We start from the raw sequence: 72089 nt of genomic DNA, 5'->3' as shown, positions 1-72089 counted from the left end.
ACACAATAAGTACATTGTACTTATTTTTTGATGCAAGTACAAAGTACTTAACGCCACTTAATATAAAGTGGGACCTAAATCTGTCATCTCTGACGTTTTGCAATCTTCATAAATAATTAAGACAATAATATGAGGCATTGAGTTTGGACGTTAACACGGACAGATAACGCAATTTGTATGGGCAGAATTCAACTCAGACATTCAGACATAAAACAAAAACTATGAACAAGTGCAAGATTAATTCATTCACAGAAATATTACTGGAGTGTGAGAACCATTTTATTATGCTGCAGTGTAGCAAGACATTTAAATGTTGAGCCAATGCTTTTGGCCTTTTTCGCTTTCCGTACATCCAGCTGAGCTTTGATGCATCTCGTTGAGGAGGAACAGTTACATATGATAACATCAACATGGCGGATGTCGGATCGCATTCATACTTAACGAGATCTAGCTATATAGTACCAGAGCCATATAGATATCATATGAAAAAGTATTCTCGTCGCTTGATAAACTTATTAGTGAGCCACCGTAGTCATGTGGACTATTTTAACGATGCCTTTACAAACTTTTCTGGGCCGGCAAGTTTCGATCTCATAAAATCCTATGGAGGAGTGATCCAGCTCTCAGATTTAATCAAAAATATCTTAATTTGTGTTCCGAAGATGAACGAAAGTCTTACGGGGTTGGAACAACATGAGGGTGAGTAATTGCTGACAGAATGTTCATTTTTGGGTGAATTAACCCTTTAAAGCTCCTGCAACAAGCTGCTCCGGTGAAGCAGTCTGTTCCCTACCGGAATTCCTGTTCCTCCTCAACGAGATGCATCAAAGCTCAGCTGGATGTACGGAAAGCGGAAAAGGGCAAAAGCATTGGCGCAACATTTAAATGTCTTGCTACACTGTTGTAATATCTCTGTTTGAACTTACAATAATTAAAATAAACTACAACTTAATATTTAATAGATTTTGTTATCCATTTCTGTAGTATACTCACTCAAAGCCTTTAATGGCAGTATTCAGCTTCATGAGCCACTCTTCACTGGATAAACACACATCTGTTCATCTGTCCCTGTAACATCCAGACAAGATTCAAGTTACCTCTGTGATTTATGTGCTCAATTCTACATTTACATGTTGAGGCTGTTGCTGATGTGTTAACTCCCTTTTTATCCAACTTGAATGTTCCTCAATTTATCAATAGTACTAAGGGACAAATACAATAAATAACTTATGTTTATTTATAGATTTGTTTATTTACTTTACTTACAGCACATTTGTCTAATGTAAACAGTGTTGACAACAGTGAATTATCCTACATCATAGCACACATTCATCACTAAGATGTCTATTTTATGTTGTGATGTGCTCATCTGCAATACTTAAAGAATATTTTCCTTTCGGATGTAAATAGACATTAAATATGCGTCTTTAAGATGTAACGTTATATGGTTATGTAAATCCACTTTAGAGACATACTTGTGTTTACTGGAGCTCCCCTGTTAGCTATACATAATAAAACATGTTTTTACAGTAAAATCACAACTATACTATACTGTCTAACTCCTTTACACCTTCAACAGTTAAAAAGTTTAGCCTACAGTAGTTCAACACATGCAATCTTAACACAAGGAACCGTGTTTACTCACATTTGAAAGCACCCGCGTCGCTGATCTCCGTAATGTTCAATTATGACGTATCCTCTCGCGTGGCCTCCTGGGATAGAAAAGTATCCATCGGAAAAGCACTCGAAAATTTGGCCGGAAGTAGAAGGCCATCCGGGAACATCTCGCCTATCTTCTTTTGAATACTGATGTTTCGAACGTACTACTCCTGTCACGTACTGTTTTCTCCTACTATATAGTAGGATAGTACTTGGGTGGTTGATCAGCAGGCCTTCCTAGAAATTTTCAGTCATCCCAGAACAGATGGGTAGAGCAACAACAAGAACAGAACAGACAACATGAAGAGAGATTTTTTTTTCCTCGTTTTATTGAGGAAAATAGAAATACACACACTACAGAACGTCTAATTGGCCAGCTTTTTGATGGGTTGAGAGGCATCCTCGAAGATTCTTCACAATCAGCTCCGCATTGGCTCCCTTATCACCCACACACACAACATCCATACACACAGTCCCAGCATCCATACCTACATTCTCAGCCATATCTACATCCCCATCCAGACCTAGATTGGAATAACAAAGTAATAAAAGTTAAGTTTACATTTTTACGAGAAATATTGTTGAGATTGCTAAAGATTGTTCTTGGAAAACCCTTGTTTTAACGAACAATGAACAAGTTTAAATGTTTACAAATATTAAAATGATTTAATGCATTGACATTCATGCCTGCACTACACACAAACACACACTATCCCAAACGTACACAAATTTATACAAATTCAGACTTTACCTCAAGCATACACACACACTCAAACATACTGTGTTTGTAACAACTTCAAACATACTGTGTGTATATATATATATATATATATATATATATATATATATATATATATATATATATATATATATATATATATATATATATATATTAGGGCTGGGGGAATTAACGCGTTAATCTTTGTGATTAATTTGAGATGTCTAACGCATTAAAAAAAAATAACGCAATTGACGGAGCACCTTTTTTTTTTTTTGCCTCGTTTTAATGACTTCCTGTTGCGGCTGCTATTGAAAAGGCCGAAAATATGCCATCCCTAATATTTAACATTACAATTCCAGGAGTCTATGGTGGACATTACATTTAAGATAAAGACTTTCAATATGTTCTCAACTTCTCATGAACCGCTAGAATCTGAGTTTTCATAGTCAGCTCTGGATGTGTTAATTGAGGTTATAAAATATAAACACATGTTCAGTTTTCATAGAAGCCAAGCTGATTTGTGTGTAAGATCTTGAATGAAATAAAGAACATCACTTTTGTTTGCATTTACAGAGATGTCTACTGCAGAGTCCTGCACGGGTCCATTTTTGGAGACCCGCCCCCGCCCGTACCCGCAAAGTTCAGCACCAGATCCGACCCGTCACCCGTGATAATATCAAAATTAAATCCGCACCCGCCCAGACCCGATAATATTCGGCCCGTTACCCGACCCGTGCCCGCGATAAATCACACACAAGCTCAAATCTATTGAGCGGTGGGGACGCGTTCATAGGGTGCGCTGCCAATAACGCACCTAAAAGCTGTCACAAAGAACTGGGAAAAGTAATGATTAAAATATATATTTGATGTCAAATATATCAAGGAGACATTTCAATTGTTTATTAATAAACAAGTGTTTTCTGTGTCAAAGTTGAAGTTGACGGTGCTGACTGACTCGCGATCTTCGCAGTAGTGAGCGCGCCAGAGAGAAAATCACATTAGGCTACGGATTGCATAAGCAGAGAGCAGTCTGTTTTTTTTGTTTTTTTGTTTTTGTTTTTTTTGTTTAAAAGTAGACATTTCATGATTTCTATTTCTCAGGTCTGTGAGGCAAGTAGCTTATACGCTGAGTTTCGGTTCATTTAAGAGACGAGCCTCAAGTTCACGCGCCCGCGCCTCCGTGTCGTGATTATTGCCTGCTATATTTACCTCCTATTTATTGAATCCAAGAAATTGGTTGATGAAACATTGATTAAAATTAAGATACAATTAATACGAAACGAAATTCACTTTAAAGAAAGGTTTTCTACATAAACTTAATGAATTGTTTAAAATCATGTCTGCCCACTGCATTTGTCTCCCGATATTCGGGATCATCTTATCTTATTCATGCTTTTCATTTTTCATATAATCAACATGAAATTTAAAAAAATATATTATTTTATTTAAACATGAATATGAAACTAAATCGTTTTTAATGACAGGGCTACAACACATACAGTACAGAGAAATTTTATGTCGGAGCATTGCCGGTGAGCATGTGGAGGGGGAGATAGGCTACGATTTTCGATCATTTATCAATATTATTTTGCTTGATATGCCAATTCTTAATATTTGGTGTTTTTAATGTTTGTTTGAGATCTCTGTGAAAGTTTTAATTGTAGGTTCGTGGCCCTGAGTGTCGCGATTTCGGTTTCATTTCGCATATAGCCTACAGCCCTTATAATCATAGATGACGCGGTTTTTATTTAAAAGAAAGACATGTATATATGTTTGTATGTAGGCCTATATATGGGCAATTTATATACACAATACTTACTAAAATATAATTAATATAATTTTATTGCATTTGTATTAGTTGTTTGAAGAGTAAAAAAAAAAATCGGTAGGTCTTAACACAAGTTCACTACCGGCAAGTCGGTCGGACTAAAAAGGGGGAAAAAAAATAATTGGGTTGGTCCTAAATTGACAGGGTCGGTCGGGTTACGGCAAACAAGAATATTTTTAAGGACGGCCTGACTAAAACACATATTTGCGTATGTGTAATGGTAATTTAGACATACAAATATTGCACATATTTTTCATCCGTTACCCGCCCGCAAGGAGTTCATTATCCGCCCGCATCCCCGCCCGTGAATTTTAGGAATGTCACAATCCACCCGTTTTAGCCACTTTTATGCGGGTACCCGCGGATACCCGCGGGTACCCGACCCGTTGCAGGACTCTGGTCTACTGATCAAACTTATCCTCCTGAGATTCAGACATATCTGACCTCTATAGAGTAGGAATAAACATTTTTATCTGATTTATCTGAGATCCCAATTGTTACATTTGTAAAATCAATTTGTCTGATGTAAATGGTCAGTATATTTTATAGGCTTTATAATATTTATATAGCCTACTATATTATATATTTAGGCAAACAAAAGCAGATAGGGTTGCAGTTTTCACTGCATTTGAATGTATGGTAAAGCATATGGAATATGCAACAGAAGCCTTGATGCTACAATTACCAATATATTTATCACATCAACCAGAGCACATAAACACCCACAGACATATTAGGCTACACACTACCAGTCTTTTTAGACTTAATCTAATAATTCAACAACTTTTTTTCCTACATTCTTATAGCATTGCTTGTTTGTTACAGCATGTGGGTTCTTTTTTTCTTCACTGGGAAGAAACAGGTCTGAAGGGATGAAATATTTGCTCATTTCTGTTAAACATAATATCTGTGCCTTGCTGGAAGTAACAGGCTCGAAGTGGCACAGTGTTTGTTTCTCTTTACTCAGAGCCGATCAGCCCCATACGCACACTACGCAAGTTGCGTAGGGCCCCGCAAATAACTCAAGGCCCCGCCTCCCCCTCGTGTCAAAGCGCGTCAATCAAAGTTTACAACATCGATGAAATAATTAAGCGGAACTATCCTTCTGGTCACGAAAAGAGAGAAAAAAACACCATGAGAGTGAATTGCGGGAACAGCAATCAGGTAGACTTGTGTTCTCTCCTCTCAAAGTTCGATGTCAGCAAAGAACAGTAGGCCAAATTTGCTTCTCTCTCTAGTCTGTCTGTCTTGCTAACCCAGCTGGCAACCCAGTCTTTCTGTGTCTTGTTTGCTAATGCTGTGTCCTGTGACTTTGTGTCTGAAAACAAAAGGGAGAGTGAACTATTTATTACGTTTGATAAACGACAAAGGGCAACGGTGTTTATTTATAAACTGCAGCTCGGAAAAGATAACCGCGTTGCGTGTTAACATGCGTTCATATGCACATGCACGAAATGAAATGCGCACTTTCCAGCAAAACATCTGTGGGGACCATTACAATATGGGTGTGATGGCACTCCTCATTATAAGTGCACATGCTTTTAAAACAAGACAATGATTATCTAGTCTCGAAGTCAGTTTAGTTACAACTCTGCAATATAGCAAGATGGAAAGCAATGTATTGACATTGACTAGGTCTATTGATTTATAGGCTATATTGCATTTAAAATGTTGATTGGCTGGACATACTGGTCAATATGGATGCACATTCCTCAGTAATAACCATCAAGAATCAAGTATTGGTTTTATCATTTAAAACACAGTGACATGCTATAGCCATTTTAGCTTTTATTCATTCACAGGATGCTTTTTTGATATCAATAATTACATTTTTACTATTTAAATTGTGAATTCTTGATATTAATATAAAATATGTCTATATCTGATATCAGGAATTAAATTTGTATTAGTAGCCTAGTTAAAGAAGGGAGGATTGTAGTGGGAGCACTGGGGTGTCAGGTGTGACTGTGTGGCAATGGCAAATGGTTTACATGGCTCATGGGTCAGGTAGAAGGGCCCCTTAACAGAATTTTGCTTAGGGCCCCAGGAAGGTCAGGATCGGCTCTGTCTCCACTGTTCTGGGCAGCAGACACATTTACCAGTTATGCAGCAGTCATGTATAACCACTAAGATACTCGACAAAGCACTTAAGATGCCGAACATGACATAACCTGCAAACTGAATTAAAAAAAAAAAAAAAAAAAAAAAACATACATTAAAGGTATAGTTCACCCAAAAGTGAAAATTAGCCCATGATTTACTCACCCTCAAGTCATCCTAGGTGTGTATGACATTCTTCTTTCAGACAAATACAATTAGAGTTATATTAAGAAAATGTCCTGGCTCATACAAGCTTTATAATGGCAGTGAATGACTGTTTCTGTTTTGAAGTCCATAAAAGTGTATCCATCCATCATAAAAGTGTTCCACATGGCTCCGAGGGGTTAATAATTCCTTCTGAAGGAATTGACTGTTGGTTAAAAATATATAAAACTAACTTATCTGATCTTGGTCATGGTAACTAAGGTAACTAAGACCTTCTTGCCCTGTTTGGGGGGATGGGGCCACAGATCCCAGAGTGAGTTTTAAATATCATTTGTTAAACTATAACAAATACTTGTCTCAGTCGTTACACCGCTGTAGCTGTAGGGGTGTACAAAGCACAGCAGACAGCCCGTAATTTCGTAGTGAAAGTAGAGTGACGACGACAAAAGCCCTCCGTGAATAACAAAATATCAGTGCTCTCCTGAGCCAATGCAGTAAAACGCTTAATAATTCACTGTTAAAGGCTCTGTCTTCTGTCACGGGTGGATGCATGAAGGCAGAAGACAATGAAGAATAAATTTCCAGTACGAAGTTTAATGAGGATAATACAAATAATAATCAGATAGGCAGGGCAACACACATTAAATGTAACTTAGACTGAACATTGAAGGACTGTGAGGGAAGAACCTAAATAGTGACACAATTAAAGGTAATTAATGAAGTGCACCTGAAAAGAATGAACTAATAACAGTAACCATAGAAACAAAGGAGTGGCGGGAATATCAAACAAAGGAACACATGGGCTGGGTCCGATGTACAAATTTACATTTCTTGAATCACACCATAAAATAAGAAAAAATGGCCTAACTGCAACCAATTTGATTTCCCTTCGATGTGAGCAACTTTCTGAGTCTGCAGCACAGAGCTTTATACATGTTTTTTTTTTTTTTTTTTGGAAAACAGGAAACCATATTGAATTCACTTCAAACTGCTCATATGCAGCTACTTTTTAATGTACTTCTCAGGAATAAACTTAGGGAGTCTCCTGGACAGAACTCTTAATCATTGCTTTCTGAAACGGGAAGCCTTCTGTAATGAACTCAGTGCTGTGCTGTCTGAGGACTTGTGGTTTTGCAATTGAGAAGGTGGTATTAAAAGACCAAACTGTCATGCACTGCTCCGAGACTCGAAGGTGAGATCCAAATGCAGCTTTTATTATGGGCAATCCAAAGGCGTAATCCAAAGTACAGGCAATGGGTCAAAACACAGGTAGGCAGTCCAAACAAACAAACAAACAAACAAACAAACAAACAAAACAGGTAGGGGTCAGAGGCAAGAGAGTAATCCACAGAACAGGCAAGAAATCCAAAAACCAAGAGAAAGGAAACCAGGGAAAATGCTCAGAGATGCAGTGTGACACAAACAAAACTTCGCAGTGAGTGAATGAGTGAACATGGTATAAATAGGCTGAGACTAACAGGGTGATGAGACACAGGTGAATGCAATCAGTGATGATGAGTCCGGGCAGTGAGTAATGGGAAATGTAGTTTGTGAGGGAGTGATAATAGTCTGGTGTGGAGTGCCCTCTGGTGGCTTTCAAGGGCACTCCAGCTGGTGAACATTACACAAACTCAGGAAACACCATATAGCCAACAAATAAAGTGTACAGAAAAGCAAATGAGAACAGAATATGAACGCAACACGTTTAATTGTAGCCTACGTTAAGCATTTTCCTCCCATAGAAAACTTTTGTGAACAATTGCAAACGCATTTTTTCAGGAATGCGCTCACTATGTGTTTAGGTAATGCAGACAACAATCTGATTAATAATTAAAATAAATCATTGTTGCGGTAATGCCAGTTTGTATTGGTAAGGACACAATTGTAAAGGCATATGTTAATAAAGTAACCTTAACAATAGTTTACTGTAGAGAAAAACAGTAACATAATAAAACAGAAGGTATTTTGTCAAAGATAGAAGAGGTTTTGCCGAAAAGACTGGGAACAAAATATTTTCTTGTTTCAAATACTAATACATGTATGAATTTCTGTTGTAACAACAAACTTAATTTGAGGCCTTCAGTATTTTGTTTTGTCCTCTGGTTTCTTTTGTTAATGCTTCACTGTCTTTCTTTTTCTTTTTTGTAATGCTCTTTTTCCATAACTCTTCATATCTGTTTGGGTCTTTTCTCATTACCCCTCTTCTGTTAAGTTAATCTGGTATCATCAAGGGTTGCACAAATGAAATGTTTATAGTTAGTTTACAATAGATTTAATATTTGCAATATACATTGATCAGCCACAGCATTAAAACCACCTGCCTAATATCATGTAGTTTCCCTTATGCTGCCAAAACAGCTCTGATATGTCAAGGCAAGGAATCCACAAGACCTCAGTATGTGTCCTATGGTATCAGGATGTGAGGTGGGCCCTCCATGGATCAGAATTGTTCATCAAGCACATCCCATAGATGCTCAATCGGGTTGAGATATGGGGAATTTTGAAGCCAAGGCAACGCCTAGAACTCTTCGTCATGTCCCTCAAACCCTTCCTGAACGATTTTTGTATTGTGGCTGGGTGCATTATCCTGCTGAAACAGGACACTGCCATCAGGGAACACCATTGCCACGGTCTGCAACAATCTTAGGTAGGTGATACGTGTCAAAGTGACATCCACATGAATGCCAGGACACAAGGTTTCCCAGCAGAACATTGCCCTGTGCATCACACTCCCTCCACTTTCTTCTCATAGTGCATCATGCTGCTATGTCTTGGTCGTGTGTGGCCCAGTTCTGACCATTGTAGGCACTTTCGGTGGTGGACAGGGGTCATCATAGGCACTTTGTCCGGTCTGCTGCAAACCAGCAAACTGCTATGCAACTGTGTGTTCTGACACCTTTCTATCATGGGCAGCATTAATTTTTTCAGCAATTTTTTGAGCTACAGTAGCTCTTTTGTGTGACCGGACCAAGCAGACGAGCCTTTGCTCCCCATGTGCATGTGTGAGTCTTGGGCGTCCATGACCCTGTTCACTGGTTGTCCTTCCTTGCACCTCTTTTTTTCGGTGCTAACCACCACAGGCCATAAACACCCCATAAGACCTGCTGTTTTGGAGATGCTCATCCAATTGTCTTGCCATCACCATTTGGCCTTTGTCAAAGTCACTCAGATCTTTTACTCTTTTCTCTTCTTCCAACTGATGAAATTCAAGAACTGACTGTTCAGTTGCTGCCTAATATATCCTCTTGACAGGTTCCACTGTAAAGATATAATAAATTATATTTACCACATCAATCAGTGGTTTAAATGTTGTGGCTGATCAATGTAATATACAGTATAAACCTTGAATTTGTCTCTACCACAACACAAAGTCTTTACCGCAACACCTAAAAATGCTGTTGTAAAGACATGCTGCGGAAATGACATTTTTGCTAATATTGCAGATAACTGGCTGAAAGGTAAGGACGCACAATAAATACTTAAGAAGAAATTTTGACCTTTATCTTATTTTTCTGGATCTTGTGAGTGACCTTATGTAGGTGGACCAATCTCTCACACATGTGCTCACATGCTAATTTCTGTTTCCATAGAAACTAGATTTGTTTGGCTTTCAACAAATGTCATAGTTGGAGTCTTTTCAGGAAGTGGATGCTGGACACAGTGTGACGGGGCGCATAGCTATCGTCACGGCAGCGATGCGCTGCCTATTCCAGTTCACAAAGACTGAGTGCAAATGTTGCGTGTATTTGTTTGTCAAGTGTGTCAATGTGTTTTGTTAATCCTCATATTGTTTCAAATCAGCGGTAACCTAGCCTTTTATCAAAACCCCCACAGTAATCCCGTAGTTTTGTGTGCACACTTATAATATCTAATACTACGGTGATTTATATGCTATAGCTACTTCTATCAATACATATCTTACTGTTTAAAACCATGTTATTTATTTCACAATCATGATCAGTTTCAATAACCACGTAACACATGTTTTCGTTAATTATGTATCTGTTTATTTAGTTTAAAAGGAACATAACTTTGACATACCATCTTTGTGTCTTACTGGCGTCTCCGGTTTGTTTGTGTAAAGGAATTTTTGCCGCAATTGTGGGGTTTAAATGACGTTATGACTTCCGGGTCAATTGGAAGTGACCCGGAGTTTGAGTTATTAATTTTTTTTGGCTGTTAATATGACTTGTGGCTTTGCCAAATGTTAGCTGGAACCATAGAAATAATATTTTGTAATTTTCTAGTTTTATAGATATAGCATTTCGGCTGTTTTTAAGCAGTTATGGACTATTCACCTGAGCCACCCCTGTATTGTAATATTGTGTTGGTATGTGCCAATTTCAGGGGTGCCTTTAGTCCTATAAAGATGAGTAGCTTCATTCTCTGTGGGGGGAGCATGAGATGAGAAGACATATGTCTGTGTGATGCTCTATGTATAGTGGCTTGTGTAAAGGTCAATTTCGAAGCAGCTGCAAAATTTTGATTTTTTGTTGACTCTTATGTCAATTTATTTTCTTTACTAAACAGTATTTTTTTTTGTTTATTTTTTATTTTTTATTTTTTTCTTGTAAATTTGTAATGCCTTCCTTTGGCCTTAATTGGGGTAAATAAAAAGATCCCATCTGTTCAAACTCATCCAACTTCTCCTGAGTGTTTACACCTGCTCACGACGACTCAGCCACATTTACCCTCAACACACAGCTGCATCGCAACCGCCCGCTCCACTGGGGGGATATCCACATACCCCTTATCTGCCCCGCCGTCGAGGGTGGTTAGCGGAGAGGAGCCACTAGGACAGCTTCTGGCACTATACGGTGCCGTCCACGTCCTAGAAAGCTCCTCATGCACCTCCGGAAAGAAAGGTAACGGGGCGGCGCACTGAGAACCAGCGCGGCCCACTCCGAGAAACCAATCGTCCAACCGGGAAGGTTCGGGATGTGGTGGAGGGTCCCACGCAAGCCCGACCTTCTCGGCGGGCTCCAACGGCAGCAGCGCTTGCGAGGCGTGAGGGGCCCGCGGAGGTTGTCTCGGCAGGGAAGCCCTCACGGTAATCCTCAGATCACTCTGGTCATGCGCAGAAGTAGGTCTATTCTGCGGGGCATAGGTGAGGAGACTGCACCTCCCCTGAGGAAGGCGAGTCTTGATCTCAGCACTGTGATAGTCATATTCCCGCAGTGAGAATATGAACTATCCACAAAAGCTGCCTCAGCGTGCTGAATGCCCAAACACGAGAGGCAACTACTGTGGCCGTCTGCTGGAGCCCGGGAATGACGGGTATTGCTATTTAGTAAAATAAAAAACAGAAGAAACTCTCTTTGTGCTGAGGCACCCAGGGGTAGCCGCGTTGTGTAATATACACAGAAGGAATGCCCACCGAACCGACACACACACACACACACACACACACACACACTATAGTGCTTTGAAAACAGCAGTTGTGAGCTGTAATGCTCGCGGCCACCGCTGATCGCACCGTCACACCAACACAAGACGAGAGTCTTCTTAGACGAGATTTCGGTAGTCTTGTAGAACTCTGAAGTCAACCAGAAGTTTGGCTCTGAAGTGAAAGACAATGTGTGCATGCACCCGCTTCCTGTTTATACCCGCACTGCGGGGCGGGGCGCGTGACGCCTTTCACGCACACCAACGTTCATGGGCTCGTTCTGTAGACACTCGAAGATGATAGGGCTCCCTGAAGTGATCCCAATTACGTCGTCACGTCGACGTTACGTCAAACGTGAGCGACTGAAAGGGAACTCTGCTTAAAAAACCTGGTCTTGATCCTGCAGATCTTGCAAATTTCAGACCTATCTCCAAATTACACAGAACAGAATCGTCTCTTTTAAAAGTTTTTAACGATATCTATTTAGCTACCCATTCTGGTGACTATGTTGTTCTTGTGCTTCTTGATTTAACTGCTGCATTTGATACTGTGGACCATGAAATTCTGATTCCTCATTTGGAGCATTGGGTAGGCATAAAGGGCATAGTGCTTGAATGGTTCAGGTCATATTTGGAAGGTCGGACTCTCTGTGTCAGCTGTGGGAACTCTGAGTCTTCTTCGTGTGGGGTCCCTCAGGGGTCAGTTTTGGGCCCTCTTCTTTTTTCTCTTTATTTGTTGCCGCTTGGCTCAATAATTAGGAAGCATGGCATGTCATTCCACTGTTATGCGGATGATAGCCAGATTTACATGCCTCTTAAAAAGAATGACACTATCAGACCGTTAATGGAGTGTCTTGATGATATAAATGCCTGGATGGCTATTCATTTTTTACGTTTTAATGAGAATAAAACAGAAGTGATGATTTTTGGTGGCACCACTGAGACCCGTTCTGTTGAGTTGGGTGCTTTGGCCCAGTACACTAAGCCAATCATCACTAACCTAGTGGTTAAAATCGACTCTGACCTTATAGACAGTCAGATTAGAGCAGTAGTTAAAACAAGTTTTTTCCAGTTGAGGCAGCTGGCCAAAATAAAGCCTTTTTTACAAAGACAACAATTTGAGACAGTAATCCAAGCCTTTGTTACTACCCGGCTGGATTACTGTAATGCACTGTATGTGGGGGTTAGTGGGTCTTCTTTAGCTTGTCTTCAAATGGTTCAAAACGCGGCAGCGTCCTTAGCCTTGATTCACTGGCTGCAGTGAAGCAAGGCTACAGTTCAGGATTCATTTTAAAATTCTTTTATTTGTTTTTAAATCGCTAAATGGTCTTGCCCCACCCTACATTTCTGAGCTACTTCATCTTTATACACCCACTCGTTCTCTCAGGTCAGCTGATCAAATGCTCCTGTATGTGCCCAAAATAAATCGTAAGCTCAGAGGGGACCATGCCTTTTCTGTGGCAGCTTCAAAATTGAATGATCTGCCTCAGTTTATTAGACATATCTCATCTTTTTTCTTTGGCCTTTCACACCAGAAGTTAACATTTTGTTTATTTTATTGTTTTTATGGTGTTTTTTTATGTTTTGTCTCTTAATCTGTTTTATATTGTATTTTATGTTTTGTATGAGTTGTATTGTTGTGTTCTGTTTTTGTGTATTCTTCTGTAAAGCACTTTGGTCTACTTCGGTCATTTTAAAGTGCTTTATAAATAAAGTTTGATTTGATAAAATTTGATTTGATTTGATTTGATATGCATTTTTGAATTTCCCCTGGTCACCAGTAGGGGCACTGTGTATAATTTACTTTTTTACAATTTAAAAAATTGTGTGCAAATGTGTTAGCCTGGTTAAAACCAGACCCTTCTCAGTTGAAACTGAGTATAGGGTCTGGGGAAGCTATGTAGACAAATCATTACCAAAGGGGCGTCACCAACCGACGTAGCTCAAATTCCTCTGGGCGCAATTTGATAGTCTTAAAACCAATCAGATCGATGAAGGAGATGACGTATGCTTCGAGTGTTGTTCTTTGCTCCGGTTTTAACGAAAACGGTAAGTTTAAATCGCTAAAAACAGACGCGATAACTGATTCGTTTATATACTGTCTATGATTCGAACGAGTGATGTTCCACGGCGGCAACCGGCGTCACATATTGACGCTAAAGGGTGCCCTTTGCGTCGGATATTGAAGAAATTTCAAAAGCGTCAGTATTATGACGCCCTAGGATGAGAATGCGTTGCATGTAAATCCCTCCCCAAACGTTTCTGATTGGTGCCGCGATTTCAGCGGCACAGTAATGAGTTTGAATGGGCTCTTCTCCAGACTATCCTGGAGAGAGAATTAAAATTCGCCGGAAGTAGTCTGGGTTTTCCCAGGCTACAAATGTGTTTTATCTGTATCAGAATTAGATCATGGTTTGGTCTTCAGTGTTGTCAACAGTCATCATGCATCATAAATATAGTTAATCAGAAACAGTTTAAACTAGTATTAATATTGACTCGACTAAACTGCAAACTTAAATGATTGAGCATGTTTCTAAGATTTCAGCCATTTTGAAACTGATGTCAGATGTTCAGTAGGTGGCCTTTATATTGCATGAGAAACATTTTAACATTTGAGTAGCCACAAAATTTAGATTTTAAGTTAATCAATGGAACATACATTTACATTGAGCCAAATAGATGCTCACAAACAGAAGTCATATTAGCTGTAGGAAGTAACCAACATCCTCGGTGCCACGGTTCAGGTAGTTATGTAGGAAAAACTGCATTTTTGGGGTTTGGGGGGCCCCAGCTCGGGGGGGGAGTGGCCCCCGGGGACCAAACGAAATTTTTCCGTAAAAGTCTAGTGGGGCTACATGCCCACCAAATTTCAGTTTCCCCGGTGCTTCGGTGTCCCTGGTATCGTTGACGGAAAATTCAGTAGGTGACGGAAAAAAAAAAAAAAAAAAAACTTTGACAATCCCTATATGACCGCTTTCGCTAGCTACACTAGCGGCGGTCATAATAATGAGGTCACCAGCAAAACATACAGGTATACATACATACATCATTACAACGAATGATATAATTATCCAACTTATGTTCCCATTCTTTATTGTATTTAGGATACTTGTGATGAATCAGATTTTAGCATGCAAAACAGCATAAAAAGTCTCGGAACCTAAAACCCTGCATGTGTCCATCATTGAATCATGAAATAACTGGCGTGGCAGAATTTAAGGGTGTGTATTCTTACTCCTCAATATTTTAAGGAAGAACATTTTTTTATTTATTTGACGATACATTGTTCATTCACAAAGAAACTTGGTGTCCTTAAAGGTTGGACTTATTTGTTATTCCTCTTTTTAGTCAACTTTAGCATGGGTGTGTAAAATTATGCACACAACTGTAAATGGCATTAAAGGCAGTTTTAAATAAGTGTGAAAAAACACAAACACCAAATAACATTTAATTCATGACCAATATATGAAATACATGAAAATGCTGATAAAAAAGCAAGTCAGTTATAATGTTTCTTTGTAGACCTATACTAGTGACATTATTGAAAGGTGCACAAGGTATCATTGTTATAAATGTTGAATGTCTATTATTGATCTGTAATTAACTACATTTGCTTACTAACTAATATATTTTAACTTATTACATGGCTTGGCTGAATTCTAATGTAGAATGCGGTCTGTTATTTCTTGATAACAGACCGCTGCGAAGTATAACAGACCGTTGCCATGAAAAACAGCACGTTGCTATGGACGCGGAACGGACTATTTTCTTTGGTGGAAGCAATACAATCGTTTTTAAAACAATAAACTCCTTTTTAAATCAATATTTTGTGTCAAATTAATTATCTATTTTGTAGGTAGCCATGTAATAAGCGGGATAATGTATAGAGAGGCGGTCGCTTCGCGTCGGGCTCTCGTTCAGCCTGTCGGGCTTGTTATTCACTATAACGAGCGCCTCTCTATACATTATCCGTTACATATAAACATGTCAAATTCAACAGCAACACATTTCAATGTGGTACTTACATATAATGTCAGTTGTCCTCAGGGTTAGGGTGTGTTGTGAAATTACTAATTTCCCATGTACGGCATTCAGAAGAAACGGCAAAACCATATAGCCGTTAACAGAAATCTCAAAAGCCATAAGATATTTGACTTTGCAATAAGATTTATGTCATCAAATGATAACAATGGATAACAACCATGCAAAGTATCAACATGAGAAATACAAAGTCCTGCTAGAAAAGAGCGTTTTATAGTGTTATGTTACACATAACACATAACGCAACCTTCTGAGTGAGTCCAATATGTGAGTGAGTTGACCTTTTAATGACTATAGTTAACTGAAGTGTCTAAGAAAATTATCTTGTCAGGGATTGAATTATGTAGGTTTTGGAGTATGTACAGTTATAACTGTGGGAATGTGTGTGTGCCTGCATATGTATATGTTCCAGTTTATAACTCTGTGAATGTTATAACATGTTACAACATTACAAGAGGGGGTTGTATGTCCATGAATGTGTGTGTTTATCTCAGCAGAAACGACATTTCAACATCAACTGTATCACCCAATCTTCACTCAACACCACATATAGGCCGATGGGTGCACAATCATTAACTCTTTCACATGCACACCATGATAAAGTGATGGGAAAATTATTATTATTTTTTTTTATTATCTTGCTCTAGTAGGCCGTGGTCTACTGGCTAGCACTTCAAATTTGTAACCAAAGGGTTGCCGGTTCGAACCCTGACCAGTAAAAAGCGACTGAAGTGGCCTTGAGCAAGGCACCTAACCCCATTACTGCGAGCGCCGCTGTTGTTGCAGGCAGCTCACTGCGCCGAGATTATTGTGTGCTGAGTGTGTTTCACTAATTCACGGATTGGGATAAATGCAGGGACTAAATGCAGGCTCTCCGTAGACGGGCTCTGGTATCATCCTAAACCAGAAACCCTTCGCTCAACACCACCATCTACAGGCCGATGAGTGTACAGTCACTAAATGTGCACATAAATGAATTTATTTTATACCCCCCCCCCATGGATGAAATTCTACGAAACTTAGCATACCCCCAGAAGATGTCAAGTTAATCATACACATGAAATATGGTGCAGTTCTGAACATCTCAACTGAAGATAGGGGCGATTAAAGCAGAATAATATTGCATTTTAATTTTTTATGGGAGTGGCGTAAATCACAAATGAGTGATTATGGGCTAGGTTGATGTGGGCCCTTAAGACCAACATACCATAAAAAATTATTCTTCCTCGGTGCCACGGTTCAGGTAGTTATGTAGAAAAAACTGCATTTTTGGGGTTTGGGGGGGCCCAGCTCGGGGGGGGAGTGGCCCCCGGGGACCAAACGAAATTTTTCCGTAAAAGTCTAGTGGGGCTACATGCCCACAAAATTTCATGTTCCCCGGTGTTTCGGTGTCCCTGGTATCGTTGACGGAAAATTCAGTAGGTGACGGGAAAAAAAAAAAAAAAAAATTTTGACAATCGATTATGGGCTAGGTTGATGTGGGCCCTTAAGACCAACATACCATAAAAATTTGTCATCCTCAGTGCCACGGTTCAGGTAGTTATGTAGGAAAAACTGCATTTTTGGGGTTTGGGGGGCCCCAGCTCGGGGGGGGAGTGGCCCCCGGGGACCAAACGAAATTTTTCCGTAAAAGTCTAGTGGGGCTACATGCCCACCAAATTTCATGTTCCCCGGTGCTTTGGTGTCCCTGGTATCGTTGACGGAAAATTCAGTAGGTGACGGGAAAAAAAAAAAAAAAACTTTGACAATCCCTATGTGACCGCTTTCGCTAGCTACGCTAGCGGCGGTCATAATTATATAACTCACAGGATATATAATTGAATTTATAATATTCCTAAGAGCTGTAATGTCAGCAGTGATTAGCTTAGAGCCTAAAAACATTCTCTTATTGTTTAGAGGTTAGAGGCTTAGAGATTTCAGCTGAAAACAAATGAGTGTTGCTACTGTTTTATAACTTTTCTTGTGGTTGTTTATAACTGTCTAATAACTAGATGTACCGCAGGGCGGTACAAAATATGACCGCCGCTCAGGCCTGCACTGGCTTTCCACAAAAATAAATGACGTGGAGCAATTTGGCTGTATTGCGTGTTTATGTATATACCTAAAAAAAGTAGTAGTATGTGCATGTCTGTCTGTGTGTGTGTGTATGTGTTTGTGTATGTGTGTGTCTGTGTGTGTGTGTGTCTGTGCGTGTATGTGTGCGTGCGTACATGTGTGTGCGCGCGTGTGTGTTTGTGTGTGTGTGTGTCTGTGCATGTGGATGTCAGTGTGTGTGCATGCTTGCGTTTGTTGAAAACTGCATTTTTTGGGTTTGGGGGGGCCCAGCGCGGGGGGGGAGTGGCCCCCGGGGACCAAACGAAATTTTTCCGTAAAAGTCTAGTGGGGCTACATGCCCACCAAATTTCATGTTCCCCGGTGTTTCGGTGTCCCTGGTATCGTTGACGAAAAATTCACGGGGGCCCCAGCGCGCGGGGGGAAGTGGCCCCCGGGGACCAAACGAAATTTTTTCGTAAAAGTCTAGTAGACCAACATACCATAAAAAATTCTTCATCCTCGGTGCCACGGTTCAGGTAGTTATTTAGGAAAAACTGCATTTTTTTGGGTTTGGGGGGGCCCAGCGCGGGGGGGGAGTGGCCCCCGGGGACCAAACGAAATTTTTCCGTACAAGTCTAGTGGGGCTACATGCCCACCAAATTTCATGTTCCCCGGTGTTTCGGTGTCCCTGGTATCGTTGACGAAAAATTCACGGGGGCCCCAGCGCGCGGGGGGAAGTGGCCCCCGGGGACCAAACGAAATTTTTTCGTAAAAGTCTAGTAGACCAACATACCATAAAAAATTCTTCATCCTCGGTGCCACGGTTCAGGTAGTTATTTAGGAAAAACTGCATTTTTTGGGGTTTGGGGGGGCCCAGCGCGGGGGGGGAGTGGCCCCCGGGGACCAAACGAAATTTTTCCATAAAAGTCTAGTGGGGCTACATGCCCACCAAATTTCATGTTCCCCGGTGTTTCGGTGTCCCTGGTATCGTTGACGGAAAATTCAGTAGATGACGAAAAAAAAAAAAAAAACTTTGACAATCCCTATATGACCGCTTTCGCTAGCTACGCTAGCGGCGGTCATAATAAATATTTAGCACCATTTCTAACATTTGATAATAAATCAGAATATTATAAAGTTTTCTGATGGATCATGTGACACTTAATTCAGCTTTGCATCACAGAAATATATTTTAAGGTATTGTAAAATAGAAAAACATTATTTTTATTATATTATTTTTCTGTATGTTTCTGTATGTTAAATCCATGCAGGCTTGATAAGAGACTTCTTTCAAAAACATTACAAATATTGTGTGTCCAAACGTATACTAAATTTAATATTTTTATAAATAAAAAGGTTAGGAATCATATTCGTTTCAAATGTTTTTTTATTGGGGGTGGGGGGTCTCCAATATGATTTTTGACAAGGGCCTCATAATGTCTGAACCGGCAGTGGGGAAGCAGTAAAAACTTTTTTTTTGATGAGGAGACGCTTCTCTGCTGTGCCAAGAGAAGTCAAAAGGGCAGGGGAGAGAATTTTCCCCGCAGCTTCAGAAAGTTCATTCTGTTTATATAGCGGGATGGATTATTGTGTCGGTCCGTCATTCCTTTCTGTGTCCTTTTTCTTCCTTCGCTATATGCAAGAAGTTAATGCCCTGAGTCAATGTGGGGGCGGGAGCGGGGGCGGGGGGCGATATTTTTCCCCAGGATGGTAGGGGAAGTCATGCACAATTTTATAAAGACAGTACATTACGCATACTGTATACAGGCAGGCATCATCTTGGAAAACAGTCTCGATTAGTCGAGCCACGAATGCCGTGCTAAGTGAGCTGGTCGATAGGAATTACGTTTGTGAAATCTAACGTAGCACGGCGTTCGTGGCTCGAAAAATCGAGCCCGTTTTCCAAGATGACGCCTGCCTGTATATGCGTAATGTACTGTCTTTATAAAGTATCTTCTTATTAAACTGTCTGTACACTTACAAAGTTCTCAATGCTTCGGTTTGCATGTAGGGACCCTCATTATGCTACTGTGTTAGTATGAGGCTATTTTGAGCCTTGTTAGTGGTATTAACTAGCGATTTACTTTTACTTACTCTGTGCCCCATATACTAGTGTTATGAGCTAATCTGTTTTTAGAGATAAAACTCTTTATATTCGATTATCATGAAAACGCATCCCAGAGAATCGACTCGGTACCCATGTGTTAACTAGATGTACCGCATCGCGGTACAAAATATGACCGCCGCTCAGGCCTGCACTGGCTTTCCACAAAAATAAATGACGTGGAGTAATTTGGCTGTATTGCGTGTTTATGTATATACCTAAAAAAAGTAATAGTATGTGCATGTCTGTCTGTGTGTGTGTGTGTGTGTGTGTGTGTGTGTTTGTGTATGTGTGTGTCTGTGTGTGTGTGTGTCTGTGCGTGTATGTATGTGTGCGTACATGTGTGCGCGTGTGTTTGTGTGTCTGTGCATGTGGATTTGTATGTGTGTGTATGGGTGTGTATCTGTGCGTGTGGATGTCAGTGTGTGTGCATGCTTGAGTTTGTTTGTATTCCTGCATGTGTGTGTGTGACAGTATCATCCTAAACCAGCAACCCTTCGCTCAACAGCACCATCTACAGGCCGATGAGTGTACAGTCACTAAATGTGCACATAAATGAATTTATTTTATACCCCCCCCCATGGATGAAATTCTACAAAACTCAGCAGAGGATACCCCCAGAGGATGTCAAGTTAATCATACACATGAAATATGGTGCAGTCCTGAACCTCTCCACTGAAGATAGGGGCGATTAAAGCAGAATAATATTGCATTTTCATTTTTTATGGGAGGGGCGCAAATCACAAATGAGTGATTATGGGCTAGGTTGATGTGGGCCCTTAAAAGTGGGCCCTACATACCATAAAAATTTCTTCATCCTCGGTGCCACGGTTCAGGTAGTTATTTAGGAAAAACTGCATTTTTGGGGGTTTGGGGGGGCCCAGCGCGGGGGGGGGAGTGGCCCCCGGGGACCAAACGAAATTTTTCCTTAGAAGTCTAGTGGGGCTACATGCCCACCAAATTTCATGTTCCCCGGTGCTTCGGTGTCCCTGGTATCGTTGACGAAAAATTTACGGGGGCCCCAGCGCGGGGGGGGGGAGTGGCCCCCGGGGACCAAACGAAATTTTTCCGTAAAAGTCTAGTAGACCAACATACCATAAAAATTTCTTCATCCTCGGTGCCACGGTTCAGGTAGTTATTTAGGAAAAACTGCATTTTTTGGGGTTTGGGGGGGCCCAGCGCGGGGGGGGAGTGGCCCCCGGGGACCAAACGAAATTTTTCCTTAGAAGTCTAGTGGGGCTACATGCCCACCAAATTTCATGTTCCCCGGTGCTTCGGTGTCCCTGGTATCGTTGACGAAAAATTTACGGGGGCCCCAGCGCGGGGGGGGAAGTGGCCCCCGGGGACCAAACGAAATTTTTCCGTAAAAGTCTAGTAGACCAACATACCATAAAAATTTCTTCATCCTCGGTGCCACGGTTCAGGTAGTTATTTAGGAAAAACTGCATTTTTTGGGGTTTGGGGGGGCCCAGCGCGGGGGGGGAGTGGCCCCCGGGGACCAAACGAAATTTTTCCTTAGAAGTCTAGTGGGGCTACATGCCCACCAAATTTCATGTTCCCCGGTGCTTCGGTGTCCCTGGTATCGTTGACGAAAAATTTCACGGGGGCCCCAGCGCGGGGGGGGAAGTGGCCCCCGGGGACCAAATGAAATTTTTCCGTAAAAGTCTAGTAGACCAACATACCATAAAAATTTCTTCATCCTCGGAGCCACGGTTCAGGTAGTTATTTAGGAAAAACTGCATTTTTTGGGGTTTGGGGGGGCCCAGCGCGGGGGGGGAGTGGCCCCCGGGGACCAAACGAAATTTTTCCTTAGAAGTCTAGTGGGGCTACATGCCCACCAAATTTCATGTTCCCCGGTGCTTCGGTGTCCCTGGTATCGTTGACGAAAAATTTACGGGGGCCCCAGCGCGGGGGGGGGAAGTGGCCCCCGGGGACCAAACGAAATTTTTCCGTAAAAGTCTAGTAGACCAACATACCATAAAAATTTCTTCATCCTCGGTGCCACGGTTCAGGTAGTTATTTAGGAAAAACTGCATTTTTTGGGGTTTGGGGGGGCCCAGCGCGGGGGGGGAGTGGCCCCCGGGGACCAAACGAAATTTTTCCTTAGAAGTCTAGTGGGGCTACATGCCCACCAAATTTCATGTTCCCCGGTGCTTCGGTGTCCCTGGTATCGTTGACGAAAAATTTACGGGGGCCCCAGCGCGGGGGGGGAAGTGGCCCCCGGGGACCAAACGAAATTTTTCCGTAAAAGTCTAGTAGACCAACATACCATAAAAATTTCTTCATCCTCGGTGCCACGGTTCAGGTAGTTATTTAGGAAAAACTGCATTTTTTGGGGTTTGGGGGGGCCCAGCGCGGGGGGGGAGTGGCCCCCGGGGACCAAACGAAATTTTTCCTTAGAAGTCTAGTGGGGCTACATGCCCACCAAATTGCATGTTCCCCGGTGCTTCGGTGTCCCTGGTATCGTTGACGAAAAATTTACGGGGGCCCCAGCGCGGGGGGGGGAAGTGGCCCCCGGGGACCAAACGAAATTTTTCCGTAAAAGTCTAGTAGACCAACATACCATAAAAATTTCTTCATCCTCGGTGCCACGGTTCAGGTAGTTATTTAGGAAAAACTGCATTTTTTGGGGTTTGGGGGGGCCCAGCGCGGGGGGGGAGTGGCCCCCGGGGACCAAACGAAATTTTTCCTTAGAAGTCTAGTGGGGCTACATGCCCACCAAATTGCATGTTCCCCGGTGCTTCGGTGTCCCTGGTATCGTTGACGAAAAATTTACGGGGGCCCCAGCGCGGGGGGGGAAGTGGCCCCCGGGGACCAAACGAAATTTTTCCGTAAAAGTCTAGTAGACCAACATACCATGAAAATTTCTTCATCCTCGGTGCCACGGTTCAGGTAGTTATTTAGGAAAAACTGCATTTTTTGGGGTTTGGGGGGGCCCAGCGCGGGGGGGGAGTGGCCCCCGGGGACCAAACGAAATTTTTCCTTAGAAGTCTAGTGGGGCTACATGCCCACCAAATTTCATGTTCCCCGGTGCTTCGGTGTCATAGCGGCGGTCATAATTATAGTCGGACAACTGGATGAAGCAGCTCTTAGCAGCTCAAACATTAAACTTTTTTAATGGTCATGTGGGCATTTCTTTTTGTCAGTGTGATGGTCATCATTGTATAACAACATGATTTGTGGTTTTCTAAAGTACAGTGCAAGCTTTTCTAATCTTTCTTATCAAGCTTTTTGTAATGAGATGCTGTTTCTTCGTAATTAGTTGTGAAATGTACTTGCAACTTGCAAGTGACATTTTTTCTACATCAAATAAAATGTTTTGAGTCTAATCACTTCCATCTTCACTGTCTCTATTCAATACAAATGTGGAAAAACCCAGAAAATTATGAAAGTACAGAAGAAGTTTACATTTTTATGGAGCATGCGTGTTTGTAATCTATTTTGGACTGCAGGAAGAACATGTCAGTTGTAGCCTACAGTCGTAGACGTGATGTGGTTTCACACATTTTCTAATGGCCCTTGTTGAGAACTTAAGTGAGCACGTCCTGTCTCTTTCCTGTTGAGACGTGCAGGACAGACACCTTTAAATGTTGATGAACGACAAAGAGCCACAAAAGGGCTAAAAAGCCCGTTTCACACGTGCGTATGCGGTACAGGAGCAGCACGTACGCGATATAGTGCTTTCACATGCTGCGTTTGCAGTGCGCAACTGATCCGCGGCTGTACCACAAACACATCTACTCACTATTTGTATTTCAAATCCAGATGTTATCAGCAACTTTTATTTTATTTTTTAAAGTTTTGTCAGCATTGCGATTCTCTTATACACATATACACTCTTTATTAGACGTATATTCACGTTTAAACACAACTTAAACAACGTATATTCAAGGCATTACTTCTATATAGATTATATATTAAGTTGCTCAAGCAAGTGGTAAAATATTTAACCATGTACGTACCGCAGCCGTTCCGCAACAAATCCGGACCTGGGTATTGAAGGACGGCGGAGCACGGAGCCGACACGCAGCGGAGCTGATCTGCAATTGGTGGAAATCCGGGGTAACCTGTTAACATGGGTGGGAAAAAAAATACGCACCGCAAACGCACTCCAAACAGAGTATATGTGAAACTTTATTTATTTTAAATTTAAAATAAATAAAATTCAATGGAATATTTAAAGATGATTGAGGATATATGTTGCAATTAAAACACATTAATTTCAAATAAAATATTATTGATGTATGTATTATTAATTTCCTGTTTCAATTGCCCTGAAAATGTGTTACCAGAACTGATCAAATGTTAAAATATGAATAATGTGTATCATTTTGTTCATTGCAGGTCTTCTGTCCATGTCCTTTTTCAGGATCTTGTGAACCAAACTACACATATTTTAAGCACATGAGACCAAACATCAAGCATATGACAAGCTGATATTTGATATCTGAACCTATAGGTTCATATATGATGCTGTCTACAGTACCAAAATTGATTTCAGGGTTTTTTTTTTCTAGTACCTCACCATCAATAAAGTTTTTTTTTCTTCTTCTTGTCAGTCATCTCTGGCTGATATTTAGGTATATTTATTTATTGTTAGATTCCCTATTCATAGGGGCCCATTGAAACATAAATGTTCTGCTTTGAAACAATATGTAGGTTTTGAAATAAACATGACTTGACTGAAAAGGGGACTTGAAGTCAGGGGATGTGCTAATCTAAAATACCAGATATGAATGACACTCCCCTAAGGGATACGTCAGTTAATGCTCATCATATGCAGATATAACAAATAGGAGCAGCATCAAACATTTGCCAGTTGTTTGGTGTACATTACTGAACACCATTCTAAAACACGTTTCCATTACGCATTAGTTGATATAGCCTACTAATGAATACACAAAGTGCTTTATCTGAACAACTTTCAGTTTGAACTCCTTGCATTGCCAAACAAAGCAAGCTCAAGCTCACAAGATTGTTATGTTACAGGTAAGTGCAATAAGTTTGTTCTGTTATTTTCAGAGAATAAGGTATTTTTGGCATTGCAAAACAGGTCGTTATAGACACAGTTTTTGATTTTGGGTGATTTTTGTGATAGTCATGTCTAGTGTTTCTAAAGGTTTTATACAATCTGCATATATTTACAGCCAGAAGCATACCCAAGTGATAAATAAATATATTTGACATACATTTTATTTTATGCTAAGTATACTAATGTAGTATTTGACTCAAATATTTACATATTTAAGTACTTAAAGTAACACACCACCGTTTTTTTTTAAATAGGGGTTATTCACCATCTCCCCTACATTTAGATAGGTGGGCAAACGCATTTTTGTCTTGCATGTGCATGCATTGTCTTAGGCTACGTTTACACTTGGCCGGTTATTTCCATAAACGGACATTTCACCCTCTCCGTTTTCAGAAAAGTGTTTGTTTACACAAACCCGTGTATATGCCGTCAAGAGCATGCCAAACCTGTAGGTGGCAGTGTAACGAGAAGCTCAAGCCCATGTTAGTCAATCAGAATCCTGAAAATATAGGTCACACCTTTGACGCAGTGCAAGTTCTGTCGCATACTGTGACGTCGACTGCCTAAAACTCTGTTTTTCTCAGTTTACATGCAAACGTGCAAACAGAGTTTTCCAAAATCTCCACTCTGGCCGGAGTTTTTAGAAAGAATCGTTTTCAGAGGCGAATTCTCCGTTTGCGTGTAAACGAGGGGCACAACCGAAGGGAAATGTCTCCGTTTTTCAAAATAGCCATGTACGTGTAAACGGGGCCTTAGTCTAGCAGCGCCGCCGCTAGCTTAGCATAATGAATAGAATCCTTTGTTGCCAGATAGCATGTCATCAAAAACCTAATTACTTCTTGTGGCCTGTGTATTCACAACGAGTAAAAATAGCAATGCAGATTAAGACTAGGTGATTTCCTAGGCAGATATTGACTTGGGACTATATTGGGGTGAGTCACAGGCGAAGCACTGTTATTTGGCCGCTGAGATATCACACAACACCTGAACCAATCACCACCCGAGATATCTCTGCGCCCGAGTAGCATTGGCTTTCATTCAGTTATTTAATGAAATAAATTCATTTTAAATACATTTTGGAATATGTAATATTATGACCCACAAGGGGTAAATAATCAGGTGCAAGGCGGTAGTGCAGCTTCAATCAACAGGTAATTTTTTTATTCAAATAATTCAACATATTAAAAAGGTGTAACAGACCTTCAATGCAAATACCCACAAAGAAAAAATAAAAAGAAACAAAAATAATTTAGCCATGGGTTACCTATATTGTGAAGACGGTGGCATTCAAAATGCTCTCACCACAACAAAGCTCACAGGAATCAAACTGCAAACCTACAGAAAATGCAGATAAAGTGACCAAACCATCACACGATCCCAGCCACCTCACCACCGCCATCCACACAGTGAGGGTAACCCAGCAGCCATCGTTGGTTTAAAAAGAAATCTACAACAAGAAAGAAAAACAAATTAACTATCTGTGGGTAATGCAAGTAGAACAAACCAGTCAGCACCATTAAACCATTACTATTCTTTTGTGGCCTAGGTTTTCCCTATGCAATTTTGGTCTAACATCACACAAATCATAAATAAACCAAAGAAAATTAAATCTAAGGTAAACTGTAACAGTGCATACCTATAAGGGAAAACACAGTTAATTACAACAAAGAATTATTTACAGTATATATAAAAAAATATATCAAAATAAAACACACTCAAGATAAATGCTGCACATAATAGAAAAACATTTAGTTCCCTTTAAATAAAACAATACCTCTAAAATCCATTATTTTGACTGACACTCAGGCAATAATCCGGCCACAACACTAAAAACATAAGAACATAAAATCATTAAAACATAATCCTAAAAACAATTTCATAAAATTATAAGACTACTGCCTCCTTAACGGTGTGTATCATATGTTCAATATGCCGCTACAACATTCACACATGACTCACAATCAATCACAGCAAAGAGGAAGCGAGAGGGCAAACTAATCTCTCTACCTACCATCCTTTGAAGTTTTAGATGTGCGAAACATCCATTCATCCACACGATCAAGGAAAGGAAGCGATAGAGCAAAGAAACCTCACTACTTCCTTATATAGCGCTGGGGCTGATGGGACTTGTAGTGGCCCATTACAAATAGTTTTTTTTTTCTCTCTCACTAGGGTATGTTTATTTCTTTGACTAAACTAGGAGTGTCCAATACTGCTCCTGGAGGGCCACCTTTCCAGCAAAGTTTACTTTTATTTATTTAGCAGGCTCTTTTATCCTAAGCGTTTCATCTTACAGACAATTACATGAGGAGCAGGCCACTAACAATACAAAGTTTTACATTTTAAGATTCAGCAGGATACAGTAAAGTGTTCACAGAAAATGTGTTTTTAGCCGTCTTTTGAATATTGTCAGGGATTTGGCTTCCCGGGTAGGGGTGAATAGGTTATTCCACCAGCTAGGAACAGTGAACGTGAATGTTCTGGAAAGTGATTTTTTAGCCACTATAGACCTTATGTAGCCCCGCCCATTTTCAGCTCTGCGCTCGTTGTCTTTTGACTTCCGGTCTGTATTTTCACAGCGATCTTGCATATTTATAAATGAACAGCTCGTTTTAAAATCTTCCTGGTCTACTGACATTTGTTAAGACATATGCTTTAAACATTACAATCCTCATGATAACTTTTGTTAACTTTACATTAAGTAAATCCACTTCAAAAGCGAATTACTCCTGGACAGCAATGCCATAGAAATATACAGAGTGACCGCAAAAACCAATGTTAAAGGTATACTTCCCCTCTGGAAAGATGAATGTGTATTTAAAATGGGTCATTTATGTAGTAGAAATGTTAAATTATTTTTGAATTTGGAGCCTTCTAGACTGAGAAAAGCCAAAAAAATTATTTTTGGCTTATGTGGATGAAAGACAACAACTCCCAGAATGCACTTGCTTCGCTGCCCTACGAGGCCACTCCCAAGTCAGGCCTACCAATAGCGCAGTTAAACAACTAGGCTAGGCTACTAGTTGACTCGAAACTTAAAAGACGCCGTTTTATCATGAGTCTCCGAGCGGGAATTTTCTTAGCAATGCTAAAAAGCACATCAACCGATCACTTGTTTAGCGTTCATGTAAACACTACATTCAGATTCACCAATCGGAATGAATTCAGTTAGACTGAAACAAAAGGTGTGCATGTAAACAATGAATGGCGACTGTAGAAAGCAAAAGCCGAATCCCGGACATTTTGGACGATCTCCACAGCTTTCAGCGATGCAGCTTTCTCCACAGAACAAGAGCCTGTTAGCTATGCTTCCAAAAAAAGATGTCTGACACTATTTGTACATTCTGTGAGTGAGATCCCACCCCCTATGGGCAGGTTGAAAACATGCGGAACAGCTCCTACTACTGGCTGTAGTTTCTAGCCTCTGGCCAAAAATGACGATTTTTGCATCATCTGAGGATTTTTTTTTTCAGACAAAAAATACATATATCTCTCATCTCAGGGGGATATGAGGGAGGGAAGCACGGTAATTCGAAAATACTACAGGTTTTCTACTGATACAAAGCTTAATGCTAAATGCTAATGTCACCGGGTGAAAACCTGGCAAAACCAAAAAGATTCCTCATTGGTCCTAAATCCGGCTCTGTTGAGTGTTGGCCATAACGAGCGCCAGCTGAAGCAAATCAGCTGCGCTTCATTGAAGCACATGCTCAGGAAAAGGAGCATAAAAGAAGAGTGTTTGAGCAGTGTGGAAGCGAAGGGCAGGCAGCAGTGTGTGTTCTGACAGCGGCGGTGAAATAAAAAGGCTGAAGGTTTGATGCCGGATCGGAGTTCTACTGTGAGATTTCCCGAGGCATGCTCACTTAGTGAGTTTTCTGAAGAAACCACGAACAGCAACGCGATGAAGTAAGTGAGAGAGGAAACCACTGCAGGATATTGAGTGACTCACCGAGGAAAAGTTAAGTGCACCTTTCATTTGATTACCCGTTGAGAAAACCACATTTGAAGATTGACCACCACCAGTGTGCAACTAACCTTTGTTTGCGGGCAGTGTGTGTGATCTTGTTGACAGAATGAAGCGTAGTAACTGGAACAGCTGGGAGGATCGCTGATGTGTTCATGCTGATCTTCTGAAAACATTATTCCTCGAGTCATCCACCCTACAGAGAGAAGAGAAACGAGTCGATTAATCACTGTGGAGATGAAGTGAGTTTTGCAGTGTCTGAAAGAGTGAAGTGCACATGTGTGAAGATTTACAAGAGTGATTTTATGCACAAGTGTGGTGAGATCAAACGACTGTGATTCCTCTGAAACTTTGTTGAAGCCATTTCTATGGAAGTAAAAATATTTTAGTTTATTTTGTAAAACCTGAGAAAACCTGTGTTGCAAATAAAACATAGAAATTGGAATGTAAACAGTTAACCAGTGATTTAGTATAATGTAATTTGATTGGCTGTTAGATTTAGTATGAAAGAAATATTACCCGCGAAACAGTCAGAAGCCACTGGACTTTGGAGCAACACAGTCTTTTGACCTACACGTAACTGTACATTTAATTTGTAAGAAAAGTAAATATCCTAAGTTTTAATTTTTTATGTTTTTGAGATTCATAATTAAACAGTCAAACGAAGAACTCTGGATTCAAGACTTTTATTTGACGTTTCGTGTTTGAGTACAAAAGAACTTTGAAGTCCTAAGCTAGTGAGTCAGCTTGTTGCACTCACATCAAAGACTTTGATGGATGAATATTGACTTATGATTGTGAAGATTCCTTCAAATTGATCTGTCTAAAGCTGTGTCCAGGTTCCACTCGAGTGTACGGTGTGGAGGGAAAGAGCTCAACGCACCCCGAGTACCACACTCCACGAGCACTGTCTCTCACGTCCACGAAAGTCCAGTCTCACGAATTCTCCCAACGACGCCGCTCTGTTACGCACGGAACGAGAGCAAAGGCGGGTAAATTACCACAGTCCTGTCTCACTTGTTATTGCCTGATCCACCGTCACTGTCTGTCCCTCAGAAGAGGTGAGGAAGCTGCTGTCATTCGATCGGCTGTTCCATGAACACGTCCACAAGCCGAGTCTGAGCACCGTTACTGTCTGTCCCTCAGAAGAGGTGAGGAAGCTGCTGTCATTCGATCGGCTGTTCCATGAACACGTCCGCAAGCCGAGTCTGAGCACCGTCACTGTCTGTCCCTCAGAGGAGGTGAGGAAGCTGCTGTCATTCGATCGGCTGTTCCATGAACACGTTCACAAGCTGAGTCTGAGCACCGTCACCGTCTGTCCCTCAGAAGAGAAGAGGTGGGGAAGCTGATATTCATTCGATCGGCTGTCCTAAGAACATCTCCACGAGCTGAATACTTACCTGCTCTGTCTGTGGGGGAAAGCTGAAGGCGAGAAGAAGCCTCTGTCCGTCCTACAAGCACATTCTGACGAGTTGAAAAGACGAGAAGAAGCCATTGTCCCACCCACGAGCCAGTAGAGAAGAGGAATATCCCCCCCCCCAGCTCCTCTTCCCAAACCGGGTTCCAGCCCCGAACATTCTCAGCACTGTTTTTATTGTTTTAAATTAATAAAAAGAAAAACCTACCTTTTAAAAGTCATTCTGTTGTCCGCCTCTTGGTGTCCGCTGGTGTCTGCTCCTCCGGAGTGTGGTAATTGTCCCTCGGCCCTAACATCGGTTACACTAAGATCATTACAAGTGCTGGTTGATCAATTTTAAGCGATGACATTGCTTGAAGAAGTTCATTGCTTGAACTTTGAATCTGTAATTATAAGAAAATCCCTCTGTTGCACAGTGTTCTGTACTGTTGAAGAAGAAAATTGTATGATTTAATTACTCATTCTGATATGAAAAGTAATTTTTATCTTCTTTGTTAAAGGAGATCTGTTCATAATTGAAAGATCTAGTGAACGGACTACAAACATTTCCACAGACCATAAGACAAAGCAGCAGCTAAAAGCATCATCAAACTTCCCCCAGAAGATGTCTGAACAACAAGATCTTCTGAAAAACGTACATACATACCTGTCCAAAACGGCTGTTTTCAGCTCTTTTCCATTGAGCCTTTTATTACTCGGATTGGAGAAGCTGGTTGAAGTAGAATTTGTATGTCCATGTGGTCAGAGTACATATCTAACAGTGTTCATCTTCACTGGACCTGCTATTTTTACCTTTGCTTTAATGTACCTCCTATTAAGACCTTTTAAACATGGATGCAGTCGTTGTTGTGGAGGAGTAAATGATGATACTAAGGAGAACTGTCCTAAAGCTTTTGGATCTTGTCTGATTCCACCTGTAATGTGGGCCATCATCTTGTTACTTAATGGTGAATATGTTGCCTGTGTCATGGCAGACTGGAAGGGGGTTTATGTGTTTGATAATGAGCTCAACAGGTCTTGGTGTAAACCTACTGAAAGGATGAAAAATGAGAAGGAGCTACGAGATTTGACTCGCAAATATATTCAACAATCTCAGGTAAGTATAATATACCACATGAGCATGTCCTGTAATTGTAATATCATTATATGAAAATTAAATTAATTATATATATACCTCTAAATAAGTCAGAAAGGAAAAGGAAAGTGGTTTCCTTCCTGATACTCTAAGCAATGAAATTATTCTCTTTTTGTGATCAATTTTTCCTCTTATGAATCATTTAAATCCACAACACATCCTAATCATCAACACAATACGTAACATATATACATTGATTTTTTTTTTTTTTTTGTCTTTTAGGTTTCAGGTTATGTCATGATCTTTGTCCTCAGTACTTTGACAATTTTCTTATTGGGTATTTATGACTGCTGGATACGTAGAAAATGTGATACATCGGCGGGACAAGTGCGAAGAGGTCAAGGAGAGGCTCGTCCTCTTAATTCTGGCAATAACGTTCCTGTGTAAAGGCCCGTTCTCACAAAGAACGATAACTGTAAAGATAACTATAACTGTAACTATATTAGCATCCATACCAGCAGATGATAACGTTTTTGTTTATTATAAGCATATTGCCTGCCGCATTAAATGCTCTAGCTCTTTAAAGCAGGATTGATTCTGATTGGCTGTTGATGTTTAACATTCATCAGCTGGAAAAATCGTTCTGAAAGGGATTCCAACGATATAGTTTCTCCGTGCCATTATTGTTACTGTTTTATATTTAGAACGGATTTAGAACAACTGTAACTGTATTATTGTTATCATTATATTTATTGACCTTGGTGTGAATGGGCCTTAAATCGATTTGGGGTTTTATGGTCTGTCTGTTGTTCTTTAACATCACAAATTTAGGTAGTTTGGCATCAGCATATAATTTAAAGATCAAATGAAAAAGAAATGAGAAAGAAAGGGGGACAGTAGCATGAGTCATCAGGCAAGTGTTTTTTAAATAAACCCCTGATGTAGGCCTACTTACAAACTTTCCAATGCCTCGTTTTATGAGTACAGAACCTATTTGTACTACGGTATAAGTTTGTTACCATTCTGGGCATTATTAGTGGGGTAATTTACGAGGTTCCATTAGCGCCTGCACTTAGCCATTCGGCTGATATCTCTAAATAAGCTCTAACTTTAATAATGTTCGACCAAGGGAAAAAAGGCTTCCGTGGGGGTGTTTGGCTCAAGGTCATGTTGCAAAGGACCCTAGGTTATTTTACTCCAAACAATCCCTTTAAATTTGTGATCATGTAAAACATGATGTCATTTTTGTAAAAAAAAAATATATTTTTCTGTTTTTTTTTTTTTTTTTTTTTTTTTTTTTAATGCATGCAAATCTTTCTTTTTGTGAAGCAGAGAAATTATAGCTAATATAAGTTATCAGGACAAATGTTCAGGTCATGACATGTATTTTTGATGTTACTTTGATATTTTACTTTACAAAAATGTTACCCATATGCTTGCTGGTAATAATAAGTGTATATGCTGTTTCTGAATGCTTTCTGAATTAAATAATTTTGGACTTTAACATTTCCATAATGTTCTTGCTGTTACACACACACACACAGACACACACACACACAAACACTTTAATATTACACAAAGATAACCCGAGTATATACAAAATGCAGTTTTTAAATAATGATTAATTTTTTTTAAGGGAAAAAAGCTGTCTAAACCTACGTGGCCCTATGTGAAAAAGTAATTGCCCCCTTAACCTAATAATTGGTTGTGCCACCCTTGTTGGCGGCAACAACTGCAATCATGTGTTTGCTATAACTGGCAATGAGTCTTTCACATCATTGTGGAGAAATTTTGGCCCACCCTTTGCAGAATTGTTTTAATTCAGACATTGGAGGGTTTTCGAGTATGAACAGCGTGTTTAAGGTCATGCCACAGCATCTCAACCGGACTTTGACTCGGCCTCTCCAAAACCTTAATTATGTTTTATCTGAGCCATTCAGAGGTGCTCATGTATTTTGGATCATTGTCCTGCTGCATAACCCAAGTGCACATGAGCTTAAGGTGACGAACTGATGGCCCGACATTCTCCTTCGGGGATTTTCTGGTACAGCGCAGAATTCATGGCTCCATTAATTATGGCGTCCAGGTCCAGCCCCAGGTCATCACACTACCACCACCATGTTTTGACCGTTGGTATGATGTTCTTTTTATGAAATGCTGTGTTAGTTTTACGCCAAATGTAATGGGACACACACCTTCCAAAAAGTGAAACTTTTGTCTCATCAGTCCAAAGAATATTTGCCAAGTCTTGGGAGAATCAAGCAAATGTGAAACAAGCCTTTGTGTACTTTTTGGTCAGCTGTGGCTTTCGCCTTGGAACTCTCCCATGAATGGCATTTTTGCCCAGTTTCTTTCTTATTGTTGAATCATGAACACTGACCTTAAAGGATGGAACACGCCGACTTTTTGGGACTTTAGCTTATTCACCGTATCCCCCAGAGTTAGATAAGTCCATAAATACCCTTTTCATCTCCGTGCGTGAACATAACTCTGTCTGACGCACCCACCGCTAGCCTAGCTTAGCACAAAGATTGGAGGTAAACGGCTCCAGCTAGCATACTGTTCCCAATAAGTGATAAATAACACCAACATTTTCCTATTTACATGTTGTGATTTGAATAGTCACAGCGTGTACAAATAACAAGGTCACATTAGACAAAGCCATCTTCTAACCGTATACATACTGGGAACTATATTCTCAAAAGGTGAAGCACTGCTATTTGGACGGAGTGATTCTGGATCAATGCAATTTTCATAACCAATGATCAAAAGTATCCTATGAAAAAGGCTGCCTATGATGACCCCCAGGCCATCCAAAATGTAGATAAGTTCATCTATTCATCAGAACACAAAAATTCTATTTTTTTTATTTTATTTTATAAGCCTAATATATGCACCTATATGCATTCTATAGCTACGTGTTGGCAAGCAGATAAAAGTGGAGTTAAACTCAGCCTCAGTTCATGATGAAAGACGCGCATTCTAAGTACACTCCTTGTGCAGCACCGAATGGGCCAAAAAGCATTTCTAGATTAGTTATTTAACCAAACAAACAGTTTGAAAAGAACAAATGAAAAAGAACCGAATGAGGTTATCCTCTGAAAACTTTGACAATTAGAACCGTTCTTTTTGAGTCGGACCTGACTTTCACCTCGGCTGGACACATTTGGACATGCTCATTGGCTCATTCAGTGCTGCACAAGAACTGTGCATTAAACTTCGGAAGTGCATCTTCTGCTGTCAACTAAATATCCATTTGAAAAGCACGATTTGTTCAAGAATCGAAAAGCACAGGAGCTAACATGGTACAGTATCATGTACAAGTCCTGTGAAACACAATACAATGCAATACAATACAATAAAGTATACTTTATTGTCCCCTTAGGGAAATTTGTCTTGGACTCAGTGTATGCTGCATTTCCAGAATAAAGAATAAATAAATAAATAAGAGTTTATAAATAAATTCTAAATCAATCAAAGAATAAATCAATCACAATCCACAAAAGAGCTCAAAGCCTTGAAGATACAAAATGGAATGGTTCTTAAAAAAAGAAAAAGTTGTATCTCTCGTTTGCTTCACCGGACACATTCTATTCAGTTTTCGATTTGCTGCGCTACGTGAACAAATGTAATAAAATGTTGGCACAGTCGCATTTATCTGTTTTGGAGAAAACTGAATGCACGTTTTAGTGGCACTCACTGGACATTTCACTTTGAAACTGACACAAAACGTGCAAGAAGCAACATTATATTTTGCAAAAATGTTGCCCCATGCACAACATTTTCATAAGACATTTTTTTTAAATAAAAAGCACTGCTGAAATCCACACATTAGAAGAGCATGTTTTAGAGATTTATTAACAAAAGAAGATGTGGGGATATAGGGAAGTATCTGCAATAAAAATCGATGACGGCTGCATATCTAACCTTCATCAAGTTGAAATAGACTACAGCACTTCAGAAAAGCTTGCAGATGAGAAACGCTGACACTGTACCTAAGGTGCAGAAAAACCACACATCCTGTTATAGAATGGTAACCATCGTTCACACAGACAGAGAGAAGAAATGTGACAGTTGTTACGTCCTGTGACATAGTTTATACTGTTCTGAGGACAGTCATGTGTTTTTGGTCTATATGCTCTTTGTTTTACCTTTTTCTTTGGGGCTGTTTACACCTGGCAACTTCATGCGTTTTCTGTAATCGGATAGCTATCCGATCGTGAAAATACCAGGTGTAAATGCCCTCTGAAACACATTCGAGACGGATTCGAATCCGATCGCTCAAAAACCACTTCAGGAGGAGGTCTGGGCCACATACCAGACGAAACTAGACAAGTGTCAATGCATCTGGTTGTTGAAACCACATATGTAAATTGTACTCCTCCCAAATATTCTTGTTATAGGCTATTATGTCATGTTATAGCAAGATATGACGACGCTACTGCAACATGGTCACCGTGATTTTTCCAAGTAAGACATGTTCCTGGATCAACATATTTTGTTGATCCTGGAATAACATTCCTGTCCCAAAATTTGGTCCTTACCCTATCCCTAAACCTACCCCTACCCATAACTTTTCCCTAAAATCAGAGGGAAATGATAGGTGAATAACACTGATGTTGAAGCACCTCACCCTGGTTCTACGCCTAAACTTGACATAAACTGTAAACTTGTCCCTCAAATCTGATTGGTTGATTGGAAAGTTGTTCCAGGATCAACAAAGATGTTGATCCAGGAACATGTGGTACTTGGTGAAATTACGTTCACCACTGCGACACGCATCGCCACAGATGAGAAGCTGAGCATCAATTCATCAAGCCAATGCGCAAACTATCGCAAATCAAAGTGAAAGTCGCAGACGCTTAACACACAATCATCATCATTAAAAGTAAAGAAACTAAATGATCTTATCAGGGCTGTTACTGCTCTCTCTTATTGCGGTCTTTGATTCTTAAATTTTAGCTGTTGATCAATAAAATGCAGCTCATATCTGTTGCTTTCGCTGACGTGCACTCCATTAAATCTGCATATAGCGCGGGAATTGAAGATTGGATTTAAATCCGTTTTGCAAAAACACATTTATGTGACCAGGTGTAAATGGAATCGTTTTGATAAATCAGATAGCTATCTGATCTGAGAAAACGCATGAAGTGGCCGGGTGTAAACAGCCCCTTTCTCTCTTCTGTGCTGCTAACAGGAGATGATTACCTGATTGCTGAAAGCCAACATTTCCCTTCTCTGCAGCCTCACACTTTTGTTGCTAGTAGTTGTGATTTGGTGTTGACTAGCTGATATCTAGAGGTAAAAGGTAAAAACTGTGAAAATGTTCCAATCAGTACTGTTATTGTGCTCCTGCCTAGAGTGTTAACCCCAACTCAATATTGTTGAGCTACTTGATAGCCTGTCCTAATCTTTTGTTAAATTGAATGTGCCATTTGTAACTTATAGGGAGGAGGGTGCCATTTTCTTGTGTTAATCATTTTTTCTCCTGTTTTTGGTCAAGTTAGGGAGTCAAGGAAGTGTCACCGGGTGACATGGAAGGAACGTTGGAAGCGGAACGAGTTCCCCTGGGGGGAGATTTCCGGTGCGACACCAGGCCGGTTCCGGCGGCCTGTCATGGCTGACCGTATAGGCCTATGTCACGAAAAAATTGAAGACCGGAAGTACGTCTTTTAGTAGAGATACGGCTCTTCCGGTTAGCTTTTTACAATGGCGGAGTCCGATAGATACCGCTGGACCAAATCTCTCCGCAACCTGCCTGAAGTCACATATGACGATGTGGTTCGGATGGTAAATGAAAACTCTCAAGTGGAAAAGCGTGAAAGCTGAGTTATGGCTGTCTACGTCCTGATGCAGAGCAACCCGGTACACTACAACAACAGCGGCGGGCCGTTCGCCAGTAAGGTAAACGTTTCTATGGTAACAGCGAGTTGGACCAATCAGCAGACGTTGCTGCTACGCTTAGGATTGTGGGTAGTGTAGTTTTTTTTCATAAGATCGCGGATAAAACATGTTTTTCTTAAAACAAGGTTGATTTCATACGAACTTATAGCTTCTACAGGAGCAAAAACCTTCGTTTCACAACCTCATAGCTCGTGGTCAGTCTACCTCAGATGGTTTAGACATTATGGCTGATAATCTAAATCCTTATCGAGAAATACTGTTGACCGGAAGTTCTGAATCCCTACTCCGCGTTCCGGAAGCAGGAAGTGTGAGATAGGCCTATTGATGAGCGGCAGCTGCAGCGGCTAATCAAGCGGCCATTGGAGCGCGTGTCTCCAACGGGGGATTTAAAGGAGTCACTTTAAAATTAAAATTCTGTCATCATTTACTCACCCTCATGTTGTTTGAGTAAATGATGACAGAATTTTCATTTTAAAGTGACTTTCTCCTTTAAAAGCGGCATTTTGAAGAGGCACGACAGGCAGATGAGAAAGAGAAGCAGAACGGAGGCAGCGGGCAGCAGGTGAGAGAGAGCGGCCGAGGCCGAAGCAGGGAAAGGCGGAGGAGAGGGAGAGAGGCAAAAGCGATGGGGCGGCAACAGAAACAGAGACGGGAAAGATAAAGTGCGGCTGAAGCGCGGGGCACGATTGAGATCGAGAACGGATGAGAGACTGGCCAGTAGGACTGGGAGAACAGAACGAGCGCAAGGATTGTTGGATATACAGATCACGACGAGATGGAGTGAAGGTATACTTTTCACTGTGAAGTGGTGTGTCATTGTAGTGTCTGAAGATTGAAGTGAACACGTGTGAAGATTTACAGTGGTTTGCATGCACGAGTATGGGAAAATTAAATGCTATCAGCACTCTGAAATCTTTGTCGGGGATCGTCTAGCCCGGTGGGGCGTCAGGAAATAATTTGAACTGCTGTGGGTAAAGCTCTGTACAGGTGTCCCAGTTCATGCCGCTGTGGTAAAGAAAGGAGAAGTTCAGCTCTGTGTGTTTTTGTGAAGATCTGCATTCTGCCATTGCTGTCCTGTGGTAAGAGAAGACTCCGTTATTAACTGCTGGATTCTGTAATCACCATTGTTGTTCTATGAACAGAGAGAACCCGTTATCCGCCGCTGCAATCTACCATTACTGTCCTGTGGGAAGAGAAGACTCAGTTATTAACTGTTGGACTTTGTCCCCCCACACTGCTGGTCAGTAAAAGGAGATGGCCAACTGGCGGCTGGCCTGAGCCTTCCTCCATCAAAGACTCCTTCGACCTGTTTCAACGAGCGGCCCCTACGAGGAGTTCTGCGTCAGTGACATTCCCTTAAAGTTATTTTTACATTCAATAAAAAGAATCAAGCTTTTATATCACGTCGTTGTCCTGGCCTCGTGGTGTACTTTGGTGTAGCTCCTCCGGAGTGGTGGGTGTCCTCGGCCCTAGACCCGTGACAGAAGTGCTATTGTTTTTTTGTTCTTTTCTTTTGTGACAGGTAAGTTAGATTAGACTCCATTTTGTTTGTTGCTTTTCCTGTTACAATTCTTTTTTTATAATGTTAGGGGTTAACAGTTTAGGACCCAAGGATCAGATTATTGAAAGAAGACCCTGAGTCAGAATTATAAAAAAATTGAAAAGCTTTACTGAAGATAGTTTGCAGTTTCATCAGCAGAAGTCAGCTTCAAGACTCACACAGGAGTTCGTAGGCCGCCCCGCTTATAGTTACAAAGATCACAGCAGTTAGCCTTCACCAAGGTCTAAGCTACGTCATTGCTTACAGGTTGAATGATTCTCATTGGCTAAGAAATAGATAAACATAGTAATTTTCCACACATATACAGATAGACAGAAGCATATTCCATAGATTATGCAGCTGACACTCGGACCCTGAAGTTAGGCACATCGTGACCTTCCAGGTCGCAGATTTGGGTTGCTGGGCGCCAGCATGTCTCGAACAACAACTCAGTCAATCTCCAATAATGCCAGTGGTTTCTTAACCTGTAAGCAAGAAGACTAACACACACACACCCGACACACATCTTTTCCAAGGTTGGATTTGGCCAGGCTCTAACTATAAACAGGAGTCTCGTCTCAAAACATAACTCTGTTATATATAACAAGTATCATAACAAGTTCTTTCTCTCAAGGATAGGACACTTTACTCTAAATGGAAAATATAGGCTTTAACTGAGAAATGGTCCCTTAAACTATAGACTTCAATGACCTATGTGTTTTAACATGTTGAAGACCTTTCTCAAACACAAAACAAGTCCCTATTTCATTTCTGAAAGCCGGGCTAAATAAGCAAGCACTGTTACTGCATTCAGATATCAAATACAGACATTAAAGAAAACATGAAAATAAAATTTCAGTAATCACACTGGTAACTTCTATAACAAAGTAAAATCTCCAGAGAAGTCATTCAACTCATTTGATATTTAGAAGGAAAAATATTGATTAATACCTTGATTATAATCACTCATTACATATACATTGAAGCAGCAGTGGATTCCAATCCACCCCCTTCAATAATCAACTAAATTTACAGTTGATTTTGGTGGTTGGCAGTGTTCCTTAGGGCTGGGTTTGGGAATGAGAAGCTCCATGTGGCTTTTTCTTTAATCTTGTTACGTTCTCCTCGATCCCCGAGCCTAACTTTGAAAAGGGGGATCGTGACCTTCTTCCTTGAGTCCTTAACTTAACCATTCTGAAATCTTTCACAGTAGTGTTTTGCTCAGTTAACCCTTTCTTGAATGATTAAATTCACTATTCTGATTACTGAAAGGTTTCACAATAGAGTTTTGTTTAGTTAAACCTTCCCTGAGTGATGAGTGGGAAAATATTCCCAATTAAGTCAAGATGTGCCAAACTGATAGACTCGTATCCAAACAGACTGAGTGCTGTAACAAAATCAAAGGCTGCTTCAAATAAATATTAGTTCAGGGGTGTGCACATTTATGCAGTTAGTTATTCCTTCCAATATTTTTTTCTTTTTTTTTTTTATTAGAAGAAAAACAATATACAACAGAAAAAAACCAAGTCAACAAAGGTAATAAAGAAAAAAATAAAATAAAGAAAAAATACATACATCCTTAATATGTCAGCCATTTTCACATTTACACTGAAAATTAACTCTATGACAGCCAGAAACAGAAAAAGACTGAAAAGCATAAAAAATAGGTCTTTATTATTCTTTATCCCATTTTTTTGTAAATGCTAATTTTTGACAACTATCTGTCTAATACTATCTAATATTTTTTTCTTTGTAATGTGTCACTGTGGTTTTCACTGGCATTACATAGGTTCTAATTTCTACATTAAACGTGCAAAAGTTCTGATATAATTATTTTTACATCTCAAAAGCAGCTGTTTTAACAGGAATGTGTTGACTTATATCCACTGTATGCAAAAACTATAAATAACTATATCCAACAACAGAGATGATAATAGTTCTACTGGACAACATGCCTTGCAACTGCTGTAAAAGACATGAAGACATTTTCTGAGGTCTATCGTGAAAATGCCTCCACTAGATGCACATGAAATAAATGACTGCAAACAAAAGTGAGACATCTCGATTTGAACTTCATCATTTTTCTTTCTTTCTTTCAAGAACATAGAAACTATCAAAAGCATAGAAACTTAATAAAATCAGTGATGTTTCATTATCTTTCAAAGGTGGCATGTATTTGCATTAGTATCTTGCAGTGCGTGTGTAGCCCTATAGGCACGCATGAGAAAAGCTTGCTCTATATAGTGCAGTAAACCACACATCCTGTTATTACAAAGAAACAAGACATGAAATGAACAGAATCTAAACAGAAATGAAAGTTGTACCTTGGCGAAAGTTTAAATCTATGTCTATTTATTAATATTTATAACATTAAACAGTTGTTTGACATGTTGTAGGCAGACGGGTGCTGTACTTCCTCTTCCGAGTTGCTGAGAGATGTTTGTCGTGTTGGTTCATCATGTTTATTCAGTTGCTCCAAAGTTCTGCTCTTACAGTCGTTATAAATGATGGCAGCCATGACGGAAACACACAGGACTGACAGTAGAGCTAAAGCTGAGAGCTAAAGTGAGTAAACCACACAGTGATAAGATGGAATTTGTTATTTATAAAAGACATTTTGGTTGTAAAAAAGAAAATTGGCACTGGCACATATATGTTGGACGCAACGTGAGATGATTTAACCTGACTGGACATAAAAAGTTCATTGTTTTATACATTTTATACAGATCTATATAAAAACAAAGCAGGAAAAGCTAGGCTACGCCGCCGTTTCTCGAATGGTCGTGTCCAGTCTCTTTGGGAGTAAATCGCGTCTCATGTCGAGGTGGATGACTGGCTTTCGACAGTGCTGTCCGTCATGATACTGTCACGATTTTGGGTTTGTTCTTGTCATGTTTCTGTGTCATGTCTTGTTTCCTTGTCTGAAATTGCGTTGGTCGCATAGAGTTTAGATTGGGCAGAGACATAAAACTATAGACCTTTTAACATCACCTTGAATATTTCAGCACATTTTCAACCCATTCTCACTCCCAAGGCGTCAAAAACTGAAGCATGCTTAAGTGCCCCCGGCGTCACAATGAAGACGCCAAAAGTGCACCTCTGCGTCACTCTTTGGATGAATTGGGAACTCCATTGCTTTCAATGGGAAACCTGTGGCGTCAACAACAGACGCAAATTTTATCAGTAGGAAATCGCGCTGAAGAAGTCTCATTCCAAACACATTGCGATATTTGGCATCAGTTTACGTGTGCCAGATGTTGGTAAATAGTCGTAATACGCTGTCCTTATGTTTGTTATAATGTCTTTTCTGTTTGTCGATATTAATCAGATTAGGTCCCTCATGTTCAGTCACTGCATTATATCTGTCATTCCACAGAGGCTTTGCATTTTATTGATTTCTTTCAACACCTTACTAAACTACGGTGATTAAACAATGCCTGCCACGTGACATGCTAGACCTTCAATCAGTTAATCATATTCATATCAGGTTCAAAGTAGTATAATTAGTAGTGGTATTTGTAGTAGAAGCACAGTAATCACAAAACTTACCATGCTTTTAACACATTATTGGTAGTTTTAATGTATTAAGCTAAATATGCAGGCCAGAGTAGCCCATCACTGCTTTAAATCATGCAGAACATAAGCTGACCTGACTGTTCATTTAAACAACTTAATTTGATTTCTTTGTGTTTTTTGTTTTACGTTCAGACCAGGACTAGAGAACGTCTGACAATGGGATGTTGAGACTTCTTCCTCTGGTTGAGAAAAAGCTACACCACATCAGTGATCACATCTTCTGTTCTTCAGTTGTACTGTAGGGTACAACTGAGCAAACTGTTTAGACAAGGAAGAAGAACATGAACATGATACATGTACAGGGAAGAGGAAGAAACCATTTTAGCTGTGATAATTAATCATTATTTTCCAACACAATGTCAAATATGTTTTCTGTATCATCATATGAGACTGAATAGGATTCTGTGGCACTAATTTTTCTGAATTGTTTAATATGATGTTAATGTATTTTTGAAGACCCATTTTTCTTTATCTTGAATCTCATTTGTCTTTATGCTACTTTATCAACTTTATGCTGTGTCCTTAAGGCACACTATGTAGAAATTGTGTTTTTGTCAAACAGCGACCCCTAGAGTCACTGTGGAATACTTGCACTGTCGTAAATACCCACCCTGCACACCGGTACCTGTTCGGTAGGATAGAAGCGTCGGGCATGGAACAGGCACAGATAGACTCCGAAGATATTGACCAGGTAATGTTTCACTTTTCTACTGAACTACTGATGATGGTAATAGGATAATAATAAGTTTATGTCAAGTGTTAGACCACTTTATAATAATAAAGTAGCCTACCGCGTTTGCTGGCTTATAACGTTTTTACATGATTGCAGCTAAATCACAAGTAAACACAATTTCAAGTAAAGTTACAGTCGGGAAGTTCACTGTTAGTCAGCTAAAGTTTGTATAAGCACAGTACACACGCCATAAGAAATCGGAACCAGACAAAGGACTACATGATAAATACACCTCACAACACCTGAGTTCAGCTGGCAAACTAGCTTTCATTTTAAATGCAGTTTAAATGTACTAGAATGATCAACATGGATCATCTTCAATTATGCTTGTAGTAGTTGTAGCAATGTAGCCCACTGCAGCCTCTAGTTATTCACATTGTTACAGTAGAGGCTTCCTCTCCGCTTCCTCCGGATCACCAGAGGGAGCTCTCACCAGAATATTGAGTGTTACTATTCGGACTACAATTCCCATAGGCCCTCATACTTAGGGTTAGGGTTGGGATCTTGGTAAAGGAGTAATTTCTCAAAACATAGAGACACTTTATAGTTAACTTAACGTAATAATAACACCAAAACATACTTTGTAACATGAAGCGCCGTTTTATATGGGTTAAAAGATAGTCCAATCACAGTGAGTTCTGCGATAATGTCAGCCAATAACAACCCAGTTGAACAGATGTGTCACACTTACTTTCCCATTTATGGTAAATGATGACAGATCTCTTCTGGTTCCGGCTGCAGGGATAGATACCTTTAATATTTGGGCTGTTAAACATGTATTCCGCCTAATTAAATTAAACAATTAATTAAATAATAAAATTCACAGTTAAAAAACAAAAGACTCCTGTGTGTGGTTACCATCCAAAAAACGAGTTCACATGATCAATTACAACAAATTTGCTTATTTGATTAGACTGATGCATAAATATATTTGAAAGATAAACTTTTTTTTTCTAAGCAATGGCCTGCAGCAGGGTAGTTTTGCAGTATTTTAATTAAAGATAATTGCATGTACTAAACTGCTTCTAACATTTACAGTGTATGTATAGTATATCAAATGTATATCAAATATATTCAAATAAATGTATAATGAATGCACACAATTTTGAAAGCATATTCCAATATTTAATGTCAAACTGTTTAAAGACAAATGTAGTGCCAAAACTACTGCACAACAGTATAAAAATATGTTAATTATATAAAACAAATGAGCCAGATACAGGGGCAATCTATTATAGTGACACATACAGTAACATTAAAAAAAATCACTGATGAAGTAATAATGTTTACAAACCAAGAGATGAGATTCAACTTTGTTATGTGAAAATATATTTGTTTCTTCCCTTTAAAGAACAAATAGGCAAAAACTAAAGCATAACATTTTACATTCTCATCTTTAATTCTATATCATTGTGATTATTGTAACTAAATGAAAGGCAACGTAAAATAGTTAATTATTATAAATGTCTGCAAGAAAATGCTTCTATAAAATACATTCACGGGTAAGCCTATATTACATTTAGTGATATAATGATACCATAGATGTAGTTATGGTGGACATTTACTATAGTGACCACTGTAATAAAAGGTTTAATGAAGCTATGGTCTGATGGATGGCAATGAATATGTCCTTTAGCAAAGCTCCTGATGAGCACTGACGCTTATTGATAAAGGCATTGGGCAGACATCAAGTTCAGTTTATGAAGCTGAAAAGAGAAAACAAAATGCTTTAACAGTATGGAAAAAGATAAATGATTATTTTCAATATTGGTTCTGCATATATCAAAGAGATCCTGAGGAGGAGTGGGACTCCACATGAAGACTTTCAGAAACTGACAGAGCAAAGGGTGCACCTCGCTGGACACATCCTACGCATGCCCAAACAACAACACCCAAACACAGTGATGAAGTGGACACCACCAGGAGGATGCAGGAGACAGGGAAGACAAAGGAAGACACGGAGACAGATGTTTCATGAAGACCTGAAGAATGTCAGTGTCCCATGGGAAGATGAGTGTAATCCCCACTATGGCTATTACTTGCGAATGAATTGGCACAATTTTTTCCATATGTATGAAATCTATAGAAATAATATTGTACAGCGTTTTAAATATCTGCAAATTTTATTTGGCATTGAAATTATCAAAAATGGCATTACAGAAAAAAATATATTTCAAATAAAGGCTGTTCTTCAAACTTTCTGTATAAAACACTTCCATTTTCACTTTTTCTTTTTTTTTTTTTTTACTGTACATTATTTCTCTTACAAAAGAGACTTTTAAAATTGTGGAAACAAAGGTTGCACAAATGCACATGAAACAAAAAGTTACAATATCTAAACACCAAAGCAATGTTTCTGCACATACAGCATAATATCAAAACTCTGACTCTTGCAATCTCAGACCCCTCCCACCCCCAGCACGGACTGTTCACACTTCTACCCTCAGGACGGAGGTATAGAAGTGAGAAATGCAGGACTTCAAGACTGAAGAACTCTTTTTTCCCTTCTGCCATTAGACTCCTAAACAGTCGATAGGAGTTTGCAACCATGGACATAACTGTTTAATTTTATTGCTCTATTTAACTGCACTATCTCACTTTTTATTGCTTTTATTAAGAAATTCACTATTAAGAAATTTTTCTTTTTGCTATTTTTATTTTTGTACGACATTGTATTTATTGTATGACATTTAATGTGGACGTAAGAATTTCATTATACAGGGAAACATGCTTTCTGTCTGTGCATATGACAATAAACTCTTTGAACTTTGAACTTGAACTTGACCAGAATATAGACCGATAATCTGAATCCATGTATAATAAAGGTTAATATGAAGTTTGAGACTTTCCTTTTCTTTCAGTGCTTCGAAGTAGTTTCCGTTCCTCCTCAGATGATTTCTTACTCTTTCGCTTTTTATCGTTGTGGTAGATATAAGCCACAGCCAATATAAATGCAAAGCTGAAGATTAAAAGAAAACAATAACCGGCAAGCTGAAACACACACACACACACACAAATAAATCTGCATGTACAATAAAAAAATAAATAATTTCATGATATACTGTGCTTAATGCTCTGTCCAAGTGACAGGAAACATATTGAGATATTAGGTTTTAGGTTTAAGTTTAATTCTGAGTTAAATTGTGTATTTGTAATATATTTCCTTCAAAATACAGTACTGTAGCTCTATTTATCTTTATGAAAATCACTTGATTTTTAACAAATACAATTCCATTATATTATCTGAAGATACGGTATGGGACTTACCTGTGAGCCACATATATATGAGAGAGTCAGGTTTTGTAGTTCAGTCTCATTTCTTCCAGGTTTCGGTAGGTTTACACCATTTTATTTTTAGTGTGTCATCAAAACTTTGCTGTCCTTTCCAGTTTGTTAGACCACAGGCGACATAATCCCCATCTATAACCAACAGAATCATCCACATAACAGCTGGGAAAAAACGAATTACAATATATTCACAACCTTTATTTCCTTTTTCTTCTGCATTTACAGGTCCCTTTGCTTCTTCTTCTGCATTCCCAGCTCCGTTTGCTTCTTTTTCTGCATTCCCAGCTCCCTTTGGTTTTTCATCTGCATTCCCAGCTCCCTTTGCTTTTTCATCTGCATTCCCAGCTCCCCTTGCTTTTTCTTCATCGTTTACTTTGACCTTGTCCGTTCCTTGCTTTTCTTCAGATTTAAGTAAATAGAGAAACGTTAAAGCAAAAACAGAAGAGTAGGAGCAATGAAGACAAGGACTGTTAGTGCTATATTCCTGGGATAATTGCATGGACATGAAAATTTGAAATCGGCCAAAATGTCCAGTGGAATCAACAAAAGGCTTGCTGGAACAGATTTTAAAACAGCGGTTTTAGCCAGGTCGTTCTTAAATATGGCTGGAAACTTTTTTTTGGACATCTTCTAAAACTCCGACAACACAAAACAGCTTGTGTGACTATTGATGATGTTTTGGTCTCTTTATGCTCTATGGAAATATTTGCAGCTCGGTGAAGATCCCCACAAAAGATCCCAATGGAAAGTTTTTTTAATTAGTGGACAGAAGTGCTGCAATGAACAAAATGACAGAAAATGACAAATACAAACACAATTCAATACTATTCTAGATATTACAAAGATGTTTTTACTTGCAACGTATTATTGGACATAATCTTTACATATTTCAATGAATTTATTTCTTTATTTTAAAGTTAATATACAGTATGTATTAGACTTACTCTTGTTGTGGCTCTGCTGTGATGTGTTGTCTGTCATTCCGATTCAGCAACAATAAAAAATGTTGATGTGTCTTATCAAGAAAAACATGTTTCAGATTTATTAAGCAATGTTCAAAGAAATTTAGGGTGATACAGGGAAGTACAGATACTTATTCTTGAGTTAGTTATAGCCATAAAGTCCAAGTAATATGTATAAATATCCCAGCATGAAACTGAATCTTCTCCAAGTTGAAATAGGGTACAGCTCTTTAGAAAAGCTTGCATTGTACCAGTGTAGAAAACCACATCCTGTTATAATAACATGCTAACCATCTTTCACAGTGACAGAAAGACGAAATGTGACAGTCTAAACACCTTCCTTGAATCTTGAACTGTTTTACTCAATTAACCCTTCCTTGAGTCCTTAAAGGGATAGTTCACCCAAAAGTGAAAAATCTGTTATTATTTACTTGCCCTCATGTTGTTCCAAACCTGTATGAGTTTCTTCTGTTGAAGACAAAATAATATGTTTTGAAGAATGTTGGTATAACCAGACAGTTGACGGTTAACCTTTATGGTATTTTTTCCTATGGAAGTCAATGGATATCATCAACTGTCTGATTACCAACATTGTTTAATGTGTTTATCTTCTTTTGTCTTCAACAGAAGAAACTCATACAGGTTTGAAAAAACATGAGGGTGAGTAAATGATGACAGTATTTTTATTTTTGGGTGATGAATTTATGTTGTGTTTTGGTGTATTTTATGGTTCTATATTCAGTCACAGTATAGGAGAAAACACATGTTGTGTCTGACGGAAAACAAACTAAATATTACAAAATGGTTAAACGATTACAGAAATGTTTTTCATTTTAAGGTTTTAATGTGTAATCTTGTTTAACATTATGTAATCCTCCGAAACAAGTTTGCAACAGAAGTCACAAGCAGAGCAAAATATTATTTCATAGTAGAGTAAAATGCATTTAATAAATGTGACTAAAAATATGACATTTTAATGCAATTCTATGTGTCCTGTATTGAATGGTTTGTGTTCTATTTAAGAGTGGTTATTATGGGTATTATTGTAGTGATTACTGCTTTAAAATCCTTATCTCGTTAAGTGACGGGTTTTGTGAAAGAGAAATCAGACTACACAAGATCTTTGTACGTTTTCTTAAACTGTATCTTTAATTAATGACAGAAATCTTGTCTGGCAGGATTGGATGCTGGTTATGACATCATACCTGCACATAGAATGTTAGAATGTTGGTCATAATTATCGTTTGTATACTGAGATTCTTTCTTGAATCATTTGCATATCGGTTTGCTTACATTTAAATTACAAATGACGTTAAATTACAAAAGTTAGATTAACATTATTTTGCATGTGCTGGTATTTCCTTCAGAAACTTCAAATGTTCACTCTGAAAAATCTTGGGTTATTTTTTCTACCCAAATTCTGGGTTGAGGATTTTTGGGTTATTTTTTCAGTATTTGGTTAGTTTTTGTGTTACCCAGAAATGGGTCAGACATAACCCAGTCATTTTGTGGGTCAGACATAACCCAGGGGTTGAGTTATTTATTGCAGACTTTTTGTGACCTCTTCAGGAGAGAGCAGTGCAGCTATATTGTAAAATATGATCGAAAATAAAGGAATTATCATGCAAGCCAGTGGTTGTGTCAAGTATTTTAAATATTTTTTAAAAGTCTCTTTCACGTCTTGCACTTGCGCTTATGTAAAACACTTGTCTTGACGAGTGTCTTGGTAAACAAAGGCTGGATTCCAAATGGCACACTCCGGCCTTTTGGACATCCTTCGAGTTCACACTTGGTGACGTCAGGACGTGCAGACTAAGGGGCGCTGGCCTTGAGTCCATTTTGAGAGAGTATTTTGGGACATTCTTGATGACATCATGCCACTGAAAGTCAAACAGCCACGAAACTCCTCCCCTCATTTATCTGATTGGGCATTCACAATGATTCCTGGGTAACTCGTGTGGAGGGCGCGCAAGTGCGCGTTTCACCTAAGTCTGCTTCGAAGGCACAAAGGCAACGCTTGCGAGCACACTTCTGAGCGCTGAAATGCCAAATGGGACACCCTATGGACTCATACACTTCAAATCAAATCAAATCAAGTATATTTGTATAGCGCTTTTCACAATACAGATTGTATCAAAGCAGCTTCACAGTATTAAAATAAAATAATACAACAAAGTTTGTTTCTAGTGGAATTTATTGATTGATAGAATAAAATTAAATATCCCCAAAATATCCCCAACTGAGCAAGCCAAAGGCAACAGTGGCAAGGAACCGAAAAAAACTCCATCAAGCGGCCTAATGGTGTCCTAAAACTCCATCAGGTGACCTAATGGAGAAAAAAAAAACCTTGGGAGAACCCAGGCTCAGTCGGGGGCCAGTTCTCCTCTGGCATTTATGAACTAGAGGCCGGATTGTAGTTTGAAACTGTGAGATTAACAATATTATATGAATGCCTGGCTGAAAAGATGCGTCTTTAATCTAGTTTTAAACTGGGAGAGTGAGTCCGAGCAACGAACAGTATCAGGAAGGCTATTCCAGAGTTTTGGAGCCAAATGTGAAAATGCTCTCCCTCCTTTGGTTGATCTGGATATCCTAGGTATGACCAAAAGCCTTGAATTTATTGATCTTAAAGAGCGCGATGGATTATAGGGTGATAGAAGATCCGCTAAATAGACTGGAGCTAAGCCGTTTAGGGCTTTATAAGTCAGTAGCAATACCTTGTAATTAATACGGAACTTTATAGGTAGCCAATGTAGTGATGATAAAATCGGTGTTATATGATCATATTTTCTTGATCTAGTAAGAACTCTAGCGGCTGCATTTTGGACTAACTGTAGCTTGTTTATTGAGGATGCAGGACAACCGGCTAATAAAGCATTACAGTAATCTAGTCTCGAGGTCATGAATGCATGAACTAACTTTTCTGCATCAGAAACTAATAGCATATTACGTAGCTTAGCAATGTTTCTAAGGTGGAAAAAGGCTGTTTTTGTAACATACGAAATATGATTTTCAAAAGACAGGTTACAATCGAGTATAACACCCAGGTCTTTTACTGTAGAGGATAAAGTAACAGGACATCCTACGATGTCAAAGTTGTATTGTGAGAGGTTCTGTGGGCGGTTTTTTGAACCGATAAGTATTACCTCTGTCTTGTCTGGATTTAATAATAGAAAATTACGCGTCATCCAATCTTTTATATCTTTAACACACTCTGTCAATTTGGATAATTTAGCGTTTTCATCCGGCCGTGATGAAATATATATTTGAGTGTCATCAGCATAACAATGGAAACTAATTCCATGTTTCCTTATAATATTTCCAAGTGGCAGCATATATATTGAGAATAACAGAGGGCCCAACACAGATCCCTGCGGCACTCCATAGTTTACTGGAATTATGATCGATTTTTCTCCATTTAAATAGACAAAATGGTAGCGGTCTGATAAGTATGATCTAAACCAGCTTAATGCTTGTCCTTGAACACCAGTATAATTTTGTAGTCGATCTAAGAGTATTGTGTGATCTATAGTATCGAACGCAGCACTTAGATCAAGTAAAACTAGTATTGAGATGCAGCCTTGGTCAGAAGCTAAGAGTAAATCATTTGTGATTTTAACGAGCGCAGTTTCAGTGCTATGATGCGGCCTGAATCCTGACTGAAACTTTTCATAGATATCATTTTCTTGCAAGAAAGAGCCCAGTTGAGTGGACACAACTTTTTCTAGTATTTTAGACATAAAAGGTAGATTTGAAATGGGTCTATAATTTGCTAGATTATGCGGGTCTAATTGTGGTTTCTTAATGAGAGGTTTTATCACTGCCAGTTTAAATGTTCTTGGAACATGACCTAAAGATAAAGATGAGTTAATAATATTGAGGAGAGGCTCTTCCACTACAGGTAACACTTCCTTCAGTAGTTTAGTTGGTATAGGATCTAATAAACATGTTGTTGTTTTAGATGAAGTGATAAGTTTATTTAACTCTTTTTGTTCTATATTTGTAAAGCACTGTAATTGTTCTTGCGGGGGGAAAATTGAGGCTGAATTATAAGGTGCGATTGAGGATTGAACGTTTACAATTGTGGTTCTGATGTTTTCTATTTTCTCAGTGAAGAAGTTCATGAAATCATTACTACTAAACTGTAACGGGATATTTTGTTCGGGTGACGTCTGTTTATTTGTTAGTCTAGCCACGGTGTTAAATAAAAACCTAGGATTGTTTTGGTTGTTTTCTATTAGTTTGCGGAGATGCTCAGCCCTGGCCGCTTTTAGGGCCTTTTTATAACGTGACATACTGTCTTTCCACGCGATTCTAAAGACCTCTAAATTAGTTTGTTTCCATTTACGCTCTAAATTACGGGTTTCTCTCTTTAGAACATGCGTAGTATTATTGTACCATGGTGCTTTAATTTTCTCTGTGACCTTTTTTAATCTAACGGGTGCAACAACATCCAATGTTCTAGAGAGAATGGTGCTCATAGTGCTAGTTAGTTCTTCTAGTTCATCTGTTTGTTTGGTACACTTGGTGAGCATGTGCAATTTAAGGCCACGAGACCGCAAGTCCACATGAAGTGTGTCATTTGAGATCCAGCCATAGTCAGTTTTATCTCAAGTGAATGTAGACAGTAGGCTATATTCATACTGGACCTGTGCATTCAGTCTTAAAGGTACAGTAATCTAATAAACCTGCAAAGAAATCACTCACTGCTCTTGACTAAATACATTTTGTAACTTTATAAAGATCCATCTATATTTAATTTATACAGTAATGAATATGCTGTGATATTTCACATTTCATTACTTTGTTCTATTGTATTTATTTGTGCTATTTATAATTTGGTTTTTGTTCTTATTTATTACTGACGACTTGTCTTTAATAATGTTTTAAATTCATATTAATTAAGCTAGTAGTTTTAGTTGTAATATCAAAATTGGAATAGAGAATTGTGATTTTCACTGGTATCTAAACATTTGAACCACTGACCCAATGCTTAGCACTGAGCCCAGCTGAAGCAGCTCTAAATATTCACTGTGCTACTAAATAAAAGATAAAATATGATAGAGCAATAGAATGAACAGTGAAAGTAACAGAAACTCATAGAATACATTTTAGCAGGCTTAATTAAAGGGATGGTTTGGAGTAAAATCAACCTAGGGTCCTTTGCACCATGACCTCGAGCCAAACACTTGCCTGATGGCTAATGCTACCGCTAACCCAGACGTCGACGTCACTTCACTTATTTGAGAAAAGCACATTAAAGTCCTGGCAGAAAGCGATGCATAAGGATGTAGTGTAACGATGAATTAATATTTTTTTCCGAAGTGTTGACAACTTAGTGTTAACTAATAATTGTTATAAACTGGTATTACCAACAAAATATTAGTGCATTCCTGGAACTGGGCGTCGTTACACTACATCATTATGCATCGCTTTCTGCCAGGACTTTTACGGGCTTTTCTCAACTCAGTGAAGTGACCTCGACGTCCGGGTTAGTGGTAGCATTAGCCATCAGGCAAACGTGTTATTTAAATAAACTCCTGATGTACTTACAAGCTTTCCAATGCCTCATTTTATGAGTACAGAACCTATTTGTACTGTATAATTTTGACGCGTTTGACTCGATGTCATGGTGCAAAGGACCCTAGGTTGATTTTACTCCGAATCATCCCTTTAAGCATGAAAATAACTAAAGGAAATTTATATTTGCTGAGCAAATTAAGCCAATTAAAACGATTCATATTCTTTTGGTTTCTCTACCTAATACATTTAAAAATTGCAAATGCAGTGAAAATACAGGTATCGGTATTGGACTTGTTCTGGAAAAAGTGGTATTGGTGCATCCCTAGTATGTAATAATAGGAATTAATAAATGTTCAAGGCTGTACTGTTGCCTCACAGAACTTCTGGGTTCCTCCAGATGCTGGCTCTTTCAGGAACCACTTAAATGTTTACAGATCTCACAATAACCTTTTTATAGAATTTGAGTCCCTCTAATTTCTCCCAAAGCACTTTGAGGCTTCATGGTATTAAAAAAGGTGACTACAGAAATTAATAAAAAGTGCTCACAGATTCCCCCATAAGTTCCAGCAAGAACTGCCAAGACTGTCAATGGTTCCACCAGTAACCCTACTATAGGTGAAAGATCTTTGAGGATACATTTTGAAGTTCCTTGAGTATCCAACAGGATATTTGAGGCACCTTTAGCAAGAGCACAAGAGCACATGATGAGGAATAACATCTTTAATAATCCACTCAGAGGGCAATACAAACAAGATGCACAAAATAAACCAACCGCTATGCGGAAACGTGACCAGAACAATGAACACAGAGAAGTCTGGAACCTAAATGCAAAGCAAATGAGGGAAATAATGACAAACACTTGTGATGATTAATTAATCACCATGACAACAGATAAGTGATGGAAAACTGAAACAAAGAACATGTGACTGACAAAACAAACCAAAAGTCCATGATAATGACGTACTAAACAGAACCGTAAAAGTTAAAGTGTCTTAAGTGATTATGATTTTCTCTTCACATCTTTTTTTTTTTGTCTTTGGAAATGTACATTGTATGTTTTTTTCTTCTTTATTTTTACATTTTTAAACAGGATCGTGTTGCAATTCGCAAGAAAACAAATGGATAATAAATCTATTCATGTAATATTGACATTTATTTATGTATTATTGTTTTTTCATACAAAGTTGTATGTAATATACAGATAAACAAATGAAAACAATACTATGTACTAAAAGTTACATGAAAAGCACTTTGATAATCTATATTAGTCATAGACGATTAGATGATCAGTTAAAGAATAAACACATTGAAACAGAAATGAAAACTCACTCTCACAAATCAGAAATTAATCTCAGACAGCAGAAGAGAGCATTAATAGAACATATGAACACGAGGTGATAATTTCATACACTTTGTGGAACTTGCAGAGCAGTGGTCTCAGTTTCTGCGACCCCCTCTGATCTTTGTTGTCTTGACACTGAAGTTCCACTTCTGTTGTTGCCTTTACTCATACACAATATGATGCAGAGGATGCAGCAGGAGACCAAGGCCAGGGCATAACCTATTAACTTTATAAAATAAAATAAAAACGTCATGATCATTGAAGTCAATAAATTAACTAAAAACTATACTATGCTATAAGTCATATGTATGTTGAAGGGTTAGTTCCCCTAAAAATGAAATTTCTGCCAATAAGTACTCACCCTTATGTTGTTCCAAACCCGTAAGACCTTTGTTCATCTTCGGAACACAAATTAAGATATTTTTGGTTTCTGATCCACCCATGACAGTAACATCATTGCAACTTTCAAGGCCCAGAACGGTAGTAAAGACATAGCTAAAATCTACGTCAGAATCTCATTCATAGCTCCTGTTTCAGCATCACACGCATGTGTCGTGGTGCTCACGTGAACAGCGTCAGCCAATAATGAGCCGGCGTTCTGACGTAGAACCCGGAGATGCTGCACTGTGTTTACTACATGATCAGAGTAGCAGACTGACATGGAAGAGAAGGTCACGTCTCGTCACATCATAACATTAAGATTAAACCATTGTAGTCACATTGACTATTTTAACTGTCTCAACTACCTTTCTGGGCCTTGAAGTTTGCAATGAAGTTGCTGCCTATGGCTGGTACAGAAACCTCTCGGACTTCATCAAAAATATCTTCATATGTGTTCCGAAGATGAACGAAGGTATTACGGGTTTGGAACGACATGAGGGTGAGTAATTAATGACAGAATTTTCATTTTTGGGTGAACTAACACTTTAATGGTTTAGGATCACAATTGTTTTTGTCAAAAATAATGACAAAATAATAATAATAACAGAAAGGAATCTTTCCCTGCAAGTTCTTTTGGAGAAATTTGCTACCTATTAACAGATTGTACAAAAAAACAGGTGGATTTCACTTAGACTGAAATGCCAACTATTTGAATGTGCTGTCCGGGTTGATTTAGTAGCATAAAAGAGACAAAACACCCCATTCTACTTTTTATGGAAAACCGGTGACTTGAGTTGATTTCACTTGACAAATTACAGGGTTTTCTGTCCAATTTTTTGGTTTAAAACGTTTTTTTAACAGTCCAGAGATTTAATTCTCTACCTTCACTTAAATGTAATAAAACAGTCTCATCATTAGGCCTTTCCGTTGGATTATATATTTAATGATATAAAATATGTCGTTTTATGGCGAGCAGGACGAGACTGAGGGCCGTGGGAGAACGGCGCGAGTGTGAGATGCACCGTATCTCGTATCTCTCACGGAGGAGCGGGAATTTTCTTAGCAATGGTAAAACGCACATCAACCGATCACTTGTTTAGCGTTCATGTAAAAACTACATTCAGATTCACCAGTCGGAATGAATTCAGTTAGATTGAAACAAAAGGTGTGCATGTAAAAAATGAATGGCAACTGTAGAAAGCACAAGCCGAATCCCGGACATTTTGGACGATCTCGACGGCCGGACATGTCTGGGAAAAAGAGGATGGTAACCCTTACTATTCAGCTTTCTCCACAGAACAAGAGTCTGTTAGCTTAGCTTCCAAAAAAGACGGCTGACACTATTTGTACATTCTGTGAGTGAGATCCCACTCCCTATGGGCGGGTTGAAAACATGCGGAACTAGCTCCTACAACAGGCTGTAGTTTCTAGCCTCTGGCCAAAAAATCCTCCGATGACGCAAAATGCCGATTTTTGCGTCATCAGAGGATTTTTCCAGACAAAAAAATACATATATCTCTCGTCTCAGGGGGATATGAGGGAAGGAAGCACGGTAATTCGATACTACAGATTTTCTACTGATCCAAAGCTTAATGCTAAATGCTGAAGTATCCCTTCAATCTGAGGTCACAGTAAAATTAATGTGGGAATTGGACACTTGGTGGCACTATAACATAAAAAAAACACATAAAAACTGCTATAATACGCAACCGTTAGTCCGATTGACTTGAAAATTGGCATGGAGTGTCACGCTATGTTTTAGACCTTATAAATCACGCAACGTATCACACATATACACAATATTCATATCATATATTGAATCTCCTCATTCTGAACAACGTTGCCTCAAGAGCCACTGCTGTAAATCAAATGATTTGTTAAATATTTTAGATTATTTGAAAAATCTACTTTTTCTAACTCTTCGTAGCCGTTTGTTCGATTTGCTTGAAACTTGACATGCATCATCTAGGGACTGTAGGGATTAAACCGTTTAGCAGATACAATTTTTATCTGATATGGCCCATTGTGAGTAACATGTCTATACAGTATATTGTGTGCACAAAGTAGAAACTTTACAAAACTGTGTACATGTGGATACATTTGTGAAGAAACATGCCGGGTTTCATGGATTTCTGATGCTCGGAGTGCTCACAGTAAATTCTAAACTATCAATTATTACAACTGAAAGAATAAGGCTGTAATACTGCTGTTGTCAAACAGAGGGACCCGCAGGATAGCATTGGCTGACAAACAAATGCACTTTTTTTTTTTTTTTTTGTGCACTGGTAATGTAGTTTGATATTATTAGATCACAAAGAAATATGTGAAATGCTTATAGACCATTCAAATATGGTCTATAAGCATTTCACACCAATGGCATATCCCAATAACATTAAAAACGTGTTTGTGTGTGTGTGTGTGTGTGCGTGTGTGTGTGTGCGTGTGTGTGTTAGTCTGATTAATGGAGTTAACATGGAAAAATTCCATTGATTTAGTGGAGACTACTGTTGGAAACCAACATTTTTAAAAAGAAAGTGAGCCAATGAGTGGTCCTCTGTTGCCATCTGCTGGTTATAATTAGGGTTGTTCCGATTCCGATACTAGTATCGGAAATGCCGCCGATACCAATAAAAATTCTGGCATTGGTATCGGCGAGTACATCTACCCATGTACCGATCCGATACCATTTTATTAAACAATAGTTATGCACGCTAGCTTTGCTTAACGCTGCAAATCGGAGACCAATTCTTCTTCGCTGCTCTAAACAGTGGTTGCCACAAGCAACCACTGTTTAGAGCAGCGAAGAAGAAATGAAAACGCAAATTTTCAAATGTAGGCGCGCGGCAAGCGCATAATGTAAGAGACGCTGGCGCCCAACATCAAATGGCAAATGTAATGAAAACGGAACAAAACTGCGCTACTCCTTATTTTGTGCTTCACGGACCATTAAACAGTTTGGAACAATGCAGCACAAGCTGATCGTGATCAAGCTACACTGTTACTACACAGCGCTCAGAGGTCCAGTAAAGAAAGCATTTGAATTCGCCACTGAAGTAACTTAATAACATCGCTGCGAGATCTAGTGAGAAGCATTCACATTCTCCGTTATTAACGGATCAAACAGCGCTGACGTGGAAACCAGGAACATTGTGCTTTCAAGTAACGTTACGTTGGTTTTATTTTGACATTATGAATAAAATTGCTGCCCTCAAATGTTAATCTGAAATAAAATAAACCTTTGTTTATAACTAACGTTACTACAATATTACATTTCATTTTTTTATAAGGAGCTGTTTTTGTTTTATATGTCAAGTATAGCTCCATCATTGCTCAAAGTAAAAAATGATCATACTTTATGATGTTAGTTTTAATAAAAAATAAATGAATAAAAAATGTAAATCAAGGAAATTTCTCTGCCATTTCTTTCTTTTTGCTGTATTGAAAACGTACCGAACCGTGACACCAGTGTATCATATTGAACCGAACCGTGAATTTTGTGGACCGTTACACCCCTATTATTCATATATAATTTTTTAGATTCCTAGATTTATTTGTTGCACATTTTTATACAGTTATATTGTAAAACTAAAATAACTTTTATAAAATAACTCTACCAATTCATACAGGGCTAGTATGAATTGCAGCTGTATAGATACACACCCAGGTATCGGATTAGTACTCGGTATCGGCCGATACCCAGAGTCCAGGTATCGGAATCGGTATCGGGAAGGAAAAAAGGGTATCGGAACATCTCTAGTTATAATCATAATTTTGTAATTCTTCTTACTAATAAAGTAAAGTAATTTTGCATTCATATTTAGACATTATAAAAACACTATTATAACACTTAAATTTTCTTGTCAAGATTCATCTTTGTTTTTGTTCCTACTTTATCTTTGTTTTTGTTCCTACTTTCCCCTGTGTGAAGTTCATGTTTACTTGGTTGTCATAGTTTCTGAGGCCTAGTCCACACGTACACAGGAGTTTTTCCTCTTTCGTTTAAAAAAAAAAAAAAAAAGATGAAGCGCTGTCAAGAGGAAGCCAAATAACCCTAACCGTAAAGCCATGTCGGCCAATCAGAAGTCTGAAAAAAGGTTATTACCGGTTCCGGTTGGCTAACAACATGGTGTCATATGCAGTGGCCTGCATAGTATTACAGATTCGCCTCATGTAAACAAAGGAGATAGCGACGCACAATCTGACGTCAAAAAAAGGAGATAACAGCGCGCACGCCGACTTCACAAGGCAAAATCTCCGGTTTCACCAACTATACGACAACATTGCAACCGGAGTTTCTGAAAATCTTCACCCTGGCAGGAGTTTTCAAAAAGGTTTGGTTTCAGTGTCCTGATACGTTTGCGTGCGGATGAATGTCCAAACTGTTGCAACAAAAGTCGCTGTTTTTTAAAATACCTGTGTTCTAGTGGATGGGGCCTCAGTATGCCCTCGGTAGTATACCCTTGTTTGTCGACATGGTTTCTGATTAATTTATTGATTAGTTTCACCTGTGTCTAGTTCATTGCCTCATTTTGTTTTCATATATACCAAGTTTAGTTTAGTTCCATTTGAATGGTCAGTGTGTAGGGCTCCTGTGGGTTTTTTTGGGGGGGCCTTCCTGCGGTACATATTGAAAATATCCAGTAAAACAAAAAAGTAAACAGACATGAATAATTATAGTGCTGTCAATTTAAAATGAAGACCATTTCATTTGTTATATCCATCAATCTATCCATCTATTCTTTAAAGATCTGGAGTCCATCCCAACATCTCTGGCCACAGACAGACATATATTAAATAATTAAAACAATTTTTGAAGGCTGAAATAAGTGATTTCCTTTGGAAGTCAGCTGTCCCTTTTGAAACCAGCATGTATTGCTAACTTTCTTCATCAAATCCAAACTATCATCCACATGGGCCATTTATGCTTGGACCCCGATGATTGCCGCTCTATTTTGATTCCCTATATTTTTGTTTTCATCTTTGTGAAATGGTAAATTACCCAAAATGGGGAAATATGTACAATTAGTGATTTTAAGGTCCTGTGTTACAGATTTCTTATTATTTCAGTTGGAATATTATTAGGTCTGTTGATCTATTTCTGTTTCATTTATCCTTCCTTGACAAAACTTAGGAATAGAGTGGGGTAAAAATACTTGGTATTTACCTTTGATATATTGATTTTCTCTTGTGTGGAGATATATTTTCCAGTCGTATTAGTTCCTTGGTTTGATTCAGGTTTGCACCAGCTCACACAATTGGGATGAACATCTGTATCACAGGTGTAGTGTCCATTCCAGTTTGTCAGTCCACATGCAACATAATCACCATCAATGAAAAATATACAGACCCACAGTAGTGATGGAATTAAGCGAATCATACAATGAATTTTTTTTCCACTCTTAGATCTTCCTGTGTTGTCTTGTCCTTCAGACCATCCACTGTTATTTTGTTTTTGAAATCTTAAAAATAGATGCATCATTAGCCCAGCAAAGAAACCAGGGACAATTACGATGAGGAGTGCTATAACTTGGTTCCACAAAAAACGACATGGGCATGCAAACTTTACACCCATAAACACCTGAAAACCTAGTAACAAAAAGCTCACTGCAGCGCTCTGGATAGTAATTTTGGTTTTTTTTTTAATAATTGCCATTTTCTGAGGTTTATACACAGTATAAGTAATAAGTATATTGGGTGATCCTTTTGGTTGCTCCTGTTCCTTCTACTTTATGGAATGTGATCCAGTCCACAGGATGCCCTGGAATAAACAGAATAGCCTACTATTATAAGCACATAGAATAACTGAAATATAAATAATGGACAGATGCCCTTTAACAAAGAAGAATATTATTTTATTTGCATCAGTAATCGAATTAAATTCATTTTCATTTTTGAATAGAAAACTACCATAAGAATTAGGTGAAACGTATGCCTTTAAATTTGTGTTAACCCCTTAAACTATAGCTTAACCTCAGGGTACTTCTAATGGTACAATCCCTTGTAATTGTGCTGGTTCAAATAGTTCTGGGTACAAATAATCTATTTGCAAACCTGTTTGCTCTTAAAATTATTATTTAGGGTAAACCTTACACAACGTTTTTCTATAATAATAAAATGAACATTTCCTTTGACCTATAGTTGCAAGATTTTTTTTAAATGTAAATTAAAGTCAAATTATGTATCTTTCTGCATTTTTTAGTCTGCACTGTGAACGATGTCTCAATGGCTTCAATAAAAAAACTGTTTGTGGTTTTGGTTCAGTCAGATTATAGGTAATGACTTACTCTTATTTCGGCTCGTCTTTTCTGTTTCGATGAGGTGTTAGTGCATCGTTCTGCTTCTGAATCAGCATTTGAGGGTCGCTGTGCAGCAACTTTAAACAGGAAAGAAAGGTTGTGAGAGAAAAAAAACTTTTTTTTTCAACTACACTTGCCCCACTCAAGCTAGTGGGTTCTCTCTCCTGGAGTCCGAAATAAAAATACAAACACATACACAGTTCAGTAAAAATGTGCTCTTCTTCAGCTCTTTCAACATTTTTCATTGGTTTTTGAATGAATGAAGACATAAAATTATTAGGGAAAGAATGAGAGAGGAAATGGAATCAAGGCCAAGAATCAGACCTGCATCTCTCATATGAGCAATTATTTGGTATTTGTCTTCATATTGCTATGTCATCAATCTGCATTTCTAATCAAGGTTTCGGATATCGATCAAACATTTAATTATGCAATTAGTTACAACCAAGTGTCTAAGAATATATGGGAAAAATATTAAATACCTATTTAGGACTTTTAATAAAACAATAAGGTATGGGTTCACCATTTCCTTAATGCACGACTTCCTCTCTGCTTTGCTCAGGTCCTTGTGCATCTCTTTCTGAGATTTCTTCCTTCTGTACTTGTATCCTTGGTCTCTTCTCTTCAGATTCTCCCATATCGTATGCTTTAAGTCTCCCTCCTTCTCTTTCTGTCCTTACTCTGGGAACTCTCGTGCAGTGGTTTCGATGGTATAAGATGGTACTTCCTCCTTCCATTTGAACTGTTGCTGGAGTTGCTCTTACCATTGTTGTAGGGTCCCTCTCTCATGGGCTCATTCCACTTTCTTCTGTATACCCTCAGGTATGCTTGGTCACCTGGCACATTTCTTGACATGACACACCACCAGCATATCCAGTTAAAGAAGTCACTGCTTGCCTACTGATATATATAAAATGAGGGACCAAACAGGTAATAATAAATAGTGAATATATTATAAGCCTGAATATATACACGTAAATTTAAATATATAGATGCAAAAGAGTACTGAATCTCCTGATCGAAGAATAGGCAAAAAAAAAGAAGCAGAAACAAAAATATACATGTTCAGATATTCATACAACAAAATATTCTGGGGACCATGAAACTTCTCGGGTTATGACTGTAAAGGCCCGTTCACACCAAGGACGATAATGATAAAGATAATGATAAAGATATAGTTCTAAAAATCTTTCTCAATATTAAAGAATAGCAGTGTTCACACCAAAGCTGCAACGATAACGCTATAGAGAAGCGATATCGTTGGGATCACTTTCGTAACTATTTTTTTCCCAGCTGTTAAACGATAAAACACTGAAAGCCAATCAGAATCCATTCTAATTCATGGGCGTTCAAATGCAATTAAAAATGGCAGATGACATTGCAGAGAAGTTAATTGCAGATGTCCAGAAAAATCCACCACTGTTTGACAAGTCAAGCCCCTTTTCAAGAAAATGAATATGGAAAACAATCGTTCATACCCTTTGAATAAATGGTGAGAAGTATTCCCTCAGGTGCCCAGCGCTCATTTCGACAACATTGCCTTGCTTCCTTTAAAGTTGCGGTGAAAAAGACTAGGGGTTGTTTTTATTCCACTATAATGACTACGTCAGCTAAATTCACTGTTAGATTATTAGATAAATTACACTAGCTTTACTCAAAACATGGCATGCTGAGTACATGAAAAACGTGTTCAATGACGTTGTACAAACCGCAGCACTCAAGCTTAGTATAAACAGACCATTATCATTCATTGGTGTGGACGCAAATATCGTTAAAGTTATCTTTAAAGTTTTCTTTAAAGTTTTCATTCTTGGTGTGAACGGCCCTTAACCCTGGTTCCCTGAGAACAGGGAACAAGACACTGCGTCCTGAGACACTATTGGGGAACTATTTCATGCCAAGAAATGGCTGTGACTAAGCAAAAATAATGGCAGTTTCAACAGAAATGCCAAAAAAACACTCACCCCTACTGGTCACACACTAGGCTGTCATTGACAGTACTCCCTACGACCACTGCCCGAGCTATCAAGCCTCCCTGAGGAAATACCTTCTTATAGTAACAGAAGGAGTTGACAACCAGCATCTTCACTTGGAAGGAGTTCCTTTGAGGGAATAGGGCCAGGGGGCCGAAAGGAGACCTGGCCAGTCACTTTTAGGTGGACTTCGTGTTAACCCCCAGAGCCGCCAGGGAGGCTGTCCTGCTCTGACTTGTGGCCTATAACAAACAATCTGTCTGTTTCCGTACTAAAGCCTCCTACCATACTTGCCTCATGAGAGGGACTGCAGAAGAGGCAGTAACCAGCTCAGACCAGACAAAGAGACGGGCATCCTGGAGTGCAGGAATCAGCATAGTGCTTTCCAAACCCTTACAAAGGGAGCTACTCCACTCAACCCTGGACCTACAGAGTGTTTCTTTTTCAAAGGACTATGGAGACTGGTTACTCTACATTGGGTCCCTAATGAGAGGAGTACCTCCAGCTCTATCAGGAGCTGATCTACCAAGGGGGTTCACAAGAATCTCCCGACCTTTTAGATCAAACTCAGGGAGCGAGGTTCTCTATTGGGTGATCCTCTCAAACAAGGGAGTACCTACAAATCTAAAACACTGATCTACCTCTCATGAAAGTCCTTCAGCCTTCTGACCAGATTCAGGGAGCGAAGTACTCTACAGAACGACCCTCTAAACGAGGGGAGTACTACCTAGGCTTGACCGAGTAGAGTGCCGACCAAGCTCTAGAGCTAGTACCAGGGAGGCTCCTGTGGAGTGTGCAACATGATGCAACTCTAGGGAGCCGGGATACTAAATTAGCTAAAATGCTAAAAGCCTAGCTCAACCCGGAGGATTGCCTTTAATGTGGCCCAAGGAGGGCGAGCAAATCAAATTCTAGCAGAGATAAACTTTCCTCCACAGTGTACAAATTATTGTGGAAATAGTAGTAGATTCAATAATATAATTGCTATGCAACATTTCAGTTTGGTAAATATAGCCTATTAAACATGTAAGCACTATACTGTAAAACGCAACAATTACCTAAACCTGACAAAGTAAACAATGACAGAATAATAAGGATTTCCCGATAACGTTGCTTTCACTGGTCAACAGTGATAAAGCTAAGGTAAAGCTAAGAGTGGTCCAGACCAACCTTCCGAACGTATGACTTACAGAAGGTATACTTAACTAAGAATGTTTCGGGAAACACATATTAATGATAAGGTACAGCTTCCTGTTCCAGAAATCCAGCCCTGGCTGATAAAATAGACTCTTGTAAATTGTTGCAGCTCCGAAGCGAAAAGCTGATATGTGATGCACCTGCTGCTTATTTATACCCGTACTGCGGGCTGAGCGGCAGATGCAGATGTGCATTGGCTTGTTTAGTTACACTCAAAGTAAATTGGTCTTTCTAGCAAGAGGTTATTGAATAATCTTAGTGGCATAGGTTTCAATGCTCAATGCTCAGACTTAATTTAGATGTTACACTACTCAGTGCTCTGACTTTGGCTAACCGTTACATTTCCCACAAGTGTTAATATAACAAGGAAAAAATAAATAAAATATTACTGCTTCACAATATCATCATGTGACGTTAAAAACCTTTAAATGGAGACATTCTCTTACCCTTACAAAAAAAGTATACTTTAAGTTAATTTAATTAATTATATTTAAGTAATGTTCAAGTGTATTTTTAAGTATACTTTATGTAGTACTAATTTTAATGTACTAGAAGTATACTTGTAACTTTTGTAAGTGTACTATTTCAATGGTTTGAACTCAACCAAAACATCTTTTCAAGATGCACGTGGAAATTCAGCTGATCCTTGACGCAATCACGGCCAGCATGCAGCGCAAAGTTGATTTTGCGCTAACTTGTTTAATATTTGATGTTTTTTTAAATGCTGTAGATTAAGTAGCAAATGAGATTCACTGAAATGATTTAATATGTTTTGAGACAAAGGTCTTTCAGTTTTGTTTAAGCTAATTAAAGCATCAGTTTTTCAATAACAGAAGAATATGTCAAAGTATGGTATTAGGGGCATACGATACGACCCCAAGAATTATTGTTTTTATTGTTAATAATTAACATCATAATAAATATATTTAGTTTTCCATTTTTCATGACATGGTTAGATTCAGATGGTAAATATCATATATCAAGATGGGTGTCCACCTTAGAGATACTCACTTATAATTAAACTTATAATGTAATTTATAATGAAACCATCATATTTAAAAATATGATATTAATCATATCATTTTATAAAATAGCATTCATTGTTACTACTGTGATGATCATTAATGATCATTCTGATGTGACGCCCCTTATCTAGATGATGCCCTTTAAAAGGAGCCATTCTACTACTCTTCAGGGCTCCTCCTTTTTTTGTCTTTTCCTTTGTTACACTTACACTGGAGCCACATTACATTACATTTCATGCTTACATCGTACTCTACATTACTGATTATACTGACACCACATTTCACACTTGTTTGGTTTAGTTTTCTGTTCAGTTAAACAACCTTGAGTTAAATTTGACTGAATGCACGTTTTAGTGGCACTCACTGGACATTTCACTTTTAAACTGAGGCAAAAAGAAGCAACATCATATTTTGCAAAAATGTCGCCCCATGCACAATATATTGATTAATTATTATTATTTTTTTTAATAAAAGCACTACTGAAATCCACATATTAAAAGAAAAAGTTTTAGAGATTTATTAACAAAAGAAAGGAGATATGGGGATAAAGGGAAGTATATGGAATAAAAATCAATGACGGCTGCATCTCTAACCTTCATCAAGTTGGAATAGACTACAGTACTTCAGAAAAGCTTGCAGATGAGACAAGCTGGCACTGTACCTAAGGTGCAGAAAAACCACACATCCTGTTATAGAATGGTAACCGTCGTTCACACAGACAGAGAGAAGAAATGTGACCCTGGACCACAAAACCAGTCTTATGGGTATTTTTTTTTTTTAATTGAGATTTATACAGCATCTGAAAGCTGAATACATAATCTTTCCATTGATGTATGGTTTGTTAGGATAGGACAATATTTGGCTGAGATACAACTATTTGAAAATCTGGAATCTGAGGGTACAGAAAAATCGAAATATTGAGAAAATCACCTTTAAAGTTGTCCATTTCTATTGGCGATAGTGCTGCATCCATTCACAAACATAAATGTTTTATATATTTAAGGTTGGAAATTTACAAAATATCTTCATGGAACATGATCTTTACTTAATATCCTAATGATTTTTGGCATAAAATAAAAATCTATAATTTTGACCCATACAATGTTTTGTTGGCTATTGCCACAAATATACCCGTGCAACATAAGACTGGTTTTGTGATCCAGGGTCACAAATGTGACGGTCTAAACTTCTTCCTTGTGTCCTTAACTTAACTATTCTGATTTGTGAAATCTTTCACAGTAGTGTTTTGCTCAGTTAACCCTTTCTTTTATGATTAAATTCACTATTCTGATTTCTGAAAGGTTTCACAGTTTTGTTTAGTTAAACACGTAAAGTGTTGAGTGGGAAAATATTCCCAAGTCAAGATGTGCCAAACTGATAGACTCGTATCCAAACAGACTGAGTGCTGTAACAAAATCAAAAGGTGCTTCAAATAAATATTCAGGGTTGTGCACATTTATGCAGTTAGTTATTCCTTCCAAGATTTTTTTTCTTTGTAATGTCACTGTGGTTTTCACTGGCATTACAAAGGTTCTAATTTCTACAATAAACATGCACAAGTTCTGATATAATTATCTTTGTTTAATTTTTTTACATCTCAAAAGCAGCTGTTTTAACAGGAATGCGTTGACTTATATCCACTGTATGCAAAAACTATATAAACTGTGCATTCAACAACAGAGATGATAATGGTTAATCGAAACAAAAGTTAGACATCTCAATTTGAACTTCAGCATTTCTATTTAATTCTTTCAAGAATATAGAAACTATCAAGAGCATAGAAACTTAATAACATCCGTAATGTTTCATTATCTTTCAAAGGTGGCATGTATTTGCATTAGCATCTTGCATCGCGTGTGTAGCCCTATAGGCACGCATGAGAAAAGCTTGCTCTATATAGTGCAGTAAACCACACATCCTGTTATTACAAAGAAACAAGACAACATACATCTAAACAGAAATGAACGTTGTACCTTGGCGAAAGTTTAAAACTCTCTATTTATTAATATTTATAACATTAAACAGTTGTTTGACATGTTGTATTTAGGCAGACGGGTGCTGTACTTCCTCTTCCAAGCTGCTGAGAGATGTTTGTCGTGTTGGTTCATCATGTTTATTCAGTTGCTCCAAAGTTTTGCACTTACAGTCGTTATAAATGACGGCAGCCATGACGGAAACACACAGGACTGACAGTAGAGCTAAAGCTGAGAGCTAAAAAACAAACAAACAAACAACCATACAGTGATAAGATGGAATAACAGTACTGATATTCATCAAACATGCCTTCTTTTCCATTTAGTTTTTTGTCATTGGTTTTTGCAGTTAATAGATTTAAACCATATACAACTTACATTCAACCTGTTATATAGATAATTTAATCTTTAGCTGTTATAATATTGGCAATTTTTAGGAAAAGTAATTAAAGTTTTAAAATGGTCTTCTATTTCATTGAACAGGGTTCCTCAAATCCAGGCCTGTAGGGCCACTGTTCTGCAGAGGTTAGCTCTAAACATGATCAAACACATTTGTATTCAACGATTAAAAACTGCATAGTAGTCCTTGTAAGTGCTGAAAGGTTTGTTTTGCAATATGCAAATAAAATATAACATGTTTTCAAGTTGTAGTACAGTTGCAAAAAAAACATTGTGGGTTGGTTTTACTTTCGGTTTTGACTGCATATTTGAAGCGTCTGGTCAACTTAAAGAAAAACATCAATGACAAATTTCAAAAATAAAATCTGTGATGAGCATATGATGCAAATCAAGACTTTGCAACAGTGGTGTGTGTATGGAGTGTTGAAATAGTGTTTGAGTGATGAACTGCAGGTGTGTGTGTAATCAGTCCCAGGTATGAGGGCCTATGGGAATTGTAGTCCGAATAGTAACACTCAATATTCTGGTGAGAGCGCCCTCTGGTGATCCGGAGGAAGCGGAGAGGAAGCCTCTACTGTAACAATGTGAATAACTAGAGGTTGCAGTGGGCTACATTGCTACAACTACTTCAAGCATAATTGAAGATGATCCATGTTGATCTACTACTGCATTTAAAATAAAAGCATAGATATTACTGATGTCAGGCATAGAAGCAATCAGGGGGTGAAAAGGAAATTTTGGCAATGTTTCTTTGTTGTTTTACTGAATTGTGCATTATCCTTGGGTACTAGTAATAGTGAAGTGTAAATATATAAATTTATTTTTGTTTACTGCCAACACTGGAAATTGGATAATGGCAAGTTGTTGCAGTTTCATCCATTATATTTATTATTGTTCATAAAACGTTGGTTAGTTTCAATCCTTGATTCTGATTGGTCAACAGTGCTTTATTCACGATAAAACACGGCTATGACCGCTTCACCCAATGGTTCTATGTATCACTACAACACCCCTAGCAACCACTCTTAGCAACTTAAACACATATGCGATCTCATTGATATTGTCCATTGAAGCTACTAGTGCAAAATGCCCGTGCAAAATCAGTTTTTGTGTGTGTTTTTAGTAATTGTTGGTTTGGTGCCCGTGAAAGAGACTGTGAACGCATTGAATTCAGGGAGCAGGCTAGGTTACTACAAATGATGGCCGTGAATAAAATATAATATTCAGAAGTAAACAGTGTAGCTGACAGAGTGTTTATGTCAGAATGTTTATTTTTAAACCACAACCTTCTAAGTGCTTCTTTTACCAATATATTTAAGAAAACGCTATATGCTTGAGCTTTGTGAATAGGCAACTACAAATGATGCCCGTGAAAGAGACTGTGATCGCATTGAATAGGATGTGTTTAGTTGGTGAATAGCATATTCATGACCCCTTGTAATTGTTACATGTTTTTATCTGGTTAATTTAACTGATTTCAATGTGTTATTTAATCCTTCTTATTTTTTATTATTAATTTTCAAATTCACTGCCCTTGTTTAAACAAGTTAATTTCATTCAGTGAAAAGTAATTAGAAAAAAATAAGTTTAATTTAATTTCCATATAGACTGTAAAATGAATACGCTATATCTACTCAATAAAATTGCGCAGATTACAAGCAATATTATTAATTAAATTTAACACATTAGAATTGAGTAATAATGAATCAAATTAATTCCTTAAAAGTTAACCATTTAAAAAAAATTTAACAAAAATATCTGAATAACAGACAGACGTCAAAGATTAATTAAGAACTCTTTATTTTGTATTGCCAACATTGAAGACACCTGATGTTAACAAGCAGAATCACTGAAGGAGAAAACCGTAATGTTAAAACCGTAATTTTAAGTTACCATCACGGGGAACAGTGTGTGTTTTAGTTGGGCTATTTACCCTTAAACCATTAACTTTAGATTTTGTTTGGCTGCTGTACCTGAATTATAACAGCCAGATGAACAAATAGAAAATGTGATCTGAGGGTTTTGGTTGTGATTTAACATTATCATTATTTCACAATCATTTGACCTGAATCACTGAATTCATACAGAGCCCAATTTCTGAGTTAGGTTTACTTTATTAATTATGGCAGCACTGTCCTTGTACAGCATAATATTTTTAGCCTTTTCAATGAAATCCATATGATCAAATCAATTAAAAAAAAAACTTCAAAAGAAAGTTTTTATGTAGGCACACACAGACATCAAGAATTCTCAGCAATGGTGACAAACAGATTACCCCTGATCATAAGCTCATTATTTATTCATGCAGCAATGCATGATGGGAGCCATGAATGAGTTTTGATTGGTGGCACCCAGAATGCACTGCAACATGCTTTATAATTGTCACCATTGTTGAGATTCACAGGCTGATTCTTGAAAAGATTTACTAAATTCAACTCAAAATAGATTAGCTAAAATTATGAATATAATTAATCTGAAATTACTTATAAAATATAAGTACAACCAATTTACAAAATATAAGTACACTCAAATTAAAAAAATATATATCTGGATTTAGATAAATTTATTTCGTGCAACCCCTTGACATAATAAAATTAAGTAAAGTCAACATAACATTTGTTTCAGTGTAGGCTACTATTACACATTAGCGATAACGTTAAGCGCACCAGAATTAAATATAATATTCAGAAGTAAACAGCATAGCTGACTTATAGATTCAGTTAACATCCACAAATGAATATGAATTACATCCACAATGAATTACATCCACATCCGTCGATTCAGGGAGCAGTGCAAAGTGCCCGTGCAAAATCAGTTTTTGTGTGTATTTTTAGTAATTGTTGGTTTCTTGGTAAAGAAAACTATAATATTCAGAAAGAACCAAACTATAATATTCAGAAGTAAACAGTGTAGCTGACTGAGTGTTTATGTCAGAATGTATATTTTTAAACCACAACCTTCTTGGGGCTTCTTTGACCGATACAACCCTCTAATGTCAGAATGTTTATTTTTAAACCACAACCTTTTAAAAATGATATATTTAACAATATCTTTTGCATTTCTCATCCAAACAACGTCAAACTTGGCACTGCACTTACTCGTGCCCATGGCAAGACACCTGTCGAATTTGAAATCCATCGGACTAACGGTTCGTGAGATATGCGGTTAACAGATACACACACACACACACACAGACACAGACAGACAGACAGACACACAGACAGACAGACGTTTCTGTAATTTATAGATAGATAGATGGATAGTGGAGTATTGTGAGAGATCAAGAAAGCGAGTGTAAATTATTACCTGCATTCACAGTAGACATTGCATTTTCCTTCAGGTCAGTCCTATTCATAATACAATATTCCGTTTGAATGTCCGCTGCAATATCTTGTCCTTTTAACAGTTAGCCGTTAAGGGGTTTTCCTGTGTCATCTGTCAGTTGCGTCTTCCTTCTCTGTGAAAACAAGTTTGAGTCTTTTCAATATAAAAGTCTTCTCTACCGACTGACTCATTCATAAGACAGTCTTTGCCGCCATCTATTGGCGAAATAATGTATGTAACTTCTGTTGCTGTTCACGGTCAGGGACTATTTTTTCCAGCGGAAGGAATGCTTTTAGTGATTTTACTTCATGAAAGTTGCATAGATAAATATTTTTCGGCTTTAATATTTGTATTGTATGGCAACCGTTTTATAAAAGCAATAAGGTACTCGAGGCAAGTGCTGTATCGTGAATAAGTAACGGCTGAAGGCTCCGCTTCGCGTCGTGCCTAACAACGCCCTTCAGCCGTTAGGCTACTTATTCACGATACAGCACAGCCTCTCGTACCTTATTGCTTACTTATACAAAAAAGCAGAGAAATAATAATATTATATATGACAGCATTTCTTTAAAACATTTCCATATCAGATGGTCTCACAATACCCATCAAAACCTAATACAATATGGGGTATATTTATATGTGACTCAATAAAGTTTGTTGTCCATGATGAAGAGAATTAGATATGTGTAGAAAAAAATGTAAAAAAATGCACATTTCAAATGGTTGTAACTCCGTAGTGTAAGTCTGGTTAGTGTATCAAAGAAAACATCAGCAGGTCAACTGCTTATGCTATGTTTGCTAAATAATGTTGGGCACAGTTTTCAGACATATATGGAAAGCTGGCATAAAGGTTTTTATTAAAAGTGCTCACAGTAAAATATCACATTTCAGCCTGTCACATATGTCATAAAGGTTTGTTCAATAAACATATTTAGATATCCAGTTGTCCATTAAAGATATTATTTATTTAACATTTATTGTTTCATTACTAAACGTTCTCTTACAAGAGGTTCTCTCGTATTGCGTAAGAAGCATACGCTGCGGGAAAGTTATCTTTCTTCGAGATCTGAAGCCAAAAAATTATCCTTAAATTTGTATTCATTGTCAACGCAATGCGGCAGCAGGCAG

The 72089-nt window shown here is 38.5% G+C and overlaps 4 long non-coding RNA genes across 4 annotated transcripts; 2 read left to right on the top strand and 2 right to left on the bottom strand.

The window, feature by feature from the left end:
• Positions 1 to 26889: 26889 nt before the first annotated feature.
• On the top strand, positions 26890 to 33029 carry LOC311084940. Its single transcript, XR_014606675.1, has 3 exons — positions 26890 to 29275; positions 29863 to 31546; positions 31808 to 33029. It is a non-coding gene; the product is annotated as an uncharacterized lncRNA (long non-coding RNA).
• A 4943-nt stretch (positions 33030 to 37972) lies between these two features.
• Positions 37973 to 45349, top strand: LOC311084384. The gene is made up of 3 exons (XR_014606497.1): positions 37973 to 38951; positions 42678 to 43236; positions 45067 to 45349. It is a non-coding gene; the product is annotated as an uncharacterized lncRNA (long non-coding RNA).
• A 134-nt stretch (positions 45350 to 45483) lies between these two features.
• LOC311084383 lies at positions 45484 to 47840 on the bottom strand. Its single transcript, XR_014606496.1, has 3 exons — positions 47511 to 47840; positions 46546 to 47340; positions 45484 to 46269 (listed from the first exon to the last, which is right to left on the bottom strand). It is a non-coding gene; the product is annotated as an uncharacterized lncRNA (long non-coding RNA).
• A 5917-nt stretch (positions 47841 to 53757) lies between these two features.
• Positions 53758 to 61233, bottom strand: LOC311085424. Its single transcript, XR_014606821.1, has 3 exons — positions 61059 to 61233; positions 59939 to 60532; positions 53758 to 54619 (listed from the first exon to the last, which is right to left on the bottom strand). It is a non-coding gene; the product is annotated as an uncharacterized lncRNA (long non-coding RNA).
• Between the last annotated feature and the right edge of the window lie 10856 nt (positions 61234 to 72089).

This window comes from Abramis brama (genome assembly GCF_963993115.1).
Source record: "Abramis brama genome assembly, chromosome: 6".
NCBI classification, from domain to species: Eukaryota; Metazoa; Chordata; class Actinopteri; order Cypriniformes; family Leuciscidae; genus Abramis; species Abramis brama.
This window is presented reverse-complemented; position numbering and strand designations above follow the sequence as displayed.